At 44.1% G+C, this 71,370-nt stretch overlaps 3 protein-coding genes across 3 annotated transcripts; 1 reads left to right on the top strand and 2 right to left on the bottom strand.

The window, feature by feature from the left end:
- Positions 1-11,632: 11,632 nt before the first annotated feature.
- DDN (dendrin) lies at positions 11,633-18,592 on the bottom strand. Its single transcript, XM_060252088.1, has 2 exons — positions 18,212-18,592; positions 11,633-13,340 (listed from the first exon to the last, which is right to left on the bottom strand). The coding sequence occupies exons 1-2, from the start codon at positions 18,397-18,399 to the stop codon at positions 11,633-11,635; spliced, it is 1,896 nt and encodes a 631-aa protein (XP_060108071.1). The 5' UTR covers positions 18,400-18,592.
- Positions 18,593-26,979: 8,387 nt separating this feature from the next.
- PRKAG1 (protein kinase AMP-activated non-catalytic subunit gamma 1) lies at positions 26,980-48,896 on the bottom strand. The gene is made up of 12 exons (XM_060252649.1): positions 48,789-48,896; positions 42,457-42,505; positions 40,712-40,824; positions 38,747-38,828; positions 38,569-38,627; positions 37,519-37,564; positions 37,281-37,335; positions 35,844-35,970; positions 32,249-32,414; positions 30,785-30,822; positions 30,092-30,238; positions 26,980-28,268 (listed from the first exon to the last, which is right to left on the bottom strand). The coding sequence occupies exons 1-12, from the start codon at positions 48,795-48,797 to the stop codon at positions 28,164-28,166; spliced, it is 996 nt and encodes a 331-aa protein (XP_060108632.1). The 5' UTR covers positions 48,798-48,896; the 3' UTR covers positions 26,980-28,163.
- Positions 48,897-54,640: 5,744 nt separating this feature from the next.
- Positions 54,641-69,776, top strand: INPP1 (inositol polyphosphate-1-phosphatase). Its single transcript, XM_060252278.1, has 6 exons — positions 54,641-54,770; positions 57,023-57,252; positions 61,198-61,258; positions 63,313-63,513; positions 64,780-64,954; positions 67,402-69,776. The coding sequence occupies exons 2-6, from the start codon at positions 57,049-57,051 to the stop codon at positions 67,892-67,894; spliced, it is 1,134 nt and encodes a 377-aa protein (XP_060108261.1). The 5' UTR covers positions 54,641-54,770; positions 57,023-57,048; the 3' UTR covers positions 67,895-69,776.
- Positions 69,777-71,370: the final 1,594 nt, after the last annotated feature.

The following is a 71,370-nucleotide window of genomic DNA, read 5'->3' as shown; positions in this document are numbered from 1 at the left end:
TACAACCCTCCTCTCTTTCACTGGCTTTGTTCTAATCAGCAAACTGTTTCCTTCACCTCCCATCCAAACTGGCAGGGTGCATTCAGTAGGTGCTAGCCACCAGCCATCAGCAATCAAGCGATCAGCAAGCATAGCATAAAAACCCTTGAGAAAAGGGGCAGTCTGCATATCTAGAAGGTGCCTGCAACCATTTGTTGGCATTAGTAAATGATGAATTCATGCAAGCTTCAATGAATGTCCACACAAAGCCACATAAATGTCCTAAAGAGGTGTTGCACATGAACTATGCATACCCATAAAATCAAGACATTTCATCTGTAAAAGAAAGGGACAAAAAGAATCGCAATGCCTTTAGGGAGGTGATTTTCTAGGATAAGGAACAAACCTTCAAGCTGGGCCAGTCCTAGATACTGAGCATCCAGAAGGGCTCAGAGGTAGACCTGTGCCTCAGTTTTTCTCCCCCTTCCTGATCCACACTGCTTTCTTAATTTGGCCACAATCCTTTGCCAGCCTCTGAAGCAGGCCTTGGATTGTGAAGTGGGAGCTCACAGGAACCTTTCTGAGAGTTCCACCTCTTCCTTCCCACTTTGTCCATTGAATAGTAGGTGCAGCTGCACAACAATCCCTAGATGAGCTTCACCACCTGTTTTTCTACAAAATGACCGCTGCTCTGACGTAACCCCCAGTTTGCCTGTATAGGACAGGTATGACAACAGGGAGCAGCAGCAAAAGGCATGCTTGGCCACTATCTGCAATAGACCTCTTGCAACAGGGGCATTTGGGCAAAAGCCTCATCCTTTCAACAGTGAAGTCAGCCCTGCTTATGAAAAGCAAGGAACAGCCAGCAACCCTAAGATAACAACACTGCCCATCTATGTTTAGAATAGATATGCCTGCAGATATTCATGTTCATGCAAATATAGGCATATACTCAGAGGTAGCACAAAGTGACCATTTCAAATGGCAAAGGCAGTCTTGCAAACAAATTCACAGGCATTACTAGGCCACAAATACATTTTCCTGCCCACACATACCTTTATTAGTCATGTGTGGCTGGAAAAAAAACCCCATTTGTGTAAAGCTTCCATGCTTGGTCGCCTAGAGGCAATTCATGCTCACCACAGGTGACCTGGAAAATGGTTATTTCCAAGTGTGGGCAAAATGGCATTATATGACCCACTCAACTCCACCTAGATGGCTCCAGGCCTGTATCTAAGTCCACCTGGACACTAGAAAGGGCAACAGCTAGCTGTGTCTCTGTCCATCTTGCTGGCTATTTTCAGGTTGCAATAAGTTTATAAGACAGCCTGTTATGGATGCCTTAGGGGCTTAGTGTATTCTTTCTCTGAGGCTTGTTACTGAGTGCCTCCCAACTCCCAGCACATTTTTGGGGGTGAGAGTAGGATGAATGATATCCTGTGCCAGCCACAGTCAAATTTAGTAGAAGGTCATTTTCTCAGCAGGGAGCTAGTAGGGGGAGGTTGAGGATGAAACTCAAGGGAAAACACTCAGTTCCTACACATGCTTCACTGCTCCCCATTTGGAACAACAGCTGACACTAAGGGGGACCCAAAGCCAAGGGTTCAGGTTAGACAGAGCCCAGTTCCCCAGGAGCCAAACACCTCCAGCCTCTGCATTCTTCTGAATGACACCACATCTCTGCAAATGCAGGATCTTGGAGTTCAGAGTTCTTAACCGTAAAAAGACGCTTTAATTTAAAATATTACAAGAATGGAATATTCTTACAAAGTAATGAAAATGCGGCACATATAATGGGTTCAATCCAGCCAGGGTTTTCATTCAACTTTGCTCAGCTCGCTTCCTTACTACATCCCTATCCCACATGGCTTTTGTGCACTCAAGTCCAATAATTGCACAGATTAGTGGTAGAATATCTGCTTGGTATGCTGAAGGCCTCAGGTTCAGTCCCTGGTATCTCCACTTAAAAGGAGATCTAGTAGTAGGTGAGGCAAAAGACCTCTATCTGAGACTGCTGCCGGTCTGAGTAGACAACACTGATCTAGCTAACAGATCTGGTCTGACAACAGAAGGCAGCTTCCTATATGTATATCCCCCAGCATAGCCTTTAGGGTGGTCAAAGGATAGAGTTACTAACAGGCTTGGAGAAAAATTTCCTGTCCCTTTAACAGAGGCTTAACTGTGAGGAAATGAGCACCTGAAGCTTTCCATGGCGTGGATGTAAAGAAGGTAGAATAAAATCCAGTATTTTTTTAAACAGTATCACAAAATGTATCTTATTTTGGAGCTTGTCAGGTAGCAGCCCCAGGTGTGGGACTCTCCAGACTGACTGTGGAGGCTGCAGCAGGGGAGGGAACCCCTCTCTTGTGTGACCCAAAGTGCTTTCTGCTGGTACCCTTCTGGCTCCAAGTCAAGTTAGTGAAGGTGCCCAGAACCTGGAGGCATTGTTTAGTCCCTATTTAAAAAGCACAGCGCAATTGTGTGGAAATAGTAAAACCGCTTTTGATCATGTAATATTCTATTCTTATGCTGTTAAGCATCTAATAAAACAGAAGAGGCAGGCTGAAGAAATTTCCATTTTGAGCAGAATGTACAAGACATCTGCAAGCAAAGGAACAGAATTTCTCCTTGCTGAGAGGTTGTAGAGCCTTTCCTTGTAGAATGGGGACCAGAATAACAGACATGCACACATCTGCTTGCAACATTATTTGTGGCTTGGATTAAAATTTTCTTCCCCCTAGAATGGTGTTTGAGTTTTAAATAGAATTGTGGGGTTTGAAAGAGACGTGAACTTCACTTGTGCTTTGCAGTGAACATTCCAAGGTTACCAGACCAGAGACCCCAATGATGACTTGCATTCCAAGGCACCTCATGTAGATATTAAATTTTGCATATATTTTAAACATTTGTGCCTTTTGCAAGGTAAAAGTTTGATCACTATAATAAGAATTTCCCTTCCAAACATAATTTAAGTGGTTTTTTTTAATATTAGGATTTCTGCAGGATCAGTCTTTGCTTTCTTCATCAGTTTCAAAAGATTACTCAGCTGAATTTCATGGCAAGATCAGAGATCTACTGTGATTGCTGTCTTTCAAGATCTCCCAGTAGCTTCAGTACAAAGCAAGCTAGTTAACATGACCACTTACAGTAGCCAAGCAGAATCTGGAAGAGTTGCTTCAAGTGGTTCTTGGGGAGTTCTTCATCTCAGATGAGCTTGAAGCTGAACTTGCTACTTAATAAAAGCATCTGTGTTTGAGTCAGCAAAGCTTAGCAGGAATTCAAGATTCCTTATACAAAAGGACAGAGCTGGATTAACAATTAGGCCAAGCAGGCACTGGCCTATGGGCCCCCATGCCTTTTGGGACCCCAGAGTGGCTTCCCCCACTCCCAGTTTCCCCCCTGCTTGCAGCCCTCCCAGCCTGCATGAGCAGCCAGCAATTCCACTGCTCTTTGCCCAACTTGCCTGGTGCAGCTGTTCATGGAGTTTGCCGGTTTGATGTAGTGGTTAAGTGCCTGGACTTTTATCTGGGAGAACCGGGTTTGATTCCCCACTCCTCCACTTGCACTTCCTGGAATGGCCTTGGGTTAGCCATAGCTCTGGCAGACCTTGTCCTTGAAAGGGCAGCTGCTGTGAGAGCCCCCTCAGCCCCACTCACCTCACAGGGTGTCTGTTGTAGGGGGACAAGCTATAGGAGATTGTAAGCTGCTCTGAGTCTCTGATTCAGAGAGAAGGGTGGGGTATAAATCTACAATTATTATTATTATTATTTGCTGCTTCTGATGACCTTCCTCCTTCGTGTTCTGTTTCTCTGAGTGTAAAGTGCTATCAAGTCACAGCCAACATATGGTGATGGACCCGATTCAAGGCAAGACACTAACAGAGGTGGTTTGCCATTGCCTTCCTCTGTATAGTGACTCTGGGTCTCCTTAATGGCATTCAAAACTTGGTAACATATCAAGTTTGGGGGGGGGGGGCACCTCAGAAGGAGCTCTCATTAAAGAAAAGGCTGGTGAATCCTGGCATTGATCTAAGCCCTGTCACCTGTCCTTGTTAGTGCATCCAGTTGTTAATTTGTGGAAATAGGCAATTGAAGCTTTTTATGACATGGAGATAAGTAATATTACCTGGTAAATAACAACAAATAATATCCAAATGACCCTCTATTAAAAGGGCAGGATATTTTTCTCCAGGCTAGTTGGCAACTCTATAGAGGATCAAGGACTGGTTTTTAAAAGTTGGCAATGCTGGTGAAATGAGATCTTGTAATAGGTGAAAGATAGAAAACTAGAAAAAGGCAAGGGGAAGAGGACCTCCAGGCCTCGGTTTAGGAATTTGCAAAAGGCCCATATTTTTGGTTCATTGGCGATGGATTCGCTAAGCAATAATAAGGAAAAACCATTTAAGGATACTAAAACAGACAACTGCTTAATTCAGAGTAGGGTTGCTAACTGCCTGGAAGAAGAAAAATTGTTCCCCTGTCACAGAGGGGATAGTTATTTACCAGGAGATATTCTTTACTTCCTTGCCATGAAAAGCTTTAGCCACCTTTTTCTATTACAACAAAGAGACAGGACATTTTTCTTTAAGCCTGCTGGCAACTCTAATTCAGACTGCCTGTGGAGTTTGGGAAGGGGAGAGGCCTCAGCATGGTACAGTGCCATAGAGTCCACCATTTAAAGAAGCCATTTTCTTCAGGGGAGCTGGTCTCTGCTGACTGGAGATCAGCAGGAGATTGCCAGGTACCACCTAGAGGCTGACAACCCTATCAGCCAGCCCCTCGTCGAGGGGACAGGGGGGATGAGAGGGATAACGCAAAGGCCAGGCCTTTCATTGCTCATTCATGGGCCAAGCCTCCTTTAGAAAGTAACATGTGAACAGAATCACAAGTTATATTTACCCATATGTCTCAGAGCTCACCCCTGTCGAGTTTGTGGTATGGCATGCGTTGGGGAAATGGGACACTAAGCCATGAAACAGGCAAGGAACTGACAACTGGGAGGACAAGAGAGGTGCAAATGTGTGGATACAACGAGTTAGGAAATTCAATATTCTGGGTGCGTTCAAACTACACTAAATAATAAGCTTTGCAACTGGATTTTTTACTGTGTAAAAATAGCAAAAAAATCCAGTTGCAAAATGCATTATTTAGTGTAATGTGAACGCACTCTGTCACTTAAAGGAATACTGATTATAGAAGAGGTAACAAAGTAATAGTACATCTAGTCGTGTTGCTACTGATACTATTACTACCACTTATTGTAACTACACTGTTATTATAACTACATATTAATATGTATATAAATAAATATTACATTACCTTATATCGTGTCAGACTATGACTTGACTCTGGGTGCTGCTGATCCACGTAGTAAAGCTGCACTGAAAATATGTGTAAAGTGATGTCATCATGTTTACACTTTTCCACAAAGGACAACCAATGAAGCAGGGAAGGCCGAGATGATGTCCTGTTGTTGCATACATTTTTTTAAGGTCGCAAGAGATGCCATCAGAAGGAGCTGGGTCAAAATCTTCCATAACACATCTCTGGGGCCAAAAGGAAAAGAGAGCCTGCTTCAGCATTTCCAAAACTTCTATTAGCCAAGGCACATTTTTTGTTTGGATTAAAACTAGAGGAATGCTGTACTTTTACACCCACAAAAGGCTGACTTTTTAGAGTACACTCTAAGAGGTGCCCATCCCTTGTGTTGTGCTGTCACTGTTCAGAGCATACCTCCTGATTGGAAGGTAACCCAGAACAGGGGCTCATTCAGAGATACCCAATGCAGTCTCTTCTGAGAGTCAGAACCAGGGGGTTTTTTGAGCAGGAATGCACAGGAATGCAGTTCTGGCTGGCTTGGCATCAGGGGGTGTGCCCTAATATGCAAATGAGTCACTGCTGTGAAGCAATGGTGACATTAGGGGTGTGACCAGATATGCAAATGAGTTTCTGCTGGGCTTTATCTACCAAAAAAGCCCTGGTTAGAACTCCTGACACATCTCTGTCTTGGTTGGCTGATCCAATTACACCCGGTACAGAGAGATGGCAGGACTGTCTACCCTGAACAGAGATTGTTAACAAAGAGGCAAGGCTGGAGTGGTAGAAGATGCAGAGCAGGTGCCCCCTCCCCATGGGTGCCTTTTTACTGATTTTTTTTTACCCTGGAAAATTAATATTTATGTTGCAGCACCCTAGTGCAAGCTCACTAGTGCAAACAAGATGGGCCGGAGAGCCAAAATTCCTGAATTCCTTTGCAGTCCTTGCAGAGGAAGACAATGCAGGCCAGAAGTGCTAGGTTTTGTTCCCTCATCTCCGGTGACCAAAGGGTGTCCTGGGTTTACCACCATGGAGCCTCAGCCTCTGGCTTCTGTGAACTCTCAGACCTCATGTCACTGGGATAATGACAGGGTCGCTGGGAGGGGGAGGCTGAGTTGGTTTTAAATAATGTGCAAATTGGCCCTGCTCTCCATGCGGTTTGTTGCCTTTCCATGGGGGGATCCTTCCTGCTGGGACCCCCAGACAAGCACATGACTCAGCCGTGGTGGCTGTCCCAGATGGGAAGTTGCTCACATCCCCTTGCTGGATGAGTCAGACAGCAGAGTCCCATCACCACCCCACCCCCACTGCTGACCTGAAGACAGTTTCATACCTGAAGCACAAACTGCAAAAAACTCCCTCAGCCTCTCTAGATGAGAATTCTTTTAAAGACACACAGGGGTTGGGAGGCAGGAGGACAGCAACCCCTTCTGGCTTTTGCTGCCCAAGCAGCTCCTTCTTGTTGCTTCATGCATGGCTGCAGACAAGCTGTTATTTCTAGGAGGCATCATTTATTTCATAAGGGGCTCACCTTTCATTTGCCCCACAACTGTCTCTGGTCAAATAGGCTCTGCAGATTTTCTAAAAAGCATAACAAAAGCAACATTGGATGGGGAAGATCTGGTTGCCACATTCCCTTCCTGGCCCTTTCCCCTTTCAAAATCCCTTCAGTTTCTTTTTCCACTCTGAGGTTGAAATACCAACTGGGCCTTGAGGAGAATGTGTTGTCCTTTTAAGAGAGGCTTTATGTATGGAAAGGAGGTGCTGAAGTGTTTCATGGCATGTAGGTAAATAACATTACCTGGTAAATAATATCCCAGTACTCTTCTATTAAAGGGACAGGCATTTTTTCCCCAAGTAGCTGATAACTCTACATGCTAGACATGACAAGAGCTATGTCTTCCTTCTAAAGGGCATAAGGTCACTGATCAGGGGCAACAGAGGCATTAAGATTTTTTTGTTCCTCTAACAGCTGCAGAGCTCTAACCTGGATGACCAAGGCTAGCCTGATCTCATCAGATCTTGAAGCTCAGCAGGGTTGGCCCTGGCTAGTATTTGGATGGGAGATCCCCAAGGAACACCAGGGTCATGATGCAGAGGCAGGCAGTGCCAAACCACCTCTGAATGTCTCTTGCCTCAAAAGCCCTATGGGGTTGCCATAAGTCAGCTGTGACTTGACAGCACTTTCCACCAACAGCTTCAGAGAACAAACAGCCCGGCAGGTTCAAGACAGAGCTGGCCCAGCTGGGTAATTTATGAATGTATGTCATGCAATACTTTCTGTTAGGACCAACCAAGATGAAACAAAACAATGTGGAAGCTGTTCTGTATTATTCATCAGCTTGTGATGAAGAGCTCTGGAGAATGCAGAAGTTTGACATTGTTTTGCATTATTTTGATTAGTCCTAACAAAAGCTATTACATAGCTTTTCTTTTTGCATTTTGCTTTGGACCAACTCGGCTATTTGCAATTGATCTATATTAATGATGAATTTATCATTTCCATTTAAATTATTTCGTTTAGTTGGGGTGTTGAACATCACAGTGCATCAATACGGCCTTCCTGCCTCACGCTGGCCCAATCTGGAGTAGCAACTAATTATGACTACTATTTATCTGCTCAGCCAGGGACCAGGTTTTTGAAATGTTCACTATCTAAATGTTTAATTAGTAAATTGATCTGTTATAATGCTTTTGTTAGTTTAAAAAAAATATGTGTAATTGTTTTATCTTTGATGTGATCCACCCTGAGCCCATTTGGGGAGGGTGGGACAGAAATGTGAAATAATAAATTGTCTCATTTGTGGCCTGCTGGACCAGGAAAGTTCCCTGCACATCCTTCTGGTGTCCTGTGGAGCATCTGGAATTTACACAACTAAAAACAGATTGTTAGGTGAAGTGGATCTGAACTAGGGCTACACAGCCTAGAGAAAAACAACGAGTCTCTTTGATAGAAACTTAATGGGATATTTTTACCAGGTGATGCTATTTACCGTCCTGCCATGAAAAGGTTCAGTGCCCATTTCCACACATTAGGGGGCAGGACATTCTTCTCCAGGCTTGCTGGTAATCTGAACTTTGGGTGACCAGAAAAGGGTAGCTGGGTCAGCGCTGGTATAATTGACTATAGTTTGAGAATCAGCAGGTAAAGCTGGCAGAGAGAGAAGCAGGGCTTTTTTCTGGGAGAACACAGCAGAATAGAGTTCCAGAACCTCTTCATGAAACAAAATTCTCCAAAAAATGTTTAAAAGTTCATGAAGGGCACCCTTATGTTTCTCCTTCATTTCTCTCTTGAGAATTCCGGCACTTCTTTTTCCAGGAAAAAAATCCTGGAGAGAAGCATTACTGCGACAATTAATGCATTCAGTGAAGCCAAGTGGCTCTAAACAGCAGAGTAGAGGCTGGACAAAGTTGTTGTCTCTGACCCCATCACAGCGCCTAAGGTTTTTTTTAAGATAACATGATGAATGGGTTTTGCTTACCAAGGAGGATATCTATACCTCAGCCTTGAACTGGTTTAGCAATCATTTCCTCCCCCCCCCCCCCCCAGAATATGCTGTGAAATGCAGGTCTTTGTGGGGCTGGCAATGGCTTATAGAGAGGTCTCAGCATCCTCCCCAAATTACAGTTCCCAGAATTTTGCAGGGCTACCATCTGAAACTATCCTTTAAATGTGGGTGGGTGGCAAAGTAGTGCATTGCACTGAACAATGGATACAGTGCCCCATCTAGTGACTGCTTTAAAAAGCACATTTTTCTGCAACCTCTGGTTACATTTTGTGATTGCTGTAATTTTTGTACAAATATACTCGTAAGGCAAAAAACATGTAATAGAGAAAAATGTAAACCAATAGCAAGATACAGTGAGAGGGCTCTGCATCCTTAAAAACTGGTTTATTGCAGTGGAAATTCTTTGCAGCAGGAAGGGTCTGTATTCAGTCACTGCCCTTGGTTCAGGATGTGGCCAAATTTGAGGAGCCAAACTACATGATATGCTGAAGATTTATGCTGGAATCCCAAGCTGCATAATACAGAGCTGGGTTCCACCAATGCATACAGAGAAGTTGCTCCTTTCACCAGGCTGTTATCTCAATCAGAGATATCCCCACCAGCTACATTAAGCCCCAGGAAGAGGGAAAAGTAGATACTCTAAGTGGACAATGCTTCTGAGGGATAGCAGGCCATTCACTCTGGAACCCTAATGAGGTGGGAATCAGAGCTTGAGGCAATAAAATGTGAGAAATGGACAAACCAAAACTGTTTACAGATGTCATTTATGGAAAGCCATTGGACCGTAATGGTAACTCTTCACTTGTAGGGGATCCAGAGGTCTTTGGGACATGCCTCTGTTGTGGAGAATGCAACATGCAGGGCATTGGGCATTGTTGGAGATCTCAGTTATACACACTTCCAGTAGCAGTTGTGGGTTTCAGACCCTAACTGCCACTGCTCTGTGCTAAAACAGCAGTGCTGTTCTGAGGATAAAGTGGTGGTTTGTGAGGGGGGGAACTATGTTGTAAGCCACTTTACGTCCCCACTGAGAAAGGCGTTTCCCCATAAATAAATAAATTTTTCCACACTTGATATAGTGAACTTATAACTGGAAATGCTGCCTTCCAATTGCTCCTACCAGCACTTGGCAGTACAGAAATGCCAGCTGGGTATCCTGTATGCCACCTAAAATGTAAACCAGTCCTTGGATTCAGTGTGACATTCCCCTTGCTTGTGCTTGCATTTTGGACAACATTGCTGTGGATAAAGCCCAAAGGCTGCAGACATATATTGGATAGTGTCGACACTACAGAGGTTTGGATTTATGGTGCATCAAGCCTGGAAGTGGTGAACTGTATGCAGGTCAACTGTTGCAAGAGATGAGATGGCAAGTCTCTGCAGGAGGAAAAACCTTGCTGACTTGGGCTGAGTCTATTTTAGATAATCCACCCTTGGGTCTCTGTAAAACATGCTTTTTTTCACTTGCAAGATGGATTTTCAAGTGCCTTTATTGTATTTATTAATAGAAGTGGCCCAGCCAGATACTAGCTAGCTGAGGAGGCTCTATAAATAAAGCCAGCATTTTTCTTGGCATACATATTTATCAAACCTGGCAGAGATACATTTCTCAGTCCACACGGGGGTTTTCCCCTCAGTGGTCTAAGCTGTTGAATAAATATCCCCATAATGTTAACACAACATGTCTGAAGTACAATGACCTTTCAAAGGACAAATTAAAGGCAATAGGTATTTGTAACAAATTAGGTGTCACTCCAGTAGTGCACAGAAAAATGGTTACTATCTTTACATTAACATCTACTTTGCAATTTTAGTATCTGGATCACTGCTCAAATTATAGCAGTGGGGAGCCCTTAAAGAAACCCATGTGCTCCACCAATTTGCCCTTCTCTGCTGAGCGTTTCCAAAACAGTAGCTAAGGGTAGCATTACAAAAGGGAAGAGGACCCACCAGTAATCCCAGCATTCATTTTGAATCTCACTTCATTTTCTTTTACAGTATATGGCATTGCTGTATCGGGGGTGGGGGGTGGGTTCTGACCTAGCTGACCTCAATAGCTTAACAAGAATACATCATCCAGCATCTTCAGTTGAGAAAACAGCTGTTATTGTGGAACATCACGGTTCCCAAATGCCTAGTGACAGAAAGGTTTTTAGGCAGTAACCCTGTGGAAGAGAAGTAGAACATGTCTTAGCAGATTCACTGCCCATTGCACATATCCCTGCTACGTAAGAATTGCCCTGCCTAATCAGACCATCTAAGCCAGCAGCGTCTCCAATGAATGACAGCCAGAAAGATGATCCAAGGAGGCCCAGAAGCCCTGACTGTAACGTTGATGGCCATTTTCTGTGGTTTGGCACTAGCAACTGGTAATCACAGCTATACTGCCTCAGAACACAGAGATCCCATTCTTCGAGATTATGCTATGCCAGCGCAAATATACAGAGGGGTAGAGTAGGTTTTACAGTCTGCACCAAAAGCAAATGGGAGTTCTGTGACATTTCAAAGGCTAATACAATTATATTCCAGCATAAAACACTTCAGATTACAGCCTAGTTGAAACCACTTAATCCAGAAGCTTCTTCGGTTTACAAATGGTTTTGCTGGAATAAGACTGTGCTCATCTTTAATGTTCTCCAAGACTCCTGTTTTGTGTTTTTTACAACTGCATATATCTCTTTTTCATCCCACAGCCTCAAACATACCAGTGTCCCTGAGTCTGAGAAGGGCAGTGGCATAGGGAAACCAAGCCAGGCACTTGGGACTCACAGAGTGAGGTGGGCAGAGACGAGACGTGAGCCTGCGCTGTCTTCTAATCCATCTTCCTTGCTATGGCATTGCTCGACTGAGCTGCCAGCCCCTCTCAAGACCATTCCTCAGGGTGGCGGATTTGGCATTTCCGGGCACCACCGTGGCATTAGAGCTTATGCTCTCTGAGCTGCTGCTGCTATAGGAGAGCGCCCCTTCGTTCAGGCGCCCCTTCCATGGGAAATGGCCATCGGCCGCCTGTCGCTCCTTCTCCAGCTCTTCATCAGTGTCTGAATCTGGTGCTGTGTGGCGGCGGATCCTTGACATGGCTTCTCTAAGATCCCGCACGTAGGATCTGTTCTGTGGGCTACGGGCGGGCTCTGCTTCAGCCAGGGGCGCACAGCTCTGGCCTACCTCAAGGCAAATCAGGCCTGCGTCTGGAGGCTCTGCTAGGGCGCTCTCGGGCGCCGCCGGATTGGAGAATGGTTGCTTGGGGCTCCCCTGGGTGGGAAGAGGGGCCCGCTCGGGCGGCAGCAGCACAGAGGCAGCCCCGGCTGCAGGCGCCTCCGCCAGGCCTCTGCCCTCAGCCCTGCTGCGCCTGGGGCTGGCTGACCCCGAGGGCCGTCCTGCCTGCTGTTCGGTAAAGCCCAGCTCGCTGAGGGGGAGGCCCAGGATGCGGGAGGCCCGTTCCTGCAGGGAGCCCGAGGCGGGAGACGCGCTGGCGGGACTCTGCTTCGCGCCCGCCCGGCCCACGTAGCGCACGCGCTCGGTCCGCGCCGGGGGGATGTAGTGGGTCTGGATCACGACGCACGTGGCGTCGATCACCATCAGCCCGCCAGGCCTCTGCGGCGTGGCTCTGGCCGGGCTCTCCCTGAGCCGCCTGCTGCCGCCCTCCTTCCACTCCGCGCTCCCCCGGCTCCCTTGGGGGGCGTTGTGGCTGAAGCCCCACGGTGCAGGGAGGGCGTCCTGGGGAACGGAGCCGCTGGGCACCGGCGGGCAGGAGGCGGGCAGCCACCTGGTGGCCCGCGGCAGGGTGTGGCTTCTGGGCGGGGGGGTCCTGAGCCAGTCAGATGCCCAGGCGGGGGCGGCCTCTGCCCGCTCCGGCAGCCTCCTCCGCCCAGCCCAGGTTCTGGCTCCCCCGAGGTAGCTCCAAGGGCCGGGCACCGGGGCCGGGCACTGCCCTCTCTTCTGCCTGGAGCTGGGTGTTCGCGGTCCTCCCTCGCGGACTGGCTCCAGCCGCTTGGGGGGCGCTTCTGTCCGGGTGGCCGACTTCCCCCCGACGCTGGCGGCCCTGGACGCGCGGGGCTGGGGCCGCACTGTGCGGTGGGCAGTCTCGTAGGATGGGGGAGCGACGTAGGGCGGCGGGCGCGGCCAGTTTTCCTTGCGGGGGCCCTGGCCGGCCCGGAGCTGCATGTGGGCTTCGTAGCTGGGCGGGGACCGGGCAGGAAGATCGCCTCGGAGCTTGTCAGATGCGCCCAGCGGCCCCTTGCTGCAGTTTGGAGCGGCTGGCTCTTTAGAGGGGGTGGGCGCAGCAGCCCCCCAGGCCAGCTCCCTTCTGCAGACCGCAGGGAAGCCATCGTAAATCGGGCTGCGTTGACTGCGGGGCTTCGGAGAAGAAGCGACGGCCCTCTTCGACTCTGACCCTGGAAACCAGGGGCCTTCCTGCCTCAGTGGACCCCAGTGAAATGGCGGCTGGACGTCATGCCAGTTGGTTGAATCCTGCAGGACACTGGAGCTGGGGCGCCGTGGGCACGGAGAAAAATCGGACACCAGCTGCTTCTCCAAGAGCCTGCAAAGGACGGAACAGGCAAGAAGTGAGCACAGATCCCTAGCATTCCAGCAGGCAACAAACAGCACGTGCAAAACCCAATTTCTCTAGTCCCTGACCCTTATGGGTTTTTTAAAAATTCTCTCAGTGCTGTTCAGTCGGTAGCTGAAAACGGACAAAGCCGTTCTGCCCACCTTTGCATTTGTGTATTTTGCACCCTGTAGATGCTTCCTTCAGTTAGACAGAACCCAATTTTGTCTTCCCAAGCTTCCTCACTGCACCTTCTCTGGATTACAGCCATTCAGAATATCAAATAAGACTTTTGCATTACCTTCACCATTAAAAATGGACATGGTGCACTAGAGTTATTTGTAGAATCATAAGAGTTGGAAAGGGATCTCTAGGGTCATCTAGGTCAACCCCCTGTACAATGCAGGAAATTCACAAGTACTTCCTCACACACACCCCAGTTACTCCTGCTCCATTGGAGCATTTTTGCCCAGAAGATGGCAAAAAACCCACACAAAACAAACAGCACTGATGCAACCCTTCCTGCCCTCCTTCTCATGATCTGTGTACGTTCACAGAATCAGCATTGCTGTCAGATGGCTATCTAGCCTCTGTTTAAAAACCTCCAAAGGAGAGCCCACCACCTGCTGAGGAAGTTTGTTCCGCTAAGGAACTGCTCTGTCAAAAAGTTCTTCCCAATGTTTAGCCAAAAATTCTTTTAATTTAATTTCAACCCATTGGTTTTGGTCTGACCATCTGGAGCAACAGAAGACAACTTCACACCATCCTCTATATGACATTGGTTCAAGTACTTGAAGATGGTGATCATATCACCTCTCAGTCATTTCTTCAGACTAAACATAACCAGCTCCTTCAACCTTTCTTCATAGGACTCGGACCAGTTTTGCACTAGACCTTTAATCCTGGTTTAGCCCTGTCCCTAAGGTGACATTCTACGCTAAAATCATAGTCATAGAGTTGGTTTCTCTTATTCTGTGATTCTAGTGTAAAATGTCGGTTTGGGGAGGACAGAGCTAAACCAGGATTAAAGGTCTAGTGTGAAATCAGTCTTGGTCTCCAGACCCCCCTACCAGGGCTTTTTTGGTAGAAAAAGTCCAGCAGGAATTCATTTGCATATTAGGCCACACCCCCTGACACCAAGCCAGCCAAAACTACATTCCTGTGTGTTCCTGCTTAAAAAATAAAAATTCCTGTCCCTTACCATCTTTCTTGCCCTCCTCTGGACATGTTCCAGCTTGTCTGTATTCTTAAATTTTGGTGCCCAAAACTGAACACAATACTCTAGGTGAGGTCTAATCAGAGCAGAGTAAAGTGCTACCATCACTCTGTGTGATTTGGACACTACTTCTGTTGATACAACCCAAAATTACATTTCCCTTTTTAGCTACCACGTCACACTGCTGACTCATTTTCAGTGTATATGGTCAACTAAGACCCCAAGATCCTTTTCACACATACTACAGCCAAGAGAATTATGCATTAAATTTTTCCTACCTAAATGCAGAACTTTACATTTATCCCTGTTAAAATTCATTTTATTTGTTTTAGCCCAGTTTTCCAGCCTGTCAAGATCATCCTGTATCCTGATTTTACCATATTTGCTACCCCTTCTAATTCAGTATCATCTGCAAATTTAATAAGCATTCCCTCTATTCCTTCATTCAAATCATTTATGAAGATGTTGAACAAAACAGATCCCTGGACAACTTTAAAAAAATGCAAGAGAGGCATGTTGCTCCAAACCCCTGTTTCCCCTTTCTGATGTCTGAAGGCAGGGGGGCTGTGGAGGGGAAGACAAAGAGATGTTTTTTTATACCCTGCTGGGGAAGACAATGGCAAACCACCCTGGAAAAAGTCTGCCAAGGAAACGTCATGATGTGACATCACCCCATGGGTTGGTAATGGGTTGCAAAGGGGACTACCTTTACCTTTATTTTTCTCTACTCTAAGGACTCTTGAAGCAGCTTACAGTCACCTTCCCTTCTTCTCCCCACAACAGGCACTTTGTGAGGTAGGTGAAGCCAAGGGAGTTCTGAGAGAATGGGACTAACCCAAGGTCACCCAGCAGTCTACGTGTGAAAGAGTGGGGAATTAAACCCAGTTCTCCAGATTAGAGTCCACTGCTCTAGTCTTAAGCAGTACACCATGCTGGCTGTCATTCTTTCAATCCCTAAGACCCAGTTCCTATGGTCCTTTCTCTGGTCAGCCAGTGGATGTGATCCTTCCCAATGAACAGCCCTTCTGTCCCCACATTCTGTGTTATCTTGGGGACTGGCACCCTTGCATTTGTTGAGATGTCTACTTCAGCCCTTGCAGAGATGTTGTTTGTGCTTCAAAATCACAACAATGTGGAGCAGAAGTGCCCCCTAGTGCTCACACATGCCATAGAAAAAGGAATGCATTTGCTGTGTTGCTTCTTAGTGGGCCTGCTCAAAAGTTCTAAAACAGAACTTTGCGCTTGCACTGGTGAACCCAGTAAACTGGGAGGAGGGGATATGTGCTTGTAAGGACACATAATGGTGGACATATTCTAGAGGATTCCAGCTGGCCAGGGCTTTTCAACAGGTGCCTGTTACCTAAATCCCACTATGAGTTGCCACTTAAGACTTTTATATTGTTTATGAACTAAACGTTCATAAAATACACAAACACATCTGCTACATAAAATATGAATCAGTCCTAAAGGCCTTTTGTTATCACCCTGTTAGAACAGTAGCATAATTCTATTTAGCAGTTTTTAAACCTTCAGAATGTTTCACATACACTTCCTCTGAAATCTTCCCAACAAGGTAATCCAATACAATTAGCCCAATATTGCAGCTAGCAGGGTGGTGCTAAGGCTAAAGGAACATCAGGTCACATGACAGCATATATTTATTTGTGGCTGATGCGTGATTTGAGCCAGTGCTGCGATTCTGCAAAAAACTCCCAGCAAAGCCCAGGGCCATCCTAACCACCCAGGTCCTCTTCCATACCCTGACTCATCAACCACCAATTATTTTAGTGTTTTCTCCCTCCCTCACACACACACACCTAATTCCCTTCCAGCCCTACATACTCCCTGCCTACCTCAATCCTCCCTTTGTCCCCAACTACTACCTGCTCACTGATGGCTCTTCAGATTCATTAGTCACTAGTCCTTTAAGATTATTTAGTTATATTTTCAATCCATCTTTCCTTCAAGGGCTTTAGGGTGGCATGACTCATTCTCCCCTCCTCCATTTTATCCTGATATCAATGTCCCTGTGGAGCAGGTTAGGCTGAGAGAAAGTGACTGGTCACCCAGCAGCCTTCCACAACAGGATGGGGATTTGAATCTGGGTCACTGAAGCCACTACACAGGGCTGAGGTACCTGAGTGATGGTGATGGACTACTTTGGAGATGGAAGAACAGGAAGGAATCTAGAGGACTGGCCAAGAGAGACACATGCCAACACTGAAGTACTTATTGGTTGGTGAGTCATTGTTAATGAATATCATAGATGGGATTAGAAAGGGAGCACTGTTGGGTAGAATGCTTATAGGCTTTGAGGAGAGATTAGGCAGCACAGCAGCTATGAGAACAGCAGCTGATGGATTTTTCAATGGCCTGCATAGACACAGGTCCCTTCTGTTAATTCACTGAAGTGAATGCTGTATTGAATGCACCAGTAGCCTGGCATTTTTTAGCAACCAGTGCAACATAGTATAGACATTGCAGTTTGCAGGGGTAGAACTGAGGGAGGAAAATAATCCTCAAATGGCTTAATTGCAAAATTGTCTTCTATTGTAGTCTTTGAGTGTACTCGTAGGATGTATTGTTCTCACCAAGTTGAACCTCAGCATGTAGGTTTAGCTGTCAAATACAAAGTTTCCTAAAGATTCCTATCAAGCCATTCAAACCTGGATCACCCACATGCAAACCAAAGCAATGTAAACCTTGAACTCATTCCCAGGGCTCACCTTTAGATCATGTGAACTTACAAGTATTTATTTTTCAATTACATATTATTCTGCCTGTCCTCCATTTTAGCCTAACAACAACCTTGTGAGGTAGGTTAGACAGAAGGTCAGTCAGTGAGTGTTACTTGAGCAGGGTTTGGAACCCTCGTTGCCCCAGTCCTACCCTGACTCTATAACCCAGATTTCACCTTTTTCATCCTGCCTCCCAGGGCTTTTTTTGAACAGGAACGCTGTTCCAGCTGGCTTGGCATCAGGGGTGTGTGGCCTAATATGCAAATGAGTTCCTGCTGGGCTTTTTCTACAAGAAAAGCCTCGCTGCCACTTATCCCCCCTCCAGCCACCATGGCTTCTAAGGAATCTAAGGCAGCTGTTATAATTCCTGTGCATCTTTCAACTTATGCATCCCACATTTTAGAAACTGGACTGATTCAAAGTCTCCCACAATGTCTTAGGAACATTCCTGTTACAAAGCAAATATAGTGCTATACTTAAAAGCATGAATTAGGAGCCAGCAAGGCCTCAGTTTGAATCTCAGCACAGCAGTGTGCTTCAACCTTCCCCATCTATAACATGGGGATGATGCAGGCCTCCTTTCCATGAGTGTAAGGATGACTTTGGGTAGCAAGCATCAAACTTTTTAAGCAATTGGAAAAAGCACATTACAAATGACTAAGAAATATTATTTAATCACCTACTCTTCTATTATCCAGCATCTACAACAAACCCCAAGTCCTCCCCCCATAAAATATCCTCTCTCCTCCCTCCCCTCCAAGCTTTGAATTTTCACTGAAGTCCTCACTGATGCTTCCCCGTTTCACTCCCCCCCCCTCCGTTGGTTCATCAGTGCCAGGATTAGATCTTTGCCTGAATAGCACCCCTGCTGTTCAAACCAAATCCCTTCAAAAGAGTCCTGGACTCACGTGTACTGCCCAGCGACCCTGTGGTACATCCAGGGGGCACTGTAGCCCTTTCCAGTCCACGGCCCTGCTTCCATGGTACTCCGGCTGGAACAAGAGACTGTGTTAAATTCAACAAAGAATAGGTTTGTTCTCTCACAGACACGGAACCTGCCACCATCTCCCGGTTTCAGCCCTGGGCATTCAAACATCGTCCTGGTTGCCGGGATGCCTGGCAGCCACTAGAGCCCAAGGCAGTGCCGTCAGAGAGAGACTGGGTGTGCATCACACCCACACACCACATACAACATGACAGGCAAGTTCCTAAAGCAGGTGGAGAGGGTGGCAGTTTCTGGCAGTACAACTCAGCGTGGGGACACACACAATGTAAGAGGGGAACCCCAGGGCAGGGGGTCAGAAAACAGGAGGAAGAGACAACGACACGTGGACCTTCACACACACACGTGCAGAAGCGCAAAAGCACATCAGGCAAGCACGCACACCCACGGACGATTCTCTCACATTGCTACGCAGTGCACTGCACATAGAGACCGGCCATGGCGCCTGCTGTCACCACAAGAATGCTGCGAGAATGGTTACACAGCAGTAGAGACACAAGATGCTGCAGAGCACAAAGACACAGGCATCTTGCTGGCAAAGGCTGGGTTCTGTCTGCGAGTCTCGCGCATAGAACACATATAGCCTCATGCCCAGCTCAGCATTTCTAGGACTTTATCCCCACCCTTCCATGTCAGCCACAAGATACCACTTTGGTACCAGTGGCTCCAGCAGGAGGTAGAGGAAGCCAGGGGTGCAGCTCTTTGATGATTCCTGTGTCCATTCTATTGAATTGGTTTGTACTGGATTGGGAGGGAGTATAAGCAACTTCCCCTCTCATAGTCCCTGTGCCTAGCTGTATGCACCACAGTGCCAGCCAGATGTTTAAAAGTTTTACTTAACACACTCTACTTTCCACTAGTATTCAGCCTGGGTCACTAGAGCCTCCTGCCAAGGATATTTGTGCAGCCTCACCTCCCCCTACAACATTCAACCCTTGTCCCCATCAGTGTTGTCCTAGTAGCAGACCTGGTGCTAGAGTTAGACCCGCCTCAGGTTGCAGGTTTTGGAGGGCAGCAAAGGATTTCATTTCTTGTTATATTTTTATTACATCTTGAATTTTCTGGCTCAAGCATTGAAATGGGAAGTTAGGCTATATTGTGGTTCTGTGATCAGATCTCCCCACAACAGTGTTTTAAAAACCCTACAAGGCAAGGGAAGGGCTGTTCAGACGGTGGCGTGGACTTTTTAAAACTTTCCCCCTTGCGCTATTTCCTCAGTCACACTGCCCCTATGCTGTTACCACTGATAGGACAAAAGGTGGGTTGCCAGGTCTCTGCGGCTACTGGTACGGAATTGGGAGGGGGGGGGGTGGAGTTAGGATTGCCAGATCCAGGTTGGGAAGCCTCTGGAAATGTGGGGGTGGAGTATGGGGAAGACAGAGACCTCAGCAGGGTACAATGCCATAAACTCCACGCTTCCAAGTATCCATTTTTTCCCCAGTGACCTTGATCTCTATAGTCTGGAGAGGAGCTGTAACTCCCTAGGCCCACATTAGGGGCCGGCACCCCTAGATAAAAGACGGATATTGCCTATCTTTTTGCTCCTGTTGGGGCTAATAGTAGCCCAGGGTGGTGATTTTGATAGCAGGGGGGAGGTACGGTACTTCCCCCTTCTCCAAAACCACAGCCCCAAGTCTGCTTTTTACATACATTGAGAGATCTGACCTCAAATCCTGGACTGTAGCCATGGTGGGGGGCCTGCCCCTTACTTCCTGTCAGAGTGACCCTACTCAAGGCCCCTGACCTTCCCTTTTTCCCCCACCACTGTGTGGGAGGGAAGGAGTTGCCCCCACCCTCTCAGCTTTCACCCCCACAACCCTGCAGGGGGAGAGGGTGCTGTTTAAATCATGCAGGAGGGGCAGCAGGAGCAGCCACCAGCCTCCCATGTGATTTAAAGGAGGGAAAGGAAGAACAGGCGATCTGAGTTGTGCATCCTGAGCCCTGCCAGCAGCAGTGGTGGCAATGGCAGGGGGGAGGGGGCCACTAAGTGCGCCTTGACTATTATTTATGCCCCCCAACCTTTGAAATCCCCATCATAACACCCAACTTAGCCTCCTCTCCGCATTCTCACAAAAGGCGATCCTTGTTTGTTTGGGGGTTTTTTGTGTGTGGGGGGGGGGTACCTGGCCAATTGTTGTCCCTGTTTTGCCTATGGGAAGCGTGTGTATCTGTTTCCTCTAGTGTGAATGCATGTAGATACATGTGCATGAATGTTAAGGCACCACAGGGTAGTGATAGCACAACTATTTTTTCTATTGTACCTTTAACCTCACTTTCAAATAATTTAGGTCAGACTACTCCAGAGTAAATTAATACGGTATGTAAAAGAGAAATATAGAGATTCAAGCAGCAGTTCTTGATATGGACTCGTGCATTTTGAGTAGACAATAGCGTCTCTTGTTTCATCCGTGAGTTGTTGAAGGGCATGTTTACTCCTCCACCCCATTGTGTTCAAGCTTAATCTCAGAAAAATGCATTCACCCCTCAACCCCAGGTAAATGCAAGCTCCCCCTCCCCTCAAGTTTCCCAGTAAAGGAGAGAGTTCAGCACAAACTCCCACGCCAGCTCCAAGTGAAACCTAGCAACTGAGCACCAGCATGGCAACTGCATTGGCGACGGATGGCAACAATGGGGGTGGTTAACAGAGCTGCCAGAGACACAACCCCATTTATTATTATGGGGTGGGGGATGAGATTTCACAACCCTGTCCACCCAGAGCTCTAAACTGGCTTCCAAAGGAAAGAGTTACAAATCACAAGGATTATTTTAGTGTCAGAATGCTTAACAAAAACCATGTTGTTTATCTTCACGGGGTGAAATGAGTTGTTACTATTCCTGTTTGATAAATGGGGACTGTCAAGTCTTCTTTACTGACCCCGCTCCTGTGCCTTTAAAAGCACCCTCATGCTCAAAAAGCTTTACATGGCACAGGGAGCAGTTCACCCATTTTTAGTAATTAATTTATTAAAACACTTATATCCTGGCCTTTTCTTGTGGTTCAAAGCAGCTTATAATAATAGTTAAAACATTTTCAGTTGAAACCAAAATAAATAGCAAACAAATTCTCTCCCATCCAAAAGATGCCTGCCATTCATTAAATGTCTAAAAGCACTAGAGTGGAACTACTTTTTAAATGTTATTATGCCATGAAGCATATACTATATACAATAAATATATAATTAATAAAATAACACAATCTAAACGGGTTCCATATTCCCATTTTCAATTCCATTGGCTTGGTTTTGTTCCAAAATGTGATAGGGGACAAAACTTGGCTGAACTTATTTTGTGAATGTCTGTGTCTCCTTCCCAGTACTTTATGTATGCAGAGATTCTTCCCATCGGCATCACGTACCACACTTCCTCAGCTGTTTCACAGTTTCAGGTGCTTTGTCCTGTCTTGCATTATTAACATTCTAGCAGCTGTAAACAAATTTGCTATTAAATAGCTCTTGTTAGATGGAACCCCTTGTGACATTATATTCAAAGCAGCTATTTTGGGATCCTGTTGTTATTCTGTTTGCAAAGTTTTTTCACTAAATTAAATACATTGGTCCTAACAACAGCTTACAATCTCTTTTACTTTCCTCCCCCACAACTGACACCCTATGAGGTAGGTGGGGCTGAAAGAGCTCTCACAGAAGCTACTCTTTCAAGGACAGCTCTGTGAGGGAGCTATGGCTGACCCAATGTCATTCCGGCAGCTGCAAGTGGAAGAGTGGGGAATCAAATCCGGTTCTCCCAGATAAGAGTCCATGCACTTAACCATTACACCCAACTGGCTATCTGGAGTCAAATATAATTTCTATATTAGTTTAAGAATGCTTTTGCATTGTTGCTATGTTCATTGAGATTTTAAAAATACTTTTATGAAGGTTAATCCACAGGTTCTCTGCTCTATGCATTGTGAGATCCTTTCTCCATCTTTCCTTATATAGAGTTGTTTTGAGTTTTGCATCACCAAGTATAATATAAATGGTTGGCACTAAACGATTCCATCTGTCAGGGTGTAATAAGATTGCCGCAAAACTATTAAGAGGTCTCAATATATTTGAGTTTGTTTGTTTTGCATAAAATATCTGATGTGTAAATATTGGGGGGAAAAGGTAAGGCCTCAGTATAGTCTACAACTGGGATGGCCAAACTTGCTTAATGTAAAAGCAGCATAGAATAAGCATCAAATGTTTGAGAGCCACAAGACATGAACATCAGATGTTTAAGAGAAGGAAGGAAGGAAGGAAGGAAGGAAGGAAGGAAGGAAGGAAGGAAGGAAGGAAGGAAGGAAGGAAGGAAGGAAGAAGAGGTGGAAAGAAAGCAACTTGCACTGCATTTTCTAAGCTGCTGTTGGCTTGGCTTGGTCACGTGATTTAAAGTGACAAATGCCTTCTCCAAGCTGGTTGATGGGGTGGTGGGGGCTTCAAGAGCCACAAAATGTGTGAGAAAGAGCCACATGTGGCTCCCAAGCACAGTTTGGCAACCCCTGGTCTACATGGTGCAATACAGGCCTTCAAAAGGAGGACTGCAGTTTTAATGTTTTTGCATTTATCCCAATTCTTAGATAATACTGACCAGACATCATTAAATCCTTGTTCATGTCAACACTTTCTTGCCAACCAAATCCAACTGCTTAATGGACATGGCAATCCAGTTTCCCATATCCTCTTATTTTGATCCTTTCCAAACCAGCAGGGAAATGCTGCAAGACATATAGCAGCAGCATAATACCTTCTTATATCTGGAGCTGCCAATCCTCCTGTGTCCCATGTTTGTTGCATTACTTGATACTATAATCTGGGTTTCTTTTTATTCCATATAAATATGTCATATTAGAAAAGTTTCAATTTTTTCATAATATAGAATTACGAAGTTCTAATTGCTATGCAGTCATTAAGAAAATAATTTTGGCTGAGCTAATCTTTTAATGATGGCAGTCCTAGGTGAGACTCAAGGCCACACAGGGAAAGGTTAGATGCAGATCCACAATGGCTGAACATACTTCCATACTAGCCCTTTTTATCTGGAATGTTGGTGCCAGATTCAGTTCCCAGTACCTCCAGTTAAAAAGGACAAGGTGGGCACTGAGCCCAGAAACTGCAACAGTTTCCCTGTTATACTCCTGTTCCTTTCAATGACGGTTTGTGGTCATTGTTCTAACATGCTGTTTGCAAAGAGGTAAATCTCCTGTATTTAACAGCACAGCTGCCATCTTACACATCTTCACCGAATCTATGGCCATACAAACATGGAGCATGAAATCATGTCCTTAGTTCAAATAAATTGTATGCTCTCATCCCATCCCATGTCTTGAGCACTGTGCTTCTGACTAGCGATAAGGTTCCCAAAATCTGACAAATAAATACACCAGTTTTTACAATAAATGGTTTAAAAGTTTGCTAATGGGGGGGGCAATCAAATGAGCTGCAGCAATTTGCATGAAGCAATACAGTCCATCTAAAAAAATTTAAAATATCAGCTGCAAATTATTTATTTCTCTGTACCTCAATAAGCATATTTTCAGTTTAGGAGTCAGATGTGCATGCATTTTTTTGTCATATGATATTCTATACTCCAAAAATAGTTTCCAGAAGTTAATATATGCCACCATAATTTGCAAGAATGAGTTCCAAAACAGTTATTGTGCTGACCAGCTAGGTACAGCTTCAATATTAGGTATTGGTTTCATTTTTACACACCCGCAGTCTAACTGCACTGAACATCTCTTGAGGAAATGGGGAAAGGCTGCGTGTAAATTCAGCCTCCCCTACCCCCAAACCCCAAGCAGACCATCTATGCTAACTATTCTTCTATATGACTGATATGCAATCACAACCCAGCACAGGGTCTCAAGCACACAACCCTAAGTAACTGTAATGTAGGAGATATATATGAATACCTGAAGCTTCTGTCTAGTGAGTCCAGACCCTGGGGCTATCAAGGACAGCATTGCCTAGTGAGACTCCCCAGGGTCTCAGCTTGAAGTCATTCACAGCGCCTCCTACCTAATCGCTTTCCTTGGAGCTGCTTCGGATTAAACAACTTTTCTGTACAGAAAGCACTGAGCTGTAGGCCATTCCTATGAGCAGTGCTTTGCTACTTGCAGCACCCTTTTGCTTGAACACAGCACTTCCAGGAAAATAAGCCATGAATTAAAGCCTTAACTCTTAACTCTTCAGAATGGCAGTGGTTTGGATCAGTGCAGTCCCTTCCTCTCTGAACTGGAGATTTTTAAATGCCCTGGAAGCCAACCATGGGAGGAGCCATGAGAAGTTCCTACTAAAGATTCCTTTTGGGACAGTAATGCTGAGGCCTGGCTTATTGCCCAGAATGAGCATCTCATTCTGTCATCTTCAAACTTTTCCCACTCCACTCTTTGTATCCATCACCTTGCATTACCCTAAAAGAGATTAGCATAAACTGCTCAGAGATTCCAGGGACCTACCTGCTTATACAAGAGCATCAGTTTGGTTCCATCTCAGCTTTGGACAGGGAGCATTTAAAGCCAAAATAGTTTGAAGCAGTGGGTGTCGCTGGACCATCTCTTCCATATCTGACTCCCACCCTCCCTGGAATGTGCTGCATCAACAGCTTGAGGCAACAGCAGAGGGCAGAGCTAGGGGGATAGAATCTGTGTGTTGGATTAAAGGTTTTAGGGAGCTGTCTCCAGTTCTCCTGGCTATTCCACTCTCCTTATCACTTCATCTAGTAAGGACAGTAGAGCAACTTCCTTCCAGTCTACACCATCTTCTCAGTCTAGTCTCTGCATAGAGCCAAAGCTCTGACACACCCCCAAGGAAAGTTTCTGAACCACCTCCAATCCTATTCACCACCCCTGTGAGATGTCTTTCTCCTGACCCCAATCTGTGATAAGGCATGGCTGCAAATGCGTGGGCATTTCATGGTGGGATTAAGCATCTGCACTGGACACAGCTTTGTGAATGCTGCAAGTCTCTAGACTAACCTCCATAGATTAATCAAAAGTTCTAATTTTTCAGTTTGAAATTATAACTGCTTTACGACACAGTGTCCTGCAAAAAAGTAACCAGGTCTATTTTACATATAATGAAGAGAGAAAAACAAGTCCTCCTATCAAGCTGGGAAGCAAAATCTTACAATTAAGTTATTCTTAGCACTATATAGTATACATTACTGCAATGATTAAATATGCATACAATGCTATCTTTGTATTTTTTTTAGATATGTTGTCTTAGACTTACATAGGTTTATATCAGTGCTCTTTTCACTCAGAGGACCCATTTTTCTAAGAAATTGGAGGCATAATTAGAATTTTGCTTATTTTCTAGTTGTGCTGTCTGTTATCACAACTTCCAAAATTGTATTGTACCAGCTTACAATGGTGGGATGTGTGCTAATTTTGGCTTTTCTTAATGACAATTGTATGAGTTTCCTTAAGACTGGGGGGATTGTTAAACTGCCTGCATCTTCCAGCAGAATTACTTACCCACCAGCCATTCCTGTAGCCATTTTTACATGAATAAGACAATTACTTTGGATCTCCCCACAGTCTGGGGGTTACAAAGCAATGTTGGTGGGAGAATAGCAAAAGAGACCTGAATGGGCAAAAGCGATGGATACCAGCCCCATGCACTGTTACAGGGAGAACTGAGTCACAGAACAGAATCAGACTCCCAGGACAATTGCCCTCAGACCACAAGTGCTATGGTGACCCAACAGAGCCCACTCCCTTCCCACAGCCAGAAATAAAATGCAAGCATCCATGTGACTCACCCCCATGCCTAGCAGAACCACCCAGAGCTCCGACTCCAGAACCCCAGCTCCTGGCTTAACCAAACCACCCACCAGTGGCTCTAAAAGCCACAAAACACTTCACTGGACACCACACTCATCCCGTTCCACTCACTGTTTGGGCTCGCACTGCTGAACAAGCCAGACCGAAGCAGCTGCCTTGGCTCCTCTGTGGTCCACTTCAGCTAGGGGATGGTCCTTGCCACCCATGGCTCCAGTGAGGTGCCTGGGGGGATTCCTGCCTTTTTAAAAAGCCACAGGCAGAACAAACAGGGATTTGGTGTCTGGGCAGTAGGGCTGACTCAGCACATTCCTAGCCCTGAGGGCCCTGGCCATGGAAGAGAAGTGACCGGGACACAGAGGCGCACACAGAGCTGCTTACAGGGATGACAACGGAATTAAGCATCTTTGCTGGATATTAGATCTGGAAGGCATGTAGATGTACTCATGGTAGAACACCCTGGGAGCTAACAGGTCCAGCGGCAACAGTTGCAGGTGGGTGCTGCGCCACCCCGTCCATAGAATCCCCACAACCCTTAAGAGGGACCACAGACAATCAATCAGTTTTAACTGGCTGCTGGGTTCACTGCAGCATTCTATGGCATACAGGACACATATAAAGGTTGCCTCACAGATATTTTGGTCCCTCAGAAATACACAGAACAGATACAAAGAACATATTTTGGACCAAAGCTGGTGGTGTAGCACAGGGGCTTTCCTACTTTCTATTCTGAGGATCCCTTTCTGCTCTCTGCTTTGAACGGGAGGTGGTGACAGCTTATTTTTCCTGGCTTAAATTCAAGCAAAATACAAACCCCCACCGCCTGGCCACCCTGTCAACTTCCTTGGCTCTTCCTTTCTTCCACTCCCACAACACTTGCTGAATTTTTCAAACACCACAAGTTGAAGTGTGATATACTGATTTTTATTAAGTACAGAAACTCAGTAAAACCAAGTAGCAAGTGACACATCACAGAGAGAGAAAGAGGCACCCCAGGACAGATCTTCTTGCCTGGGGAGACCCAAAAGAAGAACAGTACCAGTGGAGCATTGTATAGGAAATGTGGCTTTATTTAAAAAAAATACATGCTATATACTTTGTTTGAAGTGGGGTTTATAGGAATGTGTAAAAGAAGTGGGGCTCACGAGAGAACCACTCTTGAACAGTCAAGATCAAAAGGGGCAGCAGTGCCATTACAATTTCCTCTCTTTAACAAGAGAACTATTTCTGCCCTAAATGAGGCAGGAGAGTGGCATGTTTATGGTTAAATACATAGATTCCTTTACCGGGGCATGAAGGCAGGGCTGACTCCAATTCTTCGTCTGATAAGATGGCCAAAGTTAATCAACTTGGAGTTCATCAAAGATGGAGTAATTTAATCAAAACCTAGGAGGGAAGAGCCTAATGAGACTCCCAGAACAACAGGAATTTGAATGCTCCATGATGCCCACTCATATACCTGACGTGACCCAGTGAAGGATTCTCAGCTCCTGAGCAAGGTTCATTAAGAGCCTTTGGAACTAGTACTGGCCCTGGTACTAGGAAGAGTAGAGCAGGTGGTGTGCACAACAGGCTCCATGCCTTCTTGACAGACTGCAGGGTATTGCTTGGTGGAAGTTACATTGGGATGGGGATCACACACTCTCATTCACACACACAGGGCACACAAAGGTCACGTGCCTGAGAATAGCCAAGTGTCTCGTTAAAAAAAAAATTGTGCTATAGATTAGATATCCTCATTTCCAGAACATGCCCTGTGGTTTTTGGAATTTTGATGTGGCCCCTGCACTTATTGCATGCTTCACACTTGACCAAGAAGCCTCGCCTCAAGCTTTCTCTCATCCAAGTGTGGAAGATATCAGCCCACTGAGCCTGGACCCCAACAGCCCAGCCAATGCGCCTGTCTCCAAGTTCCAGCAGGCCTCAAGGCTCCCATGCAACCAAAATGGGCAAGGAGGAGACACAGGTTAAGTTAGCCTTTCCATTCTGTTGCTGCTTGGCCAAAAAGGGTGATGCAAGAAGGCTGATGGTTTTGCTCCTCAGGCCCAAGAATGTGGGGGAGAGGGAGGGGGCAGCTCTGAACTTCATGCAGTCAAGGCTTCTGACCACCGGGCAGGATCAGGGCCTGTAGAATATCCGAGAGGGACACGATACCCTTCACCACATTGTTTTCATCCACCACCACCAGCCGATGAACCTGTTGGTTACAGGGACACATGTGAGGAGTTTTATGCATTTACACAATGAAGGTTCAGCAGTGGCCATCCCAAGATACGAGCCTGATGCAGCCACCTCAGTAACTGCGTGACAAAAGAATCCAGCATCTTTTTCACCCTCTCCAGAAATGAAAACCTCACCCTCAGATACGATGCTGCTATAGACAAAGCTAGCATATTGCAGTGATCACAACGTCCGATCAGGACTGGGGATACTCAGGTTTCAGCCCCCTCAAAACTTTTTAAGCATGCTATTGTACACAAGATCCCACAATTAGGGGAATATTAAAGGCACTCAAGTATTGGTGGGACCTTTGGTTCCCTTGAACCTTCAGTTCACCAGTTAAGCACCTAAAGATATTCATATGAATGTACAGTTTTATTTTAATGCAAGATGGAATAACGTATACAAGCCCTATGGTCCTGAATAAGGCTTTAATAACTGAAAGTGTATGTACTGTGCATTCTCTTTTATGGGATACAAAGTGGCTCAAAGTCTCAGTAAGGTGTCTGGAAAGCAGGGGCTTACATTAGGAAGCCAGGCCTTACGGGGAAAAGTTAAGGGACTTGGGAATGTTCAGTATGAAGAAGAAGAGGTTGAGAGGGGACACAATTGCTCTCTTTAAGGGCTGTCAGAGGAGGGCAGGGAGCTGTTCCTGTTGGTAGCAGAGGTGAGGACTCGCAATAATGAGTTTAAATTTAAATTCAGGTGTTGTTCAACAGTGGAATCAGCTACTCAGGGTGAGCTCCCCCTCCCTGGCAGTCTTTAAGCAGGGGCTGGATGAACATTTGTCAGGGATGCTTCAGGCTGATCCTGCATTGAGAAGGGGGTTGGACTATAAAGGCCTCTGTGGCACCTTCCAGTTCTGTGATTCTATGATTAGCCAAAAAATCTGTCTTTTGCATGGGAAACACAAGGATGTCAGAAAGCAAACCAGGATACCTGGATGAACATTCACAAGGCATTTTATTACATACACACTCACGTCTTAGCAACATGTTAGTAACATACTGTGGGTGTATTAGCAGTGCTATTTTACTTCTGGGGTAATAGCAAGGACAAGCCATCCCTATTGTACGAGTTGTATCTAACAAGAGCGAGCCGACTTTTTGTTTGTCAAAGTTTATGCATACCTGGAGTTAGCTAACCAGACTATAATGGAAGAACTAGCAACACACAAGTATTTTTTGATATTTGGTCACTGCTTACCAGTAAACATAGCCTGCATTCTATACATGCAGATGCCTTCCTGGTTGCCATGGCTAACCAACCCAACACCTTTCCAATCTCAGCATGGTTAAAAGCGTGTGGAGTGGGAACTCCCACAGCCTTCCATTCCATCCTGTACACAGCTTGACTTTCTCTCTGCTCATGTGCTGGCTGTTGTTTTGACGGAAACATATCCCTGTGTTTCAGGCAAGCCCAAAAAGCAAGCCCCAGTCTCAAACAACTAATAATCAGGTGTCAAGACTGTTCTGAATTACAGGTGCTGAAGTACCTTTCAGCTTTAATATCTGCCTGCCAGAAATTGGAATGTGGTACTTATGATTGTTGCCTTCTATTCAGAGTTATGGAGAGCATCCCTGATGGATGGTTGAAATCTCCCATCAGTCAAGGGTGCTCTCCTCCAGGTGAGGACAAAATATTCCCCGCTTCATGGGGAGGAAGGTGAACATCCACCAAGATGAAAACTGGCGTTATCTGTACCCTGTTCTAAAATGCATTCTCCTTACCCCCATCTGAGCCCTGCAGTTCTGCCCTCCCCTACTGAACCAAGTCGCAGCCAAGCAGGAGGGGATTTACCTCTGCCTCTACCAGTCGGTTGATTATCGCCTCCAGAGTCTCGTGCTTGTAACACTTGAGAACACCCTCAAAGTAGTGGGAGCGATGCTGCAGTGCCTTGGTCACTGTCACGTCCAGGTTGTTATAAGTCTTCTCAGCAGCTAGATTCTAATCAGAGGACGATGAGAAAGAGGGAACACGTGGTGGCATCACCAGCCCTCGCTGACCCCCAACTCTGTTCTCCCCACTTGGACATCCCCCAGGACAAAGCAAGAACTTGTTTCTACCCAGCAGCGTGTTTGAATCCACCCAGACTGTTTACATTCCTAAGCAGTTCAAATGCACATTACAAAATACACTTTAAAAACAAATGGGCGTTTAAATCCACTCCCCTGGCACAGAACAGGGCCATCCATACTCTGGCTCTCTGCAGAGAAGACACAATGCAGACTGCAATGTGGCACTTGGAGAGCAGCAGCAGGGCCAAATGGTGTCCTGAAGCACATCCCTGCAGGTGACTCCAGTGAGTGAGCCAAGCCATGTGCCACAGAGGAAGGGGGGGGGAGCCAAAAGCTGAGAGAACTGAGCAGTGTTTCCACTCAATCCTGCCCAACTCCCTTGTTTACTACAGCCCCTCTTTCACAGGGCTTTCATCATTCAGGTCTTGCAACCTGTGTGAAACCATCCCTCTCCCCTCAGACCCTGAATACTCACAATGACATCAAACTTGGAGTAAATGTCTACAACCCGACCTAAAAGAAACAAACAAGTACAGCCTGTGAAAAATGGAAGTGAATTTGAAAAGGAGGCAGTGGGGGGGGGGAGCCCCCAGCTAGAAGGCAAGGCAGAGCACTCAACTGACCACTCCCAACCATGCAGTTCAGAGCATGGCACACCACAAAGGGCTGGTGAGAGTACCACAAAATGATGCTTACAGGATGAATTGTTTTAAAGCTTTCACAGAACCATGGAAGGCAAAAAAATAACACGAAGAATGAATCAAGCAATTCTTGGGAAGGCGGAGGGTGGGCAGAGAAGGGAGCAGAAAAGAGAATTCTGTTCTGATCCCAAACATGGTAGCCTGATCCCAAGAACACGAACTATTTCATTCATTTATGCCCCATGTTTCTGTCCCAGACAGACACACACCATGCTCGACAATCAACCATAATTTAAGCTCTATCCAACAGAAATTCCTAGAAGTTAGTATCTTGAAATAATTGATACAATAAACTAAAAACCAAATACTCTAGATCAGGGCTTTTTTTTGTAGAAAAAGCCCAGCAGGAACTCATTTGCATATTAGACCACACTCCTGGACACCAAGCCAGCCAGAACTGTGTTCCTGTGTTTTTCTGCTAAAGAAAAACCCTGCTCTAGATGAAAACATTAAATATTTCAAACAGAAGTGCAACAGCACAAACACCTAACCCTGGAGGGGCTGAAAAACTAAGGAAGTTTTAATCTGTCTCCTCCTGGAGGTTAGAAGGGAGGAACCCACACAGTATTGTTAGGGCACGAAGCCACAAGAATCCCAGTGCTGAAGGGGCCTTGCCCCAAGTGGAAGCTAGTCTCAACTCAGATAAAGGAGACATCTGGAACACTGCCCTAAGGAATGATTTTATTGCAAAGGGAGGAACATTATAGCACTCCCAGGGATTACAAAGGAAGGGAAATCATGAACAGGAAAAGTGTGAAAACCCTTCCTGACTCTGGTGGTGGTGGAAAGGGCCGTCAAGCCACAGCTAACGTATGGCAAAACCCTGTATGGCTTTTCAAAGCAAGAGATGTTCAAAGGTGGCTTGGTGTTGTCTATCTCTGCATTGCAACCCTGGACTTTCTTGGTGGCCTCCCATCCAAATACTACACAGGGCCAACCCTGTGTAGCCTCCAAGATCTAATGAGGTCAGGCTAGCCTTAGACATCCAGGCAATTCCTGACCCCACCAGGCCACAAAAGAGGAATCAGAATGGAAAATGTCATTTTATCCAGCTCTATCTTGAATGCAGTAAGATTCTTTGCTCCTGTTGATATTCCACAAAAATTGGCCCAGAGTGCATCCCAGGGATTCCAGGAAAGAAATAATCTTCTTGAAGAACACAAAAACGTTAAGGCCAAAGTTCCCAGATAAGCAAATGCTGCACTCCCCTTATACTCTCCCCCCTCAAGGCCTCTCACCTGAGTCATCCACCACCGGCAGTGCAGAGACCCTATGTTGTACAAAGATACCCAATGCAACATAAATAGGGGTGTTTGTATGGACCATTGCAATGTTTTCATAGGTGCCAATCTTCAGCTCTTCCAGGCTTTTCGACATGAACTCTGGCTTGGGGAACTCAGCAATCTGCAGGAAAACAAGAGGAAATTTCTTATGGTATTCTCATGGCTTGGCATTCTTCAAGGAAAAAGGAGCAAATTTGCAGCTCAGGGCCACTCCAGGGATGTTGAACGTAAGAGCCATTCTGGATCAAAACAAATGGTTCGGTGTAGTCAGTGGTTAAGTGCACCAACTCTTATCAGGGTTTGATTTCCCACTCCTCCACCTGCAGCTGCTCGAATGGTCTTGGGTTAGCCATAGCTATCTCAGAGCTGTTCTTGAAAGGGCAACTTCTGGGAGAGCTCTCTCAGCCCCCATCTACCTCACAGGTGGGGGGGGGGAGGTAAAGGAGATTGTAAGCCGCTCTAAGCCTGAGATTTGGAGTGTCGGGCAGGGTATAAATCCAATATCATCATCTTCTTCTATGTAGCCCAAGTGTTCTTTACACACTGTGGCCAATCACAGGATGACTGCAGCAGCAGCATCCTTCCTGTGCACCCCAGCAACAGATTTAAAAAGGCATACTACCTCTGGTATTGAAGGGAATAGCTATTTGTCATCAATAGCCCAGTCCTCCATGAATTTGTCCACTCTTCTTTTAAAGCCTTCCAAGTTCCCTCTCAGCTGAGTTAGTGTGAGCTAGTTCACATCCTGTGCCAGTGTGTTCCACAAATTAACTATAATAGTGTGTGAAGAAATATTACATTTTGCCTGTCCTGAATCTCCCACCCTTCAGCTTCAGTGGATGACCCCGAGTGCTGTCCATTCTCTAGACCCCACACATAATTTTATAAATCTCTACTCGCCATTTTTCTGGGCTAAATAGCCCTAAGCATTTTAACCTGTCCTCATAGGGCAGTTGCTGGCCCCCTGATCGTTTTCGTTGCTCTTTTCTGCACCTTTTCAAGCTCTACAATATCCTTTTTCAGGTGCGGTGACCAGAACCGTACACATTATTCCAAGTGTAGTCTCACCATAGATTTGTATATAGGCAGCCTGATAATGGCGGGTTTATTACTTATGACCAATGTGGATTTTGCTGTTTTTACATGGGGTCGACATTTCAACAAGCTATCTGCTACCACCCCAAGGTGGTAGTCCATTGCTGCCAGCTCAGATCCCATCAGTGTATATGTGAAAATGGGATTATTTGCCTCAGTATGCATCACTTTACACTTGTTCAGCAGGACCTGTCCTTCCGTATGCTTGACAATTTTATCTTTAATAATGTTTTCCATCAATTTACCTGGAACAGACCCTAAGCTAACCCTAATTTCTTGGATCTCCCTGGATCCTTTTTTAAAGATGGGGATTACATCGGCCACTCTCCAGTCTGGTACAGAGGCTGGTCTTAGAGCAATATAGCATATCATAATTAGAAGATCAGCAGTTAAACATATGAGGCTTTAAAAAAAACATTTTAGGATGGATACCACCTGGTCCTGGTGGTTTGTTAGCTTGCAATTTGTCTATAAGTTCTAGAACTTCCTCCCTGGTCACTTCTATTTGCCTAAGCTCCACATCTTCTCCTCCACATCATCCTCATACTGAGAAATCATGGTGTAGTGGTTAAGAGTGGCAGACTCTAATCTGGAGAATTGTGTTTGATTCCCAGCTCCTCCACATGAAGCCTATTGGGTGACCTTGGGCCAGTCATAGTTCTCTCAGAACTCTCTCAGCCCCACCTGCCTCATAAGCTGCCTGTTGTGGGGAGAGGAAGGGAAGGTGATTTTAAGTCACTGAGATTCTTTAAAGGAGAGAAAAGCAGGATATAAAAACCTACTCTTCTTCTTCAGAAAGCATCCATTCAGGAACAGGTATTTGCTTTATATCTTTAAGCAGTGAAGACAGATGAGAAGAATTCATTTAACTTATCAGCAATCACCTTATCCTCCTTTAGTACTCCTTTAATTCCAAAGTCATCCAATGGTCCAACTGTTTCCATAGCTGGTTTCCTGCTTCTATTGTATTTAAAGGATTCCTTATTGTTAGGTCCTTATGCTTTTAGCAATACCTTCCTCAAAATCCATTGTTGCATCCTTGTCTGCTCGGATTTCCTTTGTGCACGTTAGTCTTGGGGTTTTTTTGCCTCATTTGGATAAGCCTTCCAGTTTCTGAAGAAAGCCTTTTTCACTCTAGTGGCTTCCCTCACCCTGCTTGTTAGCCATGCTGGTGACCTCTTAAGAGTCCCAGAGGTGTCAAACTCATTTGCTTTGAGGGATGGATCTGACATAAATGTCACCTTGTTGAGCCAGGCCCTGCATGCCATAAAATATAACATGAGGCACTGGATATGTAAACTGTATAAAGGTGATTTCAGATGTCAAATAGCAATAGCAGATGAGTGACAATAGCAGGCTTCACTGGATCAGGTGTGATATGCAGAGGGTGGCGATACCAGTGATGGTAATGAGACAAGAAACCTAGGTCTCAATTCCATCCAGGAGGATGCAAAGAATAATTGGACATAAGTCTGACATTAGAAACCACAACATACAGTTAGCTGACCTAAGTGCAGCAGTGCTCTTTCAAAGGGATTTCAAAAGTAGATCAGAAAGACAGGCTGCTGAATTGCAATTGATAAAGAAGCTCAAGACAATGCATCCTCCTGGACTGAACTGAGAGCTAGTTTTCCTATCTCATTACCAATGTGTGTTATTATCATTCTGGCATCTGAAATCACTCCACTCTCCAAGATATACAGACCAATTCAAGTGTTCTTATTCCCAAATAGGGTCTTCTTGAAAGAAAATAAATCCAGATATGAACAGAGAAATCCATTTTAAAAAAAACTTTTCAGAATAAGACAAAATAATTTTCTCAATGTACATTGTACTTGTCAGAAGAATCCAGCCAGCTAGCCACCCTGCCTCCATCCCTCTAAAGAAGAAGTGTGCTTACACGCAAAAGCTTATAGCTGTAATAAAACATTGTTGGTCTTAAATCTGCCATGGGAGTGCAACATTACTCTCTCTCTCCTTTTCCTCCCCCTTCATCCCCAAAAGAGAAGCAGTCAGGAAAAGCAAGGTAGAAGGGGGGGGGGTGGATGGGTGGATGAGAGAGAGAGAGGCACAGAGAGAGGCAGGCTTGTCTTTGTATCTCTCCCATATGAAGCAGCCAAGGAGCTCACCATGCTAGCGAAAGAGAGAGGGGGGAAGGAGGCAAGAGACAGGAACCGAAAAGCCACTGAGGGAGCTGGGGAAAAATCAAGGTATGGTGCGGCTGCGGCAGCAGCCCTGAAAAGGAACCAGGAGGAGGTTGCTTGGGGGGGGACAGATTTGAGACCTGAGCAAGCCAGATGCATCCTGTGGGCTGCACATTTGACACCCCTGCACTACACCATACTGAACACACACAACAAGTGTCACAACGACAATCCTCAGCATGGGATCAGTGGAAGAGCACAGCACAGTACATAGCATCTCTACTACGCGCCATCTTACTCTGAGCACTCACAAAGAGCTTGAGGAACTTGAGAATACGCTTGTGAGTCAGGATATACAGTGTGTTCCCCGAGTCGGGGTCGATGACAGGCAGACGGTGAATCTTGTTCCGAATCAGTGAGGTGACAGCATCAAACAGGCTGGAAGTCACAAGAGGGGTGGGAGCAGGGGGAACATATCACATCTGTGAAGCAAGGAGGACACATGGATATCTGGATTCTCTCTCTAGCTCCATGAGAGATGTTGTTTCTAAAGGCTACAGGGAGGAAGAAGAGCAGTTCAGATCCTTTGATCTATGCTCAGAAGAGATCCAGTGGACTATGAGGTTGGGATCAATGTTTTCTGGGTTCAGCTCCATTTATACTTCCATTATACCTCTGTCCCAACAACTCAAGAACACAAACAGGAGGGGGCAGGGGGATAAAAAACCCTGTTATTTTGTAATCCAATCCCATGACTGCCTCCCTCAAGGCTGAAGAAGATGACAGAGTACTACTCTGATGCTAATTGGTCCCAAATAAACAACAATAAAGTTGGGTCCTCCTTCATAGGTTTGGTTCAGAATGACCCACTTTTGTATTCTCAAGAGCCCTTTAATTCTCCAGACAGTCAGACAGTAGAAATATTTTGCCACATGAATGGATCTCTTTACAAGGATCAGGATCTGCAATCAACTATCAGCAAAAGTTTCTCATTTATGGAGCATATGAGCTCAGACTTAGCAGAGGATTTACGTACAAAATCTAAGCAAGAGACAGGCAACATATGATGCACGGAATCAAACCACCTTTGATCTATCAAGGTCAGTACTGTCCACTTTGACTAGCAGAGGCTCTGCAGGTCTTTCCCATTGCTTATCACTGATACTTCTACCTGGAAATGCTGAGCCTGGGGCCATCTGCATCCAAAGCACTACCACTGAGCCATGATTCCTCCCATGAAGGGTGAACAAGGGAAGAATGGTGGCAAATACTTTATCACACCCTGAATAAAACTTGGCAGCGCTACCAGGAGTCAGGTAAAAACTGTTATGGAGTTCAGATCCAGCCAGTGGGCCCACCTTGGTCTAGGACTAGCTCTGTTCCCCATCTGTGAAGGAGGTGTAGTGGTGACCGCCATGTCAGATGGCTGTTGTAAAGGCAACTATAATCAAGAACAGAAAAGACTCCAGTAGTAACTTAAAGACTAAAATAATTTATTCCAGCATAAGCTGTGGTGAGCCCTGACTCTCTGAATTTTTCACTGTTTGAGAACTCTCCCTAGAAACTGCCCATTTACCTCCAAGCCTCTCCCAGAAACCTGGGGGAGGGGAGGAAAACCAAGGAATAAATGAATCAAATGCTCTGTACTCATCTAGTGGTGGTTTTGGCAGGAAGGACTGAGGTTTGTGCCAGGTGGGAAAACAGTCAGAAAGGAAGAGTAGCCAACAGGCCTTGGCAGAATCTCTTACCTGGCACTGGGTGAAATGCAGACCAGTGGCTTGAAAGAGTCCTGCAGATAAACCTCTGCATGGGAAAGAAAATGTCAGTTAGCCAGATGCACCTTTATCTGGAGAAGGGAAGGGAGAAAGAGAACCTGCAGCAAGTGATGCTAGAGCTGGGCATGACCAGCAGCTTTCTCCACTCATAGTGCTTCCCGCTTATCCAGAACTAGCTGCTGTTCTGTAGGCCTGCCACAATCATCCTTACCTCGCCAAGTTTCAATCTTGTGCTCCTCCAGCTCATAGATCTGTACCTGGGGGTGTTTTGGAGAGAAGAGGATATTATTGAAACAGAAGCCTTTCTTGTCACACATCCACTCCTATTACTATTGTAAGCTCTAGCCTGGATAGCTCAGGTTGGAATTTACTTGCCCAGGACGAAACATGGTATCCTGGCAATGTCAGAAACATCATCCAGTTGACTGAAGCCTTGGGTCCCAAAGTGTGAAATTAGCCTCCTCAAGATTGGCCATGAAGGTCTGCCTCCCAAACCCTGCTCATTATACCCCTACCTTTAGAAGTGAGGCTGGTGGTAATTAGAGACAGGACTTTTTCAGTGGTGACACCTCACCTGTCAAAGGCCCTTCCCCTTGAGGCTCACTTGGCACCTATTGTTCTCTTCTAGGACCAAAACATTTCCTTTTTCCCAGGCTTTTAACTAAAATGTTCTTATCTTTTTAGTGATTTCATTATCACCTTCCGGTCCAAGGTCTGTTTTATGAATATTTTCATGCTCTTTTTATATCCCTGACTTTTTCTTAAATGGCTTGCTTTGTAAATAATGAAAAAAAAAACCACAATATTTAACAATATTGTTTTCACTTGAAAGCTGCATTGAACAGAATCATGTAGAGGTGGAATAAAAATCTGAACTAAATACATTGTTGAGAAGTTGAAAAAAAGCTTCTCCCTGACCTTCTCCTAATCCAGTGTGTATCTGGATTGGTCCAGTTGGCAGTGCCCTCATCCAAAAATACTGGGTCTTCACAACTGGCCCTTTTAAACTGAAGGACAAAATGTTAGCATGAAGAATTCTAACTCTTATATTACTTTCTTTGTGTTTTTGTGCATTTCAGTTAAATATCCTTAAATTTTCCTTTGCAACAACAGTGACTAGAAACTTAATCCACAGAAAACTTCAGAATCTCATAGTGGCTAACATATCTGCCCTGATAACTGTAATGCAACTGAGACACATAGATTTGGAAACTCCTTTGCACAGAAGGAAAGGGGATAATGAAACTTAGTGTGTGCTTACCATGGCTGATTTGTAGTAGCGATGCAGGATGTTGATGAAGTCTGTGATTGTCAGCATTCCTACAACGCAAAGAAGGGGCGGAGCAGAGGTCAGCTCCACACAACAGGCAATTGGTTGGGAGGTGGCAAGGCAAGATTTTTGCCTTCTCTCACCTCTCCTCCAGAGGAAAAACACTCACCCACAAAGCTTTGCTTTTTGCTGTCCCAGAGTGGAGCAGCCCGCACACCATTGGTCACCAACGCAAAGAAAGCTTTCTTCACCTACAAGCCAGAAAAAGCAACAAAGAATTCCACAAGCTGCTACTTCAGTTTGACACACCCTTTTAGCTCCTGTGCTTACTGAGAGACAGAGGAAGCATGAGGGTGGATTAGTTTTCTAAAGGTTTACAGAGAAGTGGTCATTGGAACACACGAAGCTGCCTTGTACTCAGTCAGACCATTGGTCTATTAAAGTCAGCACAGTCTAGCCTGACGGACAGATGTTTCCCAAGTTTTCAGGTGGAGGTCTTTCACATCACTCACTACTTGAGCCTTTAAACTGGAGAGGCTGGGACCAAACCTAAAATGTCCTGCAAAGAAAGCAGAACAGTCTTGACAAGATATCCTTTCAGGGCTGTAAATAAATGTTTGCTTTTTTTCTCCTGGGAAGTTGGCAATGGGCAAAACCTCCACTTTGTGTTTTAACAGGGAGAGGAGGGAGCCAGTTTGCTTATACCCCTTAGCCAACTTCCATAATGCTCATAATGGGTCCAGACAAAAGTGATGGTCAAGTTTCCCTCTCCCCCCTCCCCCTTCTTCAGGCAGGGAACAGAGAGTTGCTAGTGTCAAATTCTAGTGAGGCTTGAGGAAGAAACTTTTTGAAGACACAGGAAACTCTTCCTTGACCTGAGATGACCGGGGTCAAGTGGGTGGAGTATCAGAGATGCTAAAAATATCCCTTCCAGAGGAAGGCACTCTCTTTCTTTGGGATGCTGCATTAAGGGCATGTGTTTGCCAGGGAGAGTGGGAGCAAGCTTTATGATAATGGTAATTCTGTAGAGAACCAGAACATCAAAGTGGTAGGGCATGTATAGAGAAGAGGACAGAGAATTTGCATTTTTAACCAATTTATTTTGTATCCCTTCCTCAATCTGGTGCTGTGCTAGAAGTATGCTTGTAAACATTTTCTTTTAAATTAATACTTTATAACATTTGATGCTGGAAGCGGTTCTCTGTACCACACATACTTCCACCATCTCAAACGTGCTATCTGAAGAGGGGGACCAGGGAGAAAGCACGCAATTGATAAGTGGACATTCCTCCAAGGGCTCTCAGGTCAGTAATCTGTCCCCAAAGTGACCAGGTGCTGGGCAGTGGGAAACACTGAAGAAAGGCATCTGAACTTGGAAGGGAGCTGGGAGTTCTGATTCTCACAGTGGGAAATCCCAAGAATGATTAGGTGGTAGTGGTGAGCTACCTAATAGTGGAAGAAAAGCCCTCCTGGGAGTTGGGAACCCCTTGGAGGGCAGGGTGGAATAGGGGCTGCAAGCCACAGCAAGCACTTTCTGCCATAAGGACTAACACCTAATACATTCTTGGAGATTCAGATGAAACTAGTCTCCAATTCTCTCTTTCAGACAATAGGATATGCCTTGACTGAGGGGCCAATTTAATTCACATTTGTTCTCCCCCTCCCCAAATTAGCTCAAGGTAACTAAAAAGAGTGATAACCCATATTGTCCACACCACAGTCTTGTGAGGTGGGGGGGGGGGGGGAGAGAGAGAGACAGACAGACTCTGATTGGCCCAGTGTTTCACAGAGAGGTTTGTAGCTGATCCAAGTATTTGAACCCAATCTCCTCAGTCAGGCATTTGCTCCACTACAACAACCCAGTGCCACTAATTTGCTAATGCCCTCTGTCAAGTTAGAACCTGTCCCCAAATGTTTTTTTTTTATATGAACCTGTCCCCAAATGTAACAATATCTTCGGGGGTTCCCCCTACTGTTAGACTTCTATCCTACAGGCTGTATCACTGCCCTTTATTGTACAGTACGGACTTCCTGTTCGGAAGTGTCAAAATACTATTAACCTTGGAATCCTGGCCTACTTCGCACTCCCTGCTGGAGGTCACTGCCTCACCCTTCCCAAAAGAATGCTACCCACCTGCAGGGAAGTATCGAATACAACAAGCTTGGAGCTTGTGGGGATGAGGTCATAGCAGCGATGTGACTTCATGAAGCATGTGTAGATGCCGCTGCTGGAATCCCCATCAGTGGCTGGAAACAGATTAGTAACACATGAACACAACCTGCTGGCACACACATCAAAGAGCATGAAGGGTCAGAAATCTAGAGAGATAACAGTGCCACAATCCAAGCAGGAGGAATCTTCAGGGCATGAGCTCCTTCCTAGACAGTGGGGCTTGCTGAGAGCTGTACACTTGAGAGTCAGTGTGGGAGACTTTAGTCTCACTTGCTGCCTCCACTTTTCTGTATTCTTTGTGCAGCATTATTACAGAGTAATATGGAGAAAAAATATCCGTGCCTTGAGGTGCTAACAATACATTAACAGTATTATTGTCAGGGCTACACACTTTGTTTTGTTTTTAAAAAGATTACATACATTACCGGGGGGGCATGGAATCAAGCAACCCTGCACATACTTGCTTACATGTTGCACAATTTGTTATGTTGCTATTACCAATGGGAAGGCTCAAGTACTCATGCAGAGCACCAAATTCTCACTCTGACTTCCAGGAGATCACCAGGCACACCCCACAGGCTTTCTGGGGCCATTTCCACAGGCACACAGGCCAAATTATTTGCTTTTTAAAGCCAGAAGCTGAGATTCCTAGATCACATCTGCACCAGATGAGGCTGGAGTGGGAACCAAGGCTCTCCTTTGGGAACACTTACTAAGGAGCCAGAGGAATACCATCTCAGGAAAAGTGGAGCTGTGGGATGGAGCGGTTTTTTGTTCCAATTAGTCCTTTGCCCATGGATGTTTTATTATTGAGTGGGAAGAAGCAATGCTGGCTTGCTCTGCATGCAGAACTGTGTGATGACGACAATGTTCACATCTGCTGGGATCGTTTCACTGGAGAATATCTAATTGCTAGATAGCTAAGACTGGCCAGCCTGGAGAAAGAAGCTGAAAGAGACTTGGATCCAGAATAGTGTTTCTGTACACAGAAGGAATTCCACTTGTGGAGCATAATTTTTTCTGACTGCCCCTTTTGGTGGAGGCCAGAAACCCCTCTGGAAATCCTGATCTTGGAGGACAAGGGGACCCCAGGAGCTGGATTTTAGGGAGCAATTTGGGTTGCCATAGGAAAGATCAGCGAGTTGTGCTCCATGGGCTGAAATCCTTGTGCCTACAGATGTCCTGCTCTAGATCCAAACTTTCTTGCTCTAAGCAGGATACAGGAAGTACAAGACGCAGCCAGCTGAGAAAGCCTTGTTGAGAGCCATATACCCATGGGAAACCTCAAGATAAGTTGGCAGTCCCTCCCAAGAGACTCCAAGATCCTCCAGTGCCTGGGGATATCTTCTGCCTTGGAGCATTTTCAAGCACCCTGCAAACCCTCACCCCAGTCACTGCACGTATGAGAGAAAGTAGGTAATAACTGGTGTTTTGCTTGTCTGTGGGGGGGGGGGAGGGGGGAACATGCTGTAAATTCTGCTAATTCACACTAAGATTGTACAAACCATGAGAACAGAGTTGTCAGCATCCTTCTTAGCCCGGGAAATGCAAGGCTACAAAAAACCAGAATAACACCCACAGGGCAGAGTAGATAATTACCTATGTGCCAATCTGAAATGCATCTTCCCTAAACTGTGCCCAAATGTCCCCTGCCAGGTATCCCACAGATCATTCTGTTTACCCTATTTCCCACCTGCTTTACTCACCTTCTGACAAGGGTAGGCATTTCTCCAACCCGGTGTCTGGAATGGTACCCTGCAGAGGGGGAAAAGGAAAGAGATGAGCGAGATAAGGGTGCTGCAAGCAACAAGTCCTCGGATGATCCATACCACCTCCTGGAATGAATGGGAACAAGCTCTCTTGGCCAACTAACAACATTATTCGTACTGTGGGTTTTAATAGATTTGATAAGCATTGTATACAGAAGCATGTGTACAAATAATACTTCTGAAGAATGAAGCATGCACACATGTCACAGCAGGCCCCATTTTAGGAAGAGGCATTCCCTTGTGGTGTGAAAGAGCAGAGGGAATGTTTCTTCTAAGAGGACATCTGCCAGCTACTGGTTTCCATACAGTTCTTAATAGAAAGTAATTCAATGTTTTTTTAAAAGTCTCTTGCTTAATTAATGGGGCAGAGGCAGCTTTTTAATATACCACCATGGTACAGTGTTGGACTAAGATCTGGGAGCCCCAAATTTAACTCCCCACACTGTCATGAAGTCTGCCAGGAGAGCTTGGGCCCAAACACTCTATCAGTCTAACCTACCTTTATAGGGTTGTTGGTGTGAGGATAAAAAAGGGAGGGCAGAATGCCCTTTCAAGCTGCCTAGAGAAAGGAGTAAAAAAAAAAAAAGATGTCCTAGCCAGACAGCTTTTAAATCTATTAACCAATCAGCCAGCTAAATGGTACAGTCCTGATAATTACACGGAATCAGAATCTTTCTCAGAGAACCAGACCTGGAGTTGCATAATTGCAAAGACGTTCTCAGCAGAAAGAGTGGGGTGATGTCTCTTTGGTTAGATAACCCCATCCCTCAGACCTGTTACTGCAGAAGACAGACACTCAAGAACGAAGTGAAATGTTGAAAGATATTTCTCCACAGCTAGAATACAAATAACTCAAAACTAAAAGGAATGGGGTGGAGTGGGCATTCAATTATCCACCTTTCCAGCTGGCCAGCAGTGTCTTATAATGGAGAGACAGTCAGACTCTGAGGGAGAGCATATCCAAGTCCTTTCCTTGACTTTTTGAGCCTACTTTTTGACCATTACTCAACCAAACCTACCCTGTGCAGTTGTTCCGAGAATAAAATGGAAAATACCTCCCGTGAGGAATAACGGATCTATCTCTGAAAACCTGAGGAAAATTAACAAACTTCTTCATTTGTGTCCAAATCAAAATTAAGCAGCCCACGATAAGCCAGAATAGCTAACCCAGGAGAGGCTTCTTGTGCTTGCTTCACTGCTCAACTACGGCCTTCAGTTTAAAAGATCCACTTGCTTAAACCTAGGAAATGCTGAGAGCAGCACTTCCACAGGCTTCTTCCCAGCTGCTGGAAGGAAGGAATTGTGCCCTCTGACTTCTGTCCTCTCTCCCACGAAAATTTAATTATGTTCCCACATCAATCTGTTTTCTTCTTTCAGGATATGACAAAGCCCAGCTGTTGATACATCCAAGATAGGAGATGTTCTCCTACACAAGCTTCTTGCCTACAGAGACTGATCACATTGAAACAGAAAGGGCCACTGGCCCCACAGAAAGACAAAAAGCCAGAAAGGGCTACCATAAGGTGCAATTTAAAAACTAGACTCATTGCACTCTAAACAGCAGTCCACATGGAGAAAGATGTTTTGACTACACTGCACAAACACACTCTGGGTTACATTCTTTCTAACAATAATACAAAGGGAAACAGGAAAATCAGGATTCATAAGCAGGCTGATTCGCTTGAACTTCTATTACCAAAGCTCTCTGTCTCTCTCTGGGTATGAGCCGTGGTTTTCAATGAAAAAGTTTTGAACAAAAGATCTCAGAAGTTGGATGCACACAACAACACTCCTCTGCTCATGCAGTTTCCCAAATATATGAAGTAAAATGCGGGGCGGGGGGGGGGGGGAGAACCGCTCTCACTCACATGAAAGCACAGCTTCCATAGCACCATTCAAGTCTCTTCACATATTTATCTAACATTCTTGTGGTGGCAGCCAGAAGATACAGTCAAATCTTAAAGTGTGCCATGTGGTAAAAATCTTTATGCCCAGTTTTCCATCAAAGGAAGACAGAAATTATTTTAAATGAGAGATTCCACACTCTGCTACACCTCCCTTTGCACATAGTGCTCCAGCTGTGGCTCCACAACTGTTAAGCTTTCACTATTAGTGGACTCCCATCTTGTTATGGAGCTTGTACGTACCTGCGATGAGCAATTTACAGGTTCTTGCAGACTCTGAGAAGATAGAAGTAAATCACCCCTCTCACTGCTATAAAATTGTAAAGTTAAAAGGCTGATTTTGTGTGTGCATATATATGTTTTTCCACACCTGGACCAAACTGATCAGCAGAAACTTACCTTTCAGAACACCTAGGATTCATGAGCATGGGTACATTTTAGGCAGCTGACCACAATGACTACGTGAGTCTGCATGTGACCACAAATCCCTGCTTTTTGTTCCAGCTCACAATGGTTTCAAATGAAAACACTTCCTATAATGAGAGGCAGTCTCCACCACACAGTCATACACATTCCTTCACTGGCTCCATACACATTCCTTCAGTCATACACATTCCTTCATTAACTTTTGCATTGTCCCAGAGACCCGTGCTCTAAAAGTACCAAACAGTGGCGTACTGAAGTACCACCACAGTACAAGTGTTCCCTTTGGTTATTCTCTGCCTGCAAAGTGTCCAGGAATGGCTAGGCTATTACTTCTGCTGTAGATACACAGGAGCATCTCAGGAAAATAATTTTTTTTAAATGGGGCATAAAAAAGAAAAGGTCACTGGCTGAGCAGTAATATGTCTGTTCGTGTGCAGCAAAAAGCAAATGTATCGGATAGAAGGCATAAAAATAGCATGCTGTAATTTAAAGAAAAGCTGCCTAGTGCCAGTTAGAGATGGTGTATGTCAGAAAAATCCAGCTTTCCAAAGGTTCCTTAAAGATGGTGAAACATAGCAGAAAAATACACTTCACATAGGTCTTGCAAAAATGATCTGAGGCCACAGATCACTGGGCTTCAATACACACCAGCAAACAAATAGATCAGACAGACAGGATCCAAGGGAAGCTTCTAACAGCTTTCTCTTTCCAAACATGCACCTAAGTGCCTAAGTGCACACAGATACACACACAAGTCAGCCGCTCCATTGTTTCTCCCACTTTAAGGCAAAGTGTATGCTGCCAACCAGCATTATTCAGACTAAACCAATTAAAAGGGGCAGAGGAATATTTCAAATTCACGGCTGCAATGTCTAATCAATAAACTTGAAGAGTAGATTTGTAATTTGAGGTGCTGACGGGTCCTAGTCTCCTGCTAGAGGCTCAGATCCCCTCCTAAACATCTGTTAGGAACCAGGCCAAAGCATTTGTTTACCAAGACTTTTACACAAAAGATCTTCTCCTCCTTTCACTGTTTTTCAGCTGGCACCTTGCTTGACTGCTGTTCTAGGACTGCAGTTTCATGTTCTCTGCTAAAAATATGTATGATCACCATATATCTAATTCTCAATATGGCTACATCTGTGGATACTTAAATCTGGAGACTGGAGCCATTAACAGACAAGATAAACCTCAGCAAAATTAAAGGTTTGCAGAAAAACCTGAAATCTAAACAAAACAAAAAACACTGAGAGGTTAAAACCCTTCAAAACAATAGAAGCAGCACCTATACTTTTAGGTGTGATGGAGATTACCTGGCACATTTTCTGTTGCACATCTAACAAAATGATATAAATTGTTTTTAATGATTTTATTGCAATTTTATTTTAGCACTGTGTTGTTTAAATTGTTGTTAGCTGCCCTGAGCCCGTCTGGGGAGGGCGGGATACAAATGTAATAAAATAAATAAATAAAATAACAAGAGCGAAGTCCATGAGGGAATCTAAGATCATTCCTGTTTCCCCTGCATCTGCACAGCAGGCAGGAGTTCTGAGCTAAGCAACATCTGAACATCTGAAGGCTAGCAACATCTGAACTTTGGCTCCAAAAACAAGCCTGACAGAAACTTTCTATAATGAATATTAACAAATCAAGCCCACATTAAAGCCCTGAAGTTGTCTGGCTATTCATAGCTATTCAGCTCTATGGTATCAAGAATACTAAACTGGGATAAAAAAAGAAAAAGGTGCTGTTCACACACACAGAAAAACATGAAAGATATTTCCTTAGGTGACCAAGGATGCTCGCTTTTTAAATGAGGATGAAGCTTCACCGTTTACCTTGTAGGTCTGTGTAAGATAACTGCCCTGAACATTTAGGAACACTTCTGAAAAATGCTACTATGATGATGATTAGAAAGAATGTCCTCTTGTAGGTATATATGTACACTTGGCAGCAAGGTGCAATTGGTCTAGTCTCACCAGATTGAATTCTGTGCATAACTAGAACAAGATGGATAGGCATGCTCACTTCTTAGAAGTGGGAAGTGACTCACAAAGCTCATACCCTGCCACAAATTTTGTTAGTCTTTAAGGTTCTGCTGGACTCTAGCCAGCCAAAGCTTCCCCCTCCCCTTCCCTTTCCTATGACCAGCAAAGCCCCCATTCTAAATTCTGCAACAAGAACATTTTGCTAACCACCACACTCTCACTCATCCCACAGAACCTGGAACATTAACACTATTTTCTCTTTTTCCAGTTAGATACAGTAACACATAACACACATGACACCCCTGAAGGGATTCAGGACAATCAGATAAGCCATTCAAGGCTACCCAGCAGAGGCCTAACAGAAGAAAATAGGATCCCCCAGGTCAAAGGTCCCCCTCAGAAAAGAAGATGGCTATCAGAGCAATAAGCATTAGGTTAATAAGAGGGCTCTCTAATAATAGGGATTCAAATTCATTCCAAACAAAAAGACACTGGAAGTCCCCCAGCAAACAGTGACAGACATAAAGATGAAGGGACTCCAGCAAAAAACAGTTAGTTTGATGCACTGTTTAAAGTACTGGACTAGGACCTGGGAAACTCAGGTTGGAATTCTCACTCTACCATGGATCTTGCTTAATGACCTTGGGTCAAGCACATTGTCTCAGCCTAACCTAAGGGTGTGGGGATAAAGCAGAGAAAGGCCGACAGACATACACTCCTTTGAGCTCCTCGGAGAATTGAATGGATAAAAATGTAGTAAATAGATAGATGCAGCAGTTCCTACTCTTGAGGTCTGTGTTCAATCCCTGGTCACTGGGTGACTCACAGCCAGTCACTCTCTCTCAGCCTAATTACCTCATGGTGTGAGGAGATCAAAACAGACTTTTTAAAGCCACTGTTTGCATCTACAAATCAGGATGATAAAATGGTAAAGACACTGGAGTGTCCCCCTTATTCATATGTAATTAGTAGTATTCTTCATTGGCTATTTTAAACATATACGGTAGTTACTCATCTACTATTTAAAGAGACTGATCTAAGTATCCTTGTGGCTCAAAAAGTGGCAGTGCAATTCTAAGCAGCGTTACACCCTTCTTTGAAGCGAAGGGGCTTAAAAGGGGATCACTCTGTGCACTATGAGCTGAGGCACATGCAAGGCATCCTTTTCTTACAGTCTCTCAAATTTTTCTTTATTCTAGCCACGATGCTGCATTTCTAAAGGGCTTCTATCAGAAAAAAAAATTAAGAGTCTGAAGTGGTGAATCACAGATGATTTCAGCTGTTCAGCAATTATAAAAATCACATCAACAACCACTTATCACTTTTCCCTCCCTGCCTTTCTGAAAGAAGCTCAAGGCAAAGTAACATGGTTCTCTTCCTTTCCTTTTCATCCTGGTAATCTGATACAGACTGGGCTGAAAGACAGTGACAGCACCAAGGTGACAGCAGCAAGCTTTATGACTGCATGAAGATTTGAACTCAGATCACCCCAGTTCCAAACTCTACCCATTACACCACACTTGCTCTCTAATAATGGAAACAGCTGCTGCAATCTTCTAAGAACTCCCCCTCCCCGCCCGCCGCTACTGTACTGTTCACATAACTGTGCCAATCTCAGAAGCAGCTATCGATGGAGGAATCAGCCAGCAGCAACCCTCTGTAATTTAGACTCAGCCCAGCCGCCAGCAATCTGCACTTTGAACAGTTTAAGTACGGGAGCACACTAACAGTAAAAGTATTAGCCAAATGGGAGCTGTTGCTTGGTGTGCCAACGCACTATACAAAAGTATTATGGTGCTGTAGATATGCCCCAAAGGCAAGCCCTCCCCCTCCGAAAATCAACTCGCAATTCTCCATTAAAAGAGAGGGAAGAGAGAGAAGCAAGGAAAAGTGAAAACTGCAACAGTCCATTTTGCTGTTGGGCAGGTGGGTGATCAGGCGCCTTACTTACCGCCTCCATCCTCCCCAGCGCTGCCTACCGCACCCAGAGAAAGGGAGACAGCTACCGTTGTCGCTCCGACATAGTCTGCACTTCCGCCTTGACGCACTTCCGCCAGTAAGAGAGGCGATAGCGGGGAAGGGCTGATGCTTTATGCATAGACTTCTATCTCTTTGCTACTGTATCGACCCTTCTGGTTACCAATCGAATGTTACGATACCTGAGAGTAGTAGTAGCCCTGTTGGTCTATCGCAGCTAAATAAATAAATCAGGCTCCTACAGTGAGTGGGTCCTCCTTATAGATTGCATAGTGAGGGTCCACTAATTTCCACTGAAGAAGTGACCTCTAGTCAAGGAAAGTTTATGCTGAAACAAAATTCCGTTAGTATTTCAGGTGTCACAAGCCTCCAATTGATACGTGAACACAAAGGGAGCAACCTCCGGGAGACAAAAAAGGCCCAAGCAGCACACCATGGCAATTGTTGGAGATTTCTGTCTAAAGATTAAAGTTTTTTCCCACTTTCAACTTCCAATGTGAAGTATCCAGAGTTTTCATTACAGAGACACCAAGCGATAGTACAAAGGACTCCAACTTTGTCCTGTTGCTTCAGACCAACATAGCTGCCCAGCTGGATCTAGAGTGATGCCATTTACTTATACTTCTCACTTTTACCAAACATACAGAGTGCCTCTTTTTCTATAGAAAGACGCTGTTAGGAGACTTATGAGTCCCAAAGTAAAATTTAAAAAATCAAAATGCTATCTCCAGGACATTACCCATTTTGCATTATTCTTCTGCAATACATATTTATATGCAAATGAAAACTAGAAGAGGCGGCTGTTTTAAACTCATGTTTTTTTCTCCCCCTGGGTAGATCTCTATATACAGAACTATACTCCTGTAACATTATTGTACTATCTGTCTCACTTCATCCTGCACTAGATCTTATATTTTGTCTCACGCCCATGCTGAACAGACTGAATCTTGTTCTGAATCAGCTTTTTGAAATATCACCTCCTCACCCTGCAGAGGTTATTGTACTTTGGTCACATTATGAGAAGATAAGAGCTGTTGGAAAAGACAATAACATTGAAAGCAGCAAGAAAATAGGACCCAACAGGAGATGAATTGACTCACAGATGAAGCCATGGCCCTTGGTTTGCAAAGGAGGGACCATGGTCCAGTGGCAGAGCATCTGCTTGGCATGCAGACGGTTCCATGTTCAGTCTGCAACATCTCCAATTAAAAAGATCCGGCCATTGGTGAAATGAAAGTCTCTGGAGAGTTGCTGCCAGTCTGAGTAAACAATACCGACCTTGATGGACCAATGGTTTGATTCGAGCAGAAAGCAGCTTCATGTTCATGGGGAAGAGCTGTGGCTCAATGGTAGAAGCTCTTCTTTGCATGCAGAAGGTCCCAGGTTCAAATCCCCACCATCTCCAGTTGAAAGGACTAGTGAGTATGTGATGTGAAAGACCTCTGCCTGAGACCCTGGAGAGTTGCTGCCAGCCTGAGTAGATAATATTGACCCTGATGGACCAATGGTCTGATTCAGTATAAGGCAGCATGATGTGTGTTCATGGCTATAACAAACAGACTGCATTGAGAGTCCGTATGATTTTTGGCCTGATCCAACATGGCTTCTCTTATATTCTTATAGTAATTAACACATGGAATTCACTGCCACAGGAAGTGGTGGTGGCTGCAAGCACAGACTGAGGAGATTGGATGAACATGTGGAGCAAAGGTCCTTTAGTGGCTATTAGTCACAAAGTATAAATGGGGCAGTGATGCTTTGTATTCTTGGCTCTTCAGGGCAACAGTGGAAGGGCTTCTGGAGTTCTGGTCCCACTTATGGACCTCCTGATGGCACCTGAAATTTGGCCACCCTGTGACACAGAGTATTGGACTGGTTGGGCCACTGGCTTGACCCAACATAGCTGTTCTCATGTTCTCTTATCTGTGAACAAGCTTATTAACGATAGGATGTTTTGGAAGCAGAGGTCATTTTGTAGAAAAAGTGGTGCCAGAGCTCATTACCACAACTCATTTGCATGTGCCACGCCCCTGACTTCATCAGAAGGTATACTAAATTATATCAGCTCAGCATCTACCTTAAAATGCTTCTTGAATTATAATTGTCATAATAAAACCTTACTCCTGTCCCATCATACTTTTAAAATTACTTTCTCCTATGTGGCCACAGTGGCCTGATGAAGATTTCCATCTGTCTGCTTTATGGGTTTTGGTTATTTTCCCTTTTTTTGGGGGGGGGGATATTAGAAATTTTGTCAAATCTTAGAGTTCCGCAAAATTCTCATAGCGGGTTTGAACAATGGAGCCCAGAAGCAAGTATCTTTTTTTTGGGGGGGGGGGAATAAGAAAAAAAGAGCACAATAAAATTTAGAGGTTCTAGAGTGGAGCTCCTGCCCAAAATGAGGCCTGTTTGGAAGTCATTAATTCATAAGGTTACCATAAGTTGGAAGCAGTGTTCTCTCTAAGCTGAGTTAGTGTGAGCTAGCTCGGTTTTTTGCCCTCTGGCTCACACATTTTTGTCTTACCTCAGGAAAAATGGCCCTAGAGCAAGCTAATTTATGCAATAGCTCACAACTTTAATGAATGTAGCTCACAAAGTAGAATTTTTGCTCACAAGACTCCACAGCTTAGGAGTACTTGACTCACTTGACACACACACACATTGTTGAAGCTACCAAAGTCTCTTGTGTGCTGACTGTCTGGAGAGACAAAGCTTACTCCTACACACCAGACCCCAAAAGTCACAACTCCTGTCACAAGAATCCATGGCAAAGTGGGGGTTTGAATTTTTATCTCACAGATCCTAGTCTAGCACTTTCATCATCATACCACACTGGATCTCTTATATGCTTTATCTATTTTATGTCTGCATATGAGTAAAAACTTTTCTAGAACTGGAGGGAAAATATTTAATGCGATAATTTACAGATTCATGTGTGAAACTATAATCGTTAAACAGCATTCTCTATATACTACATATTTCAAATGCAGTTTCTCCTTAATGAATTAACTTTATCAACAAGAAGTCTGAAAACGTTTTTGTGCATCAGTATTAGTAGTTTAATTTGATGTGTTTCCTTGTGGAGTGTTTAGATGACATGGGCTGCAATCCTAAAGACACCTTCCTGGGAGTAAGGGGGAAAACACTATGTACCAACATACCAGGGACTGGGAGAGCCAAGTGTGTAGCCTGGCCATAAAGGACAGGGTTGCAGTGAGCAGAGAATTTGTACAAGATCAAGTGGAATCCAACCCAACCCACTTGTTTCCCATCCTGAATAGGACTGTCAAATGTTTCCCACCCAGGGCCTGTATCTGGACCATTATGTTCTTTCCTCAAAGAACAGCAAACTAGAGCAGCCGTCTCCCATGTCCTTGGACTTCAGGGGTTCAGAGGAAGGAATCCCCAGCTTCTTTGGGACATTTGTGTTTCTAATGCATGGCTATGACCCCCTCCCCTCATTTGAAATCAAACTGTTCAGATAGACTTTTTCACTGGGCATCAGGTGTACATGGGTGAAAGCCTATCAGGGACCCATGCATATAATTTGGGGTTGTTCAAAGCTGACTTTGGAGTGTAGATCCAATCAGCTCCCAGTTCTGCATTTGCAACCAAGTTGCCACTGGGAGGAAAACTGGCAGGCCACTCATGCTTTTTGAACAGTTCGTAGAAGACAGTCTGCTAGGGAACATAACAGCTACAAATGTTTGCTTTGGGGCAGTCCAACATGTGCAGCTGTTCATATCTCAGTCTCTTTTTATTTGTGATTCCATCATAAGGGATTGGGTACCTTGACTGTGCATAAAGGTTATCCGTATACAGCAGCTCAGTCCAGGTAGTGGTCTGGATATATGCTTTGATGTAGGCTTAGACCTCAACACCTCTGAAAGCTACAGCAACAATCCTATGCACTTGAGACTAAGTTCTACTGAATACAATGGGACTTACTTCTGAACAAATGTATACAGAATTGGGTTCCATGCCAACCATTTCAAACCATGCACCATGACAGACTGCTATTGTTCCATTTGTGGTAGCTATATTAAACACAAACTTGTTAGATGCTGGGATGATATGATCATTACATGCAGTCTCATGGATCACATATTGGTGACCAGGGGCTTGTAAAAGAAAAACATCTTTCTAGAAATATAGATGCCCTTTATTGTTTAGGCTTTTAAAACAAATATATCCTGCCAAAGGAAAACTTATTATTTGCTGTAATAATATAAATCCTATTTATCTTTAACATTATAGGGCTAGAGGCTGGTTTAAGTACACAAAGCTTAGCATTTATTTCTTTCTTTAAAATATTTCTATCCTTATCTGCTTGGACTCAAGGCAGTGCACAATGTAGCAACTCACTTGCAAAGGCAAGAATCAACACATTTTTAAAACGTATTAAAATACACAATTTATCTACTTAAAAGCATTCACAACGGTCTTATATCCCCAGAAATTATTGCAGTATGTAATTGAACATACTGAAGAATATGGATCCCTATCAGGCTATAAAATTAATAGGGAAAACCCCCAAAAACTATAATGACATTTTCAACACAACTAATAGAGATTATAACGAGCACAAAGTGCTCAACAGCTACTGACCCTATTAAATATTGGGAAATAAATGTGACTAGGCAAAATTGTAATCTTTTTAAAAATAACCACCAGAAAATTTGGAAATTGTTACAAGTAGATTTATTAAGATAAAAAACCCCTAAACATTTAATAGCTGGGAAGAATCTTTGCAACCAAAATGAATGTGCTGCTAAAACTTAACTTTTTATCCAAATGTTATCCATGTACATAGAATAAATAATATTGAATGAGTGGCAAAGACAGATAAATAAATTTATATGGAATGGCAAAAAATCATGAATAAGTGTCAAAATATTACAAGATGAGAAAAAGAGAGGAGGTTTTGCAGTACCAATTATAAAATTAAATTACCAAGCAGTATGTCTGGTCTGGACTTTGGACTGGATTAAAAACTCAAGACAAAGAATAGTAAAATTAGAGTCAGAAAATTTTTATGAAGGCCTACACAATTATTTATAGACTAAGAAATCTACTAAAAAGATCCTAACACAAGAAAGAGGTCACATAATCCAAGATGGACTTTTGAGCTGGAATGTATGGAGCCCCTCATATTATTTGCTTATGTCCCCAATAGAAGCTCATCTTGATACAAACACAAGAAATAACAATGATAACGTAATAGGAGTCAATTTCACCTTTAAGACCAACTTAGTTTTATTCAGAAAGTAAGCTTTCGTGTGCATGCACACTTCTTCAGAAGAAGAATAAAACTAAGTTGGTTTTAAAGATGCAATTGACTCCTATTTTGTTCTACCACTTCAGACCAACACCGTTGCCTTTGGATCTATCTAAATGATAACATAGGCTGTCCACTGTGTCACTGTATGATTAACTGATCCGACTTCACTGTCTACCAGCCTGTTCCGAGGGCTGGCAATTCTTCCCCATCCAGTGTGATTGGATCATCAATCACTCTGATGCACAGATAAATGCAGCAAAATTACGCACCCTGGAAAGAAGCTGCCTGTCTGTCACAATTTCTGTATAAATCGCTGCTCCTGGCTCCCTTCTATAGGCATTCAGGGCCCAGGGGAAATCAGCAGCTTCAGGAGAAACGAGGAGAGTGACGATGCTAAGGCTTAACACTCAAAACCCCAAACTTTTTGGGTTTGGTGGCCTCCATTTTTATTCCCCCTCCCCCGTAGGCCTCACACCTAACTAAAACGTTGGAAAACACACCTAACTAAAACGTTGACCAAACTGCGGCCTGGCCCGGAATTTCCACGCCCACGCAAGGAGGCCGAACGCAGAATCACATGCCGCAGGTTGCAAACCCGCCTCCTCGCCTGGCAGGATGTAAGGAGGGCGCGTACAATCAATGACCTGCGAGCTGGGAGCCAGAAAGCAGCAGCTGGTGAGGCGGCGGGGCATTGCTTCCTCTGCGCTGAGCTAGCCCCCGGCGCAGGGGTGGGGGAGAAAATAAAAAGAGGGCAGTTGCATTTGCGCTCTGCTTTCCTGTCGCTGGGCCCGGCCTGTCCAAGAGAGGGCTGTGGCGCGAGGGAAGGCTCGTTCTCCGGTCCTCACGGGCGGCACCTCGCCCTAAGTGGGTGGAGAGGAGCGGAAGCCGGGACCAAGGGCGCGGTGGTAGCGGCAGCCGGGGAATCGAGCTGCTGCTGCAGAAACAAGGCTTGCGGGAGAGCGACGGTGGGGCTGTCGTGACGTGGCGCGTGTTTGCCGTGGCCTGGCGAGTTTATTTGGGGCCCGAGGGATGCGGCGTGCTTTTGGTTGCTGTACTTTCTAGGCATCCCTACCCGGGATGCTTGGAGAGTCCCTCCAACTATGCTCGGCCAGGGAAAATGCTGAAAAGACATGCTTAACAGGGCAATCCTGTGGACACTTCTCCGGGAGTAAGTCTCGAACTAAGTATTAAATTATGCAACTGAGCAACTCCTGGGAAATTAAGGCTCCAAAAACACTGTAACCTGGCTAAGTGCCCCCCTCCAAAAAAAACCATGCTCGAGTGTTTAAAGGATTGGCCCCCTCCTTGTGCCGTGATGAACATCTAAGAAGGAAGAATTCTGTGTATTTATTTGAAAAGTGTCCTCTCCCCAAACCCCAGCGGAATTTCTCTTTTTAAAATCCCATTTATTACTAATGAGAGATGCATTCCTTGCTGCAAAATACCCCTCCTCGTTCAGTTAGAAGGGAATCATCAGGGATTGTAATCCTTCTCCCTAAACCAAGAGATTCTCCTACCCACTAAATTTCATTTTTTGTATTTTAAAAATTTTATTGCGGAAAAAAAAGAAAATACATGTACAGAAAGCTTCTGATTTTCTCTACAACAAATACAAGTTTAATTACAAAGTTTTTCCTTGCTCTCTTTATAGAATAATGAACTCTCTCTTTTTTTGTATCTTAATATCTTAATCATCAAATCCACAAATCATCAAGTCATTCTTGTCTTTTTCCTGCAAAAAGTCTGTAAGGGGTTTCCAATCTGTAATGAATGAGCTAATTGTCATTTCCTTAACCAATGCAGTAAGTTTAGCCATTACTGAAAAGTCTAACAGCTTCTCCAACAATTCTTCTATTGTAGGCATTGTCAGACACTTCCATTTCTGTGCATACGATATTCTTGCTGCTATAGTCATATATGGAAGTAGAGTTCCATGACTTTTTTCCAACCGATTGTTTATTAGTCCTTAATGAAGGCCTCTGATTTCAATTATATATTAATCTTTTTAAAATGTTGAACATTTGTATTGAAAAAAGTTGGGGGGGGGATTCTAACAAATGTCTTATAGTTCTAAGATCTCTTTCCCACGAGTTTCTTCCAAGTCCACCTCATATGGTAAAATGTCCCTTCATGATGATTACGTTTTCAACAAAGTAGGAGTATCTTTGTACATTCTAGACCATTTCTCTGAAGACATATCCAACCCCAAAACACAGAATCTTGATAAGCAAACTTGCCATGTCCTGATTCTTCTGCAGGATAGGGGCAGCTAGGGATTAGCTCAGGAACAAGGCCAATATTTGACCCTTTTATAATGTATCTTCCTGGTTCTTTTAAAACTGGCTTACATTACAGCTATTAAACAATAACATGGTTGTTTTTTTCCTAAACAGCATATTTCGAATAAGGAACAAATATCTTGGTTCTAAATTAGAAGATGAACTACTAATATTTAAGCTTGTACAGCATCTTGATGATGGCTGGGTCTGGCAAGTTTGTTTTTGGGTTTTTTTACATGAAAAGTATCCATGTACTGAATCAAACCACTGAAATGGATGCTTTTGGCTGATCCTTTATTGAGCAGGAGCTCTGCCACCAAGCCCCAAGCCTACTCCATTGTTGTTTGGTTGCAGGTTTTAATGTGAACTGATTTAATTGATGCTTTGATGCTCTTGCATCTTTTTCTGGACCACCTTGGGGCCACCTTCAGGGGAAAAGCGGGATACAAATATTTAAAGGAAATAGGCTGAAATAGATGGGAAAGCCTCCTGGCTGCTGTGTCTCCAGCTACATCATTTCCTGGTTCCAGCTTCTCTCACCAATGGGCTGAAATAAGGTTTGGGATGAGAGGGACTTTTCAGTGTTCGATTGGGACTTTCCACTGTTTGATTGCCTGTGTTTCTTTCTTTCCACCCCCTCTCCCCCAGCCTTCTTCCAATTTCTGCCTCACACTATGGCAGCTCTTCTGAAGAGCCTGCTTGCTGCCTCAGAGAAAGCTGCCAACATTGCCCAGCTGTGTCGCCAGGAGAAGGCACTCTTCAGCTTGCTCATTGAGGAGAAGAGGGGCGCAGACAAGAACAAAAAGTTCCTACAGGATTTCAAGACTTTGGCAGATGTGCTGATCCAAGAGGTCATCAAGCATGATGTGGGGAAGGAGGTAATTTGCCAGGGGAAGGGACCCTAGGGAAAAGAATTAGGCATTCCCTGGCAATTCTAGGCTATGGCTAGAGGTGATAGCACCCAGACTCTTTTTGCACACTCTTAAACCAGAGTGGGTGCTCCCTATAATTTCGCTTACCCTCAGCTGCACTAACATATAGACTGAGGTTACTCCATAGGAAGAAGCAGTCAGGGTCAAAACCTTTTGCTACTAGAAAGGTAGATAAAATTAAGTGGAGCCATAGCATCTACTTTTCATGCAGAAAATCCCAGTTCAATCCCCAGCATCACCAGCTAAAAGGGTCTTGTAGGAGGTGATGGGAATGCTGGGAGAACTGATGCCAGTCAAAGTGGACAATACTGGCCCTTGTGTCTGATTCAGTGTAAGGCAGCTTTCCTTGTGGATAGGAGTACTAATAATACCTTATCCCAGAAGCAGCAGCCTGCTGTTCCTCTGTGTTATTCACTTCTCATTTATACAGTACATTATTTCAATAATCCTTACAACAACCTTATAATGACGGCCAGTATGATCACCATATTTCCTATGAGGGTATTGGTTGTGTGAGGGGGTCTTGGTTAACATGACATTGTACGTTCTTGGTAGACGTGATATTTGACTTGGGGATATTGACTTCACTACTCAGTCTCTTAACTACTGTGCTGCATCAAAGGGTTGATTGTATCTAGCAGGGGTGGCCAACGCTAGCTCTCCAGATGTTTTTTGCTTACAACTCCCATCAGCCCCAGCCAGCATGGCTAATGGCTGGGGCTGATGGGAGTTGTAGGCAAAAAACATCTGGAGAGCTACCATATGCCACCCCTGGATTGTTTTCCTGAAGTTGTGGAGTAGGGAACTGGATCTAGTCACAAGCAGAGGAGCGCAAGTTGGCCTAAATTCTAGAGAAGAATAAAGAAGACAGACTTGTATTTTATAGTAATTAAACTATGCAAATGTATTAAAGGGGAAGGTAAATCTTGTTTATCAAAAATCTACCCACACTGAATAAGCCTAGAGATAAGCAGTTGGCAGCCTCAGATCTCAGTCTAATTCTCAGTGGATTCCCGTATGCACCCCTCAGCCATGGTGAAGGGACTGTTTCAGGCTTGATTTCAAGGTGATGACTGAGGCAAAGCACTCTTCCATGGGACTTTGTATGTCTAAGCCTGACTGCTATCTCTGCAAAACTGCTTAGTTAGTATGCCAGTGGGCCATAGCCTTGGTGGATGTTGTGCTAGTGTGTTAAATGAGTCCTGCTTTACACAAGGAGTGTGTGTTTGTGTAACGTGCCACGAAATCACTTCCAACTTATGTCCTATTGTTAACAGCCTTTTTTAGGACTGGCAAACCATGGAAGACTATGGCTTCCTTGATTGAATCAATCCATCTCATGTTGGGTTTTCTGCTTTTCCTAGGATCTTCATGTTTTTCTATTATTGTATTTTCCAGTGAGTCTTATTTTCTCACAATATGACCAAAGTACAATAGCTTCAGTTTAATCATTTTAGCTTCCAGGGTCAGGCATGATTTGATCTAGAACCCACTTATTTATCTTTTTGACAGTCCACAGCATCTGTAAAACTCTCCTCCAGTTTTCTTCCTGTCAGCTTTCTTCATTGTCCAATTTTCCCAACTATACATGGTAATGAGGAATACTATGGCACAAATTAGCTTGATCTCGGTTGCCAGCAGCACACACTGACGCTTAAGCATCTTTCTAACTTTGTCATGGCTGCCCTTCCCAGTGTCAGTCTCTTTCTGATTTCCTGGTTTTGTGCTGTCCCTTTTGGTTGAGGAAATCTTGAACATTTCAGTTTCTTCATTCTCAGCTGTAAAGTTGTATAACTCCCCAGTAGTCATTACTTTTGCTTTCTTGATGTTCAGCTGTAAACCTGCTTTGGCTCTTTCTGTATTAATCTTCATTATCTGCTTTAACCTTCATCTATCTAGTTTCCTAGTTTTGTGTTCCAGTCACCTAGGATTATAAACACAGCTTGTTCAGGTGCATAATCAGTTTGTCCCTGGACAAGCGTAAAAGCTTTCAGTTTTTTTCTCATCAGCATCTGTAGTTGAGTTGTAAGCTTCTGCGATGGTTATGTTGATAAGCTGTCCATGAGTCTGATATTATTCGATAAGACACCTTGACTGCTTGTGATACATCTTGCTTCTCTATTAGAGCAGCTCTGCTTCTTCTGTGATTGTCATTTCAAGAGTAAAACACTTTATAATTTTATGACTGAAAATCTTCTAGTCTAGTCCACTTTAGTTCACTCATTCCTAGGATTGCAGTGTTTAATGTTCCATTTCCCGTTTTAGGTTTTCTAGTTGACCTTGGTTCATACTTCTCACATTCCATGTTGCTATTATATGTGTCAAAAGCTTTGGACTTTCTTTTTGAATCTGTTTACATCAGCAACTAATAGTGGCCCAGTTTAACTCTACAAAGTCCCATGGGTGAATGCCCTTACCTCAGCCAGGGCTGTATTTAAAACAAGCCTTCCTTTCCACCCCTCGCAAACAGCAGCAGAGGCTCTGGAAAAGTTCTCCTTTTCTACATATTTGCTGCTCTAGTTTATTTACTTAGTTACTATATATGTATTGTGGTTTTCTCTCCAATGGTTATCCATTGTGGCTAATGATGGAGAGAAAAAACAAATACAGCTATAAAGAAGAAAGGGGGGGGGGGGGCTTCCAGTTCCTCAGTCTTCTCTCTCTAAGAGCTGATCTTATGTCCTGTTGTAGTCTCCAAGTCTCAGGCTAAGAACTCAAGGGCTTATGGCTCTGAGCACACCCAAACCTCAAATACCTGCATGCAGAGAGGAAAACAAACTCAACAAGGTGTTACACCGGGTCAAACTAGATGTGATGGCTACAAGGAAGCTGACACCTTTTGTCTGTTTTTTAGCATTTATTGTACAAGGCTAAAGGCCATTACAATTAGAATACACAAAAGGGATATAACTACAAAAAAAGGACAAAATATGTTAAAAACAGATTTAAAAATACATGGTCAAAATAGTTCAGTTCTAACCCATTTTTTCTAAGTTGTCAAGGTGAATTGTGCCACTCTATAAGAAATATACTAATCCAAACCGGAAAGAAGGAAAACCAGTTTCTCCACCACAGAAGAAGAATGTATACTCTTTATCAGCAAGAAATTTATTTCTGGGTTCTAAGTATAAAGGGCAAAACAAAAATGTTCATAGTCCTTTAGAAAGGCTTTGAGGGCCCCATACCCATTAGGCCTGCAGCATGGCAGGTGAGGTGCTCTTGTCCCTCATACTGTTGTCCGCATTGTGTGTAGTTTGGTTTTTAGCTGCTGCTAGCTAGCAGGATCTTCCCTATCTCCTTCCCAGTCAGTTTGGTTGTTTCCCAGTTTGTTTCTCACTTCAGTTGATGCTCAGCCGAATGTTGCTTAACTCTGAGCCGTGGCAAGCTTTTGCTGTTCCTTTTTATGCATCAGGCTTCTGTTAAAAGGACAAGACACTTTCTCCAAGCCTATTGGCAGCCCTGTTCACAGGGCTGAGCAGCCAAGAACCAAAAAGGGGCAACTCTGACAACCTCTGTTGCTATTCACGCATGGTGGGGAGGAATAGTCCTCTTGAATAATCCTCCTGAATATACAATAAAGGCAGGCTGAAGCCTCTTTTTTCCTCTCCTTCCCAGTGGAACCAAAAAGTACCATTTGCCTTGTATGGGACTGAGTCACTGAACTGCAAAAGTGCTGCTGGCTTTTCAGCCTTTGGTTAATTCCAAATTAGCTGCCAGTCAGGGGCCAAGATCTTAGAGTTGGTATTTATTTCACCCACAGATGAGCTGGGGCAGTTGAGAGGTGTGAGCTCAGAACAGTTGTTGCTTGGATCAAATTAATCAGCGTGACTGTTTTTCCTATTTCTGTTTCACTCTTCCATCTTTTCTACCACCCGTTGATGCCACCACCAGTTTCCGGAGTTACAAGGTTATATTCGTGGTGAGGAGTCCAACAAGTTTGAAAATGGCCTTGGTGAGTGACAGGGGCCCTGAAGTGTTGGTGGGGAGGATAGAAAAACATCAGTCAGGCCTCCATTGAATCCTTGAGCATCTATCTCAAACCCATAGCTGATTTTGCTAGATCAGCTATTGCTTCATATTTCTTCTGTTGCATTTTCTGATGTATGCTGTTTTTGAAATAATTTCCCTTTTCCATTTCCATTATATGAATTATTATAATTTTCCATTTCCATTATATGAATTATTATAATTTTCCATTTCCATTATATGAATTATTATGTTGTAAGCCGCCCTGAGACACTTTGGTGAGAAGGGCGGGATATAAGTCCATTAAATAAATAAATAAATAAATTTCACAGACCACTTCCTTCTCCTGCAAACGCCACTTCTTCCACAGAAGTTTTCCTAAACTGAACTGTCTTTACTCTGTCTTAATATTCCCTTGCTCCATTGTTGTTTCCCCCAAAAAACGTCTACCTTAAGGGACACTTTCCTAATCAACGTGTCTTCAAGGGAACTCCTGCCCATTCCAAGGAATTCTAGGTGAAGGCTTTAGAGAGAACTGTCTTATTCAGACCTGGCATTAGCTAGGCTGTGCAGTTGTCCCATGTGAGTTCAGTGTGTGCCACAGAACACACCTTGATGAGTTTGTACATTTCAAGGAAATTTTGGTAGAGATGGGGAAGATGGTCTCTCAGGAAACTGAGTTATTTTCCCCTTCAGGAACCCCCCGATAACCTTGCCTGGAAAATATTTTGGAAACCACCCTCCTGCTAGTCATATCTTATTTCTGCTTCTCTTGTCTAAGAGTCTGGAATAAGCTTGCATGGGATTGCATTGTCAATCATTGTATTTACTCATATTTTATGCAGTGCACAGTTCTTTTGCTAAATCAGTCTGAATACTTAATTTTATCTACGTAACTCATAATGACCTATGTGTTTAATGTTTTAAGTGTCACCTGTCCCCATAGAAGCCTGCATGTTCAATAAAATTGCCAGAAAAGACCCTGGTCCATGCATTCTTTATAAAAACTGTAAGATCTTCTTTGTTTTCCTAAGGAACAGAAAGCTGTTCCTAAAAGTGTGTGTTGCTTGTATTGATGGCTAATTCACTTTTCTGTTGTATCTTGTTTATTGGATCCAGTCCTGAAACATTTGGTCATGCTTTTGTCCCATTGAAATTAGTGGGACTTGACTTGCAATTAATTTGCCCCCTATTGATTTCAATGGAACTTAGACACAACTAAATCCAAAAACAACAGAAGAGTAATACTTTTATTAGGACCAACCAAAACATCACAAAATCCGAATAAGTTTTTATGTTCTTTAAAAGATTCTTTAGACCATATGGTAAGCAGTTATATTAACATGGTTGTGGGAAGAGAAAAATTTTGAAGGGGGGCATAATAAGAAAACACAAGTCTTTAGATGAAACATAGGTGCTACATGCACAATAACGATAGATTGTGCCGTGTACAACCGATCTTGATTGTTTCTATAGCTACTAGGACAGAGACATGGTAGCAGCTCTTCCTTTGAAGAATTGACACTGGTTCCTTATAAGACAAAATGCAAAAGTTTAAAAAATGGCAGTCCTTATATTAGCAAAGTCAACAAGGCCAAATTCAATTGGGTCAACAAGGCCAAATTTAGTTGGGTTGCCTATGATGATGAAGTTGGCATCATCAAGCAGTCTGGGGTTTCACAGTCATGGAGAATGTGTACTTGGATGATATAAGATCACTAGTTTGGAAGGAGAGATGAATGTCCTCCCTGAAAGTTCATCTTAAGAAGCAGTTCAGCAGTAATCTTCAGCTTTTCTTGTAAGTGCATGAGCAGTTCCACATTATTTGTGAAACAGAGAAAGAAACACATGGTTTCTCTGCAACAAAGCTGTCACCATTTTTTTAAACCATGCCTTAATTAAACTTTCATAGGTCAAGGTCAAATAAAGTTCATGTCTGACTTACCACCCCTGGTTTCTCATTTCTGGCGTGAGACAAGAGAGACATACCCTTTAAACAAGAGAAGTTTTCCAAAGTATTAAAATCTGTTTGCCTTATAGGAGAGACTGTGGTGGTGCAGGTATGTCCCACCCAACCAGAAACAGCTGCACTGCTGCAGAAAGTCCTGGATCGGAACCAGACAGCTGCAGATCTGCTGGCAGCGGCTGTTCACCAGGAGATGGCGCTTTCTGACCCAGCATTGGGTGATGTGACTGTGACAATTTCCACTGAGAACATGGCTGTATGGATTGACCCCATAGGTAAGCTAATGAAATAAGACGAAGGAATTGCTTTATAATGGGATAGGCTTTGGGTTTGCTTCTGTACATGGGCAATTCTCTGATGTTTTTTCCTTGCTATGAAAACTTCTGATTAATCACACAAGGAACAGAGCTTCTGCACAGAGGGCTTTTCTTCCACAATTTCTCTGATGTATGATAATTGCGTAAATTGTGACCGATAGAAGTATAGCACCTATTTCTATCTATTTTTCTATTTTTCTGTTTTTCTATTTTATATTTTTAAAAACTTTAATTAATTTATAACTGTACCATTTAAATCATTGTGTATCTGTTTTAACCAAATCATGGCTTGCCATGTCTGTGAGCCGCCCTGAGCCCGCCTTTTGGCGGGGGAGGGCGGGATATAAGAATAAAATTTGCTTTGCTTTGCTTGCTTTGCTTTTCCCCAGCTACATGGTGATGCATCAGCTCCACACTTTCTCCCTGGGGGAAGAAGTCACCATGTCAGGCAACCATGTTTTAAGTTGTTTTATTTGTTCATTGATATATCAGGATATCAGTGTCCCAGCACTACCGAGTGCCACCCACCCCACTTTTGTATGACTGGGGATTTTCAGTTTGCAGTGTTTGGCTTCCGAAAGCTGGTAACATGACCTGATTGACTGAGCAGTGGTATTCCATCTCCTTTTCAGGTTCTTGAATCTGATGTGACTACTTTTGGTCTGTCATGTCCAGTATTACATGCTTGGACTTGCAGTGGCTCTTCCATCTCTCAGGAAAAGGTTGCCTTTACTAAACCTGTCACCTCCGTTCCTTTAAAGGGCCCCTTCACACATTCCGTTGGGGTTTTTTTTGGAAGGGGGTGTTAAGTGTCCATATAATTAGTTTTTAAGCATACCCCTCAAAATGTAAATGTATGAATGCAACAAAAGGATGTTTGAAAATATGAGTAAATGTATGCTGCACAGCAAGCTGTGATTGATAGAGACTCAATGTTGAATGGTTATTCCATGATAAACCCAGGTTTGATGCTATATAATGTGTGAAATGGTCCTTTATTTGGATATTTATTTTAGATTTTCATCATGCAAATCCTGTGCTTTTATCACCATGCTATGACACATGGAATTGGGATACTTGAAGACATAGCTCTTATGATCCTTCCTCTGTAGAACTGATATAGCTTCCAGTGTGCAAAACTGCACATCAGCCAGTACTGATAATTGCTGTGTTACTAAGCTCAGATGAATAACATCCAGTTTCACAAGCTTTTCCTTTCCTCAGATTCCACTAATCAGTACATCCGTGGCCGTGGAGATGTGGTGCCTGTGGATGGCATCTACCCATCAGGACTACACTCAGCATTGGTGCTAATAGGGGTATACAACCGGCACTCAGGTGAACCTGTTCTCGGCATCATTAATGAGCCATTTTTCCAGGAACAGCTGCCAGAGCATAGGTAATCACACTCTGTTGTGTTTTGACCCCTCCGTGCCAGTTGTGTGACTTCTAATCCTCACATTACAGAGAGTCAGGGATGCAGTGAGCACAGAAGGCAGCAACTCAGTGGTAGTTCCTCCTTTTTAAAATGCTGGATCAGTTTCTAAGAGATCAGAGAGTTGCTTGGCTATTCCTCTGAGGAATCCAAAGATCCTTTGAAAAATGAGGAGCCCCTAAGCTCTGGAACACTGTAAATCACCTGTGTTTAGAGGGAAAAAGCAGTAGCAGAAAGTACATATTCTGCTAGCAGATGCTATCTCGAGGGTCATTGAGGAAGCATGTAAACTTTGAAAGGGTTTGTAGGATACACACAGCAATTCCATTCAAATGGGCAGATTCACCATAAAGATTTCCCATAACTGTATTAATTGTGGTGCAAATTGAAACTAAAGGATGCCAACAATACTGTTGTGGGAAATGACGAAGAAACCACTCAAGTTCTCAATGACTGTACATCTGAGAAAATGAAAGGACTTATTCTGGGCAATAAGGCCATTAGAATGGTAGAATCCAGGGCTTTTTATGTAGAAAAAGCCCAGCAGGAACTCATTTACATATTAGACTACACCCTCAACATCACCATTGTTTCACACAGGGGTTTTTTTTTTGCAGAAAAAGCCCAACAGGAATGTGTTTGCATATTAGCCTGACACCAAGCCGGCTGGAACTGCGTTCCTGCTCAAAAAAAGCCCTAGTAGAATTACTGGAGGAAGTTTAAACAGGAGAGGGAGCCCATGCATTTAAAAAAGTGGGGAGGCTGCAAAGAGGAAGAATCAGAAACTTTTCTGAGTTTTCTTCCAGTGCTATTAGATAAGAGAATGCAGCTTTTGTGAATGGCAGGGAAACTGAGACTGATAGACCTTTGTCAGTATGAGGCTAGCAGAGCAAAATAGTTCACCTGTAGATATTTACACCTGTCCACTCTCATTTAAACTGGGCTGCTGCCTGTGCAAAACAGCCACAGGTGCTTAGTTATCATGTCAGAGACTGGTAGTCTTGGTGGATATTGTACAGCCAAACTACTTAATACATGCGGCTGCTTTGTCTGTGAAAGAAGCCCAGTTTAAACGAGTCCCCGTGAGTACAAAGGTTTGCCATACTCAGATCCCTGGAGGAACAGAATCTTTGGCAAAAAAGGAATTGAACTTGGAAAGTTATGATGAGGAATTTCCTCAACATTCTGAGAAAGATCCTAATCTTGATAGGAAAGTTGAGTTCTCCCTAGTTCCAGTCAAGGTGTTCAGTATTAACTCAGATGAAAACTATGATAGGCATAATGGTTGATCTTTCAGTTGGTTCAAGCAAGTAGATACTTAAATTATCAGATCATTGAGATTAATGGTATAGGAGTAATCCTTTCTGAGAACCTACTCTGATAACTCAGTGCACTGTAGTAGCAGGGCTAGCCTCTGGGAGACACAAGATCAGATTCCCCCTATACATCCTAAAGCTTGCTGGGTGACCCTGGGGCAGCCTCTCTCAGCTTAACGTACTTCACAGGGTTGTTTTGAAGATAAAATGGGGAAGGGAGAGAAACTTCCCTGTGCTCTGTGGAGAAAGAGTGAGATAAAATATTTCAGGTAGACAGATGCATCGAAATGAGTTCCATTTTGTTCAGGATGTGTCATGTGTCAGTTGCTTTAGCTTCAAGGTTCCAGCATCATTTGAGCATATTTTATTCTGAAGTGAATAAAGTACAGATGATTTTTCATGAATTGAAAATGGTGAATGGAAATCTGCATGTTGTACAGTGACTGCAGACAAAGACGAGCAGGAAAACGTTTCGTTGTTTTTATTGGACAAAGCTGACTTCTGCATAGTAACATCAGTGAATCTGACATTCCTCAGCTTGGACTATAATCCTTACCAGTCTGTTATGCTCAACTTTCAATGTCATAGCAGTTCTCTGTACTGTTCCTCCTCCCCGCTCTGGGTGGCTGAAACCCTGCTATATTAGTGCACTAGGCATTAAGGCTGGGACAGAGATGCTGGTTGTTTTCTCAGGAGGGGGCCAGGAAGGAATGGCTCTTTACCAAGCATTCTCCATTTTCAAGGCAGAAAGGACCTTTACTGAGTATGTCAGACCCAATCAAGATTGTGAAAGTCCACCCATTACAATTGCTTCTAAGATTAGCCGCACTTAGACCTGTTTGATTTGTAAATTATTACTTCAGTAATGTTTGGAACACTTCTATCATCAAGATAGATTCCATTTAACTTTCATTGTGTCTTATGGACACAATACATTGCTGTCTTGGATTTCTGCTTTCCACCCATGCAGTTCTGGTAACCACTACAGTGCCCCTTTGCGTCTATATTAAGATCTTGCCAAGAAAGATAGGCAAGCACAGGTACTTCAGCCTAGTCCCAGCCAGTCCTCTCAGTCTCTTTTTTTTTCCCCTCCAGGTGGCAGAGTAGATATCACTGGGGCATCTCCTATGGAAACACCAACCTGAGCTCACTAAGCCGGCCCCTGCCTCAGTCTCCCCCTCATGTGGTGCTGAGCAGCAGTGAGAAAGTGGTGCTGCAGAAGGCCCTGGTACCCCTGTATGGTGAGCAGTTCTGCTTTGCCTCAGGTGCTGGATATAAGATGCTGTGTGTGGCCCTGGGCTTTGCAGATGCCTATGTGCTTTCCGAAGGCAGCACCTTCAAGTGGGATTCATGTGGTCCCCATGCTATCCTTCGGGCCCTTGGTGGAGGCATTGTTGATTTTGCAGGGGCATTGCGTGCCTGGCGTGCTGGCCAATGTGACCTGCCTGAACTGACCTACAACAAGCCAGAAGAGGGTGCCATGGGTGCCGATCGATGGGCCAACCATGGTGGTATCATAGCCTATATGTACCATGACCATCTTGAGGCTGTCATGGACACCCTGGCGGCTGCAATTGACGTTGTTTAAGTTCCTCCTCTATATGGGTGTGGCTTGACTACGATGGTCACATCTACATGAGGAGAAGAAGCCAGACTGCTGGTCAGGGACTATATGACTTGGAATTACTGCTGAACTGTGGGACTGATCAGTTAGGATGGATTGAACCTGCCAGCATGGGGCTTGGTTGGATAGAATGTTGTGACTTTCAACTTAGGCAATCCTTTGGCCTTTCAATGCTGAGTCAACAAAGGTTTGACTTCCAGCACAGTGCAGATGAGAGAAATTCCCCCATCCTTGTTCGTATTTTGCCCTCCTACATGAGTAATATGTATTATGGGTAATGTAGTAAACATGTCTTGAGGCTGGGGTTGCCAACTGCCTGGAGAAAAAAATGTCCTGTCTCTGTAACAGAAGCTTAATGGTATGTTACATGACAGATGATGATGTTTACCTCCATGCCATGAAAAGGTTAAGGTGCCCATTTCTACATATTAAGCCTCTGTTAAGCATTTTTTCTCCAGGTCTGCTGGCAATCCTGCCTTAGACCCTTCAGTTTCTTCCACTATATTACTCGTAGCCTTCCCTGTCTCTAACATCCTATATGGAGGACTATGTCTCTCACCTCAAACAGTTCGCTGCACAGACACATTTTCTGTGGTGCATCTGCTCACTTCTTCTGATATTGGGTCTGGACTATTGGGTTGAGAATCAGTTTGGTGTAATGGTTAAGAGTGTAGACTCTAATCTGGGAGAACTGGGTTTGATTCCTCACTCTTCCACATGCAGCTGCTGGTGTGACCTTGGGTCAGTCACAAGTTCTGTCAGAGCTGTTCTTGAAAGAGCAGTTTCTGTCAGCTCTCTGAGCCCTGCCTACCTCATCAGGTGTCTGTTGTGGGGAGGGGAAGGGAAAGGAAATTGTAAAACACTCTGAAACTCCAAGTGAATGGCAGACTATAAATCCAATCTCTTCTCTTCTTGTATGTGAGGGACTAGAAAATGCAAGACCCTCTTCAGTGAGGCTTGGATCCAACACAGCATTCCCACCGTTTAAACAGTTTTTGCCTATGCAGCATAACTTTCTTGCTTCTGTCCTTTCATGGCAGATTACAACTTCCTCATTAAGTGCCACTTCTTGGGAGCAGATGACTCCCAGAAAGAGAACATGGGGCTGTAGTGGGAAGCAAGATAGTCATTTTCCAAGGGAAGAAACTGTTCCCTTGGATTCAAAGCCTAGGGTTGTAATTAGGGTTGCCAGCTTATGATTAGTGACTGACAGGAGATTGATGAATGGGTGGGGAGGGTCTCACCAATCATGAAGTGACATTGTCACAACACCAATTACCTCTCGCTCCCCCTTTTTCCTCCAGCTGCCCAGTTGAACAGCACAAGAGGGACTGATGGGGAAAGTCTCCCACAGGAGGGACTAGTTGGGAGGAAGCAGGTCTGTATTTAAAATGGCTTTCTAGCTCTCACAGAAATACAATTGAAAGCATGCAGATGACAACAACATAATCTAGAGAGAGGAGGAAGGGAATATGGCCATAATCCTTTTTATTGCCTTAGTGCTACCTATATCTCTGATATTACTGGGGGTGGGATTTAATCACAGATTTTACCAAAAAGACACAAATACTTGCATCAGAATAAGAAAATTTCAGGTCTGCTTTATGCAAAGAACATTACAATGAACAAAATATACTCCAGGTGCAAAATGTAAGTTTTTGGCACAGCATGTGCATTTTTTTCCCATTTTCTATGGTAACAATTATGATTGTCACAATCAGTTTTTTAACAGAAAAATCTGTATGTGATTAAATTGCATAGAATATTCTCAGATTTTTAAAATCTGTATATCTGGACTTTTAAATGCAGTATAATGTTCCAGTAATTAATAAACACCTGTACTTTTTGTGTGTTATTTTTCTGAGAGATCATAAGAACATAAGAGAAACCATGTTGGATCAGGCCAATGGCCCATCCAGTCCAACACTCTGTGTCACACAGTGGCCAAAAAATTTATATATATATATATATATACACGCACACACACACACACACACACTGTGGCTAATAGCCACTGATGGACCTCTGCTCCATATTTTTATCTAACCCCCTCTTGAAGCTGGCTATGCTTGCAGCTACTACCACCTCCTGTGGCAGTGAATTCCACATGTTAATCACCCTTTGGGTGAAGAAGTACTTCCTTTTATCCGTTCTAAGCTGACTGCTCAGCAATTTCATCGAATGCACACGAGTTCTTGTATTGTGAGAAAGGGAAAAAAGTACTTCTTTCTCTACTTTCTCCATCCCATGCATAATCTTGTAAACTTCTATCATGTCACCCCACAGTCGACATTTCTCCAAGCTAAAGAGCCCCAAGCGTTTTAACCTTTCTTCATAGGGAAAGTGTTCCAACCCTTTAATCAGTCTAGTTGCCCTTTTCTGGACTTTTTCCAATGCTATAATATCCTTTTTGAGGTGCGGTGACCAGAATTGCACACAGTATTCCAAATGAGATGGCACCATCGATTTATACAGGGGCATTATGATACTGGCTGATTTGTTTTTAGTTCCCTTCCTAATAATTCCCAGCATGGCATTGGCCTTTTTTATTACAATCGCACACTGTCTTGACATTTTCCGTGAGTTATCTACCATGACCCCAAGATCTCTCTCTTGGTCAGTCTCTGCCAGTTCACACCCCATCAACTTGTATTTGTAGCTGCGATTTTTGGCCCCAATGTGCATTACTTTGCACTTGGCCACATTGAACCTCATCTGCCACGTTGACACCCACTCACCCAGCTTCAACAGATCCCGTTGGAGTTCCTCACAATCCTCTCTGGTTCTCACCACCCTGAACAATTTAGTGACATCCGCAAACTTGGCCATTTCACTGCTTACTCTCAACTCCAAATCATTTATTAACAAGTTAAAGAACATGGGACCCAGTACTGAGCCCTGTGGCACTCCGCTGCTTACCGTCCTCCACTGCAAAGACTGCCCATTTATACTCACTCTCTGCTTCCTATTAATTAGCCAGTTTTTGATCCACAAGAGGACCTGTCCTTTTACTCCATGACTCTCGAGCTTACTAAGCAGCCTTTGATGAGGAACTTTATCAAAAGCTTTCTGGAAGTCAAGGTAAACAATATCTATCGTGTCTCCTTTGTCCACATGTTTGTTCACCCCCTCAAAGAACTCTAACAGGTTAGTGAGGCAAGATCTTCCCTTACAGAACCCATGCTGAGTCTTCCTTAATAACTCGTGTTCATCAATGTGCCTGCTCATTCTGTCCTTGATAATGGTTTCTACCAACTTTCCCAGTATTGAAGTCAGACGGATTGGCCTGTAGTTTCCCGGATCTCCTCTGGAACCCTTTTTAAAGATGGGGGTGACATTTGCTACCTTCCAGTCCTCAGGAATGGAGGCAGATTTCAATGAAAGATTACATATTTTTGTCAGAAGATCCACAAGTTCAACTTTGAGTTCTTTCAGAACTC

The sequence above is a fragment of the Heteronotia binoei genome, chromosome 13 (genome assembly GCF_032191835.1).
Source record: "Heteronotia binoei isolate CCM8104 ecotype False Entrance Well chromosome 13, APGP_CSIRO_Hbin_v1, whole genome shotgun sequence".
Classification (NCBI taxonomy): domain Eukaryota; kingdom Metazoa; phylum Chordata; class Lepidosauria; order Squamata; family Gekkonidae; genus Heteronotia; species Heteronotia binoei.
This window is presented reverse-complemented; position numbering and strand designations above follow the sequence as displayed.

What these genes read in the sequence shown, in the direction of transcription:
- PRKAG1 (XM_060252649.1), bottom strand. An exon ending in TCAAGTTCCTCAAGCTCTTT is followed by an intron (nt 32,415 to 35,843) that starts GTGAGTGCTCAG and finishes GTTTTCCTGCAG; the next exon opens with ATTGCTGAGTTCCCCAAGCC. An exon ending in ACCGACTGGTAGAGGCAGAG is followed by an intron (nt 28,269 to 30,091) that starts GTAAATCCCCTC and finishes TGTAACCAACAG; the next exon opens with GTTCATCGGCTGGTGGTGGT.
- DDN (XM_060252088.1), bottom strand. Translation starts at nt 18,399, where the DNA reads ATGTTTGAATGCCCAGGGCTGAAACCGGGAGATGGTGGCAGGTTCCGT. An exon ending in AGGGTCGCTGGGCAGTACAC is followed by an intron (nt 13,341 to 18,211) that starts GTGAGTCCAGGA and finishes CGTCCTTTGCAG; the next exon opens with GCTCTTGGAGAAGCAGCTGG.
- INPP1 (XM_060252278.1), top strand. Translation starts at nt 57,049, where the DNA reads ATGGCAGCTCTTCTGAAGAGCCTGCTTGCTGCCTCAGAGAAAGCTGCC. An exon ending in AGCATGATGTGGGGAAGGAG is followed by an intron (nt 57,253 to 61,197) that starts GTAATTTGCCAG and finishes TGCCACCACCAG; the next exon opens with TTTCCGGAGTTACAAGGTTA. An exon ending in TGTATGGATTGACCCCATAG is followed by an intron (nt 63,514 to 64,779) that starts GTAAGCTAATGA and finishes TCCTTTCCTCAG; the next exon opens with ATTCCACTAATCAGTACATC.